The sequence below is a fragment of the Brassica napus genome, chromosome C3, assembly GCF_020379485.1.
Source record: "Brassica napus cultivar Da-Ae chromosome C3, Da-Ae, whole genome shotgun sequence".
In the NCBI taxonomy this organism is placed as follows: domain Eukaryota; kingdom Viridiplantae; phylum Streptophyta; class Magnoliopsida; order Brassicales; family Brassicaceae; genus Brassica; species Brassica napus.
The window spans coordinates 69,496,083-69,552,775 of NC_063446.1; the positions used below are offsets into that span (position 1 = coordinate 69,496,083).

Here is a 56,693-nt window from a genome sequence, read left to right on the forward strand (position 1 = left end):
GTAGTAGCAGGAAATGGTTTACTGATTTCTGGTTCTGTGGTGATGAGAGAATATGCGTAAAGTAGGACAATTCAAGGCGTGGCGTATATATAAAGGAAGTAAATTAGTAATTTGTTTTAAGAAAGCTTGTATTTATGTATTTGTGTCCTATACGTATTATGTTATTTATTTTCTTTTATAAAAAATCATTTTTCATTTGTTCAATAGTTTTTGTGATGTTGAATGCGTGAAATCACATTCGTCGGTAGGTAGGTGTGGCCCGAACGTATCTAGGGAAAGTGATATTTATTGTTCACTAATCTTCTTCAGGTCATTCTCTTATACTTGTTGTTTATTATTCATTTAAGAAATTATATGTTTTCAATATTAATTTTTTTTCATGATTGTAATTATTTTAGATTTTTTAAATGTTTGTTTTATTTTACTATAATAGTAAGTAGGATGGAATTTTTTTCACATTTTATTTTCTTTTCAAATATATTTATAAAAATTTATTGGTACTTTTATTTTTTATACATTTTAATAATTACTAATTTAAAGAATGAAAAATAGATGTAAAGAAGATTATTTTAAATTTGGTAGACATAATGAAAACATAATATTTATTGTTACTACTTTGGGCAAATATATGAATAAGTGTATTATATATTACTATCTTTGAAAAAAATAAACCATACTTAAATAACTTACTAGAATTTTCAAAATAAGTGTTATGATTAATTTTAAAATATATATTATTTTATTTTAACTCCCTTATATAAAATTAATTTATTGTATATTTTATGAAATTACTGCATTTTATTAATTAATACTTTTTATTTATTATATTTTATTATTTATCCAAAATTTATTATTTATATATAGAGATAACTTGTTAAAACACCGTCTCCACTTTCTGTATCTCTTTTTTTTTAGTTTCTTCATCCTGCTAGACATTACTAATAAACTCAATATAATCTTTTTGAGCGTCGTAAACCCAAAGAATGAACTATCTTTTAACACCACACAAATATTTTAAAAAAATATAGCTATAGAAATATTAGAATTGGCAAGTATGAGAAATCAGTTATGTACAAGAAATACAACCTTTTTTTGGAATTTGCAAAGAGTGTTCAAACTTGATGTAGCAATCGAACAAACATATATAAAATGGTAGGAAAGGCCACCTGTCTGTTGATTGTACGTGCATGAAATAATTGGTTGACTTGCCTTTATTTAATTGTTTTCATACAGTGTCCATTTAATATACAAATTCATTAATTATGTTAATCTATATTCTTGTTATTTTCAGAAGAAGATAAAATTTGGAACTTCCATATTGGTATTAGGATTGGTGGGGGAGATGTTTTGCCACTTGATGTGGCATCGGGTCAGCTGAAATAGAGAGTTGACGACTTGTAATCTCGGTGAGTAGCCCCCTTGTCTTCTTCTTGGCTATTCATTTGTTTAGACTATATCAGTAAAGTAACTGGTCTACCTGTAAGCTTGGTGTTCTATTATTCGATTATCAGAAAGAAGCTGTTCTTTTGTGATTCCCCTTTTCATCAAGTGTTAGAAAGATTTCAAAAAGAAGAGCACCGCAGTAGATGTATTAAGCTGCCTGAGAATAAAAGTGTTTTCATATACACCTTTTAATTTCTTTACAAAAACAATATATGACCTTGAGAAATTTGGCTTGATATACATAAACTCACTGTACAGATAAATTGAATAAATTGATGAAGTAAGAAGATGGCATAAATAGTTATTACCGAGGATTATAACTTCTTGCTACATATCGTCCTTTCTCTGTGGTAATTTGAACAATAAGACCAAAAAAACCTGTAACATCATCTAAACACCGTACCTGCAAGATATAGAAAATATCATGTAGTTCCACGAAACAAAAGAAGTATAACAGAAGCTTTCTACGACTATAAGAAGCTAATAAACACAGTTTATAAATGCAGATGATCTTTTTATTACTGGACACGATGCCAAGAAGTAGTCAGCTAAATGTGTCTTTGTGGATAGTTGGCATGAAACTGACAAGCGGTTATATGTTTTAGCAATTCCAAAAGTAGGTGTCTTTTATTTATGGTATGGATCAAATGTTGAAGAGAGATGCAAAAGTTTGAGACTGAAGATTCTTCGCTTAAACAACCGGAGGGCTCATTGCCTATAATAGTTTCTGCATAATTGCAAGGCATATTGAAGCCAGGTTCTGCGATTGCATATGGCCTGCAGGTAAAACCATCATTCCATAAAATGGTGTTACAGTTTTGCAAGAACCTGGTACTAAACACCTCTAAGAATGACTTCCTTCTCCTCATCACCCAATCAGTTTCCAAGTCCAAGAAGAGAAAAGGCGTGTAGCAACACTTAGCATACTGAAAGCATACAATAAACATAAATAATCACCATCATTTTCAAGTAAACAAAGCCACAAAAACATTAGAGAGTAGCCATAAAAGGTTTCAAAAAGGTTGAGTCTCTTTCGATTTGGTGTATGTAAAACGTAAGTATCTTGCTATCAAACTCTGTTACAGAGTCAGTTTCGCAATATTAATATTTTAACAATCAAAATGAGAAAATATATCATGGATATAATGAAACTTAAGACTCTTCTTTTGATTAGATACTGATGATCAACACAACAAATCACTCCAATCTGTAACAGAAATAGGATGTTAATATTAAATCGAATCAGACTAGAAAAATTAAGTGAACTAAAATAAGCTTAACAAAAGTTTTTGAGTCAAAGATTCAATGCAAAAGTTATAAGAAGACCAAGGCACGTTCATCGTAATGATTCGTTGTCTCTTCGCTGGCGGCAACTCAGTTGTCTGGAACTCAACTGCCGATCTAAACAGAGATCCGCAACTCTGCTTAAAATCGATATCCTTTTAACTCTATAATCCTCTCATGAACCTGACTGATCCTAATTTTACTCTATCTCCTCCTGTCCTCTTCAATGCCATGAGATCACTGTTTCCTCTCGAGTCTATTATGAATGATTTTTCTGTTAAGGCGTTCACATGACTCTTCAACTTCTTCTCTTTATCATGCGGTAATTATCCTGAAATAAAATCTCTCTAATTATTGTTCTTTCTCGAGATTTGTAACCGATGACGTTTTGTTTTTTGTAGTCGGCAGCAGGAGAGTTATCCGGCTAGACAGCAGAAGGTGGAAGAAGAATGTTTCAGAAGCTATTTGGGCTTTTCGAAAATAATAATTAAACCCAATAGGCCATCATAGAGAAATTTATAAGCGAACGAAGTGATGCGTTTCGTTCTAAAAAGGAAGAGAACGAAGTCCGGTTTTTTGTTCATGAAAAGCTGACGACAGGTGGCATGATTTGCCCCTCCTTCCTTGATGACGTGGACGCAGGAGGAGAGAGGCAATCCAACTTTATTATTATAGATATATGTCGGGTATATTGTCAGACAATATGATTTTGGTTGACTTAGTTAAAATTGTTTGTATATTACTACATTTTAAAATTTTCCTGAACGATTGTTTTATCTATAACATTTAGCTTGGTTTGATTAATAATTCATATATACTGTTACTATGTACAAAACCAAATACAATTTTAACAATTTAATGTATACACAAAACCAAAACGTACAGACATAATTTTATGCGCTCAGTTTATTAATAGATGTCCACATTTTTATGCAGATAAATGAAATTATAGGCATGCTAAAAAAATGAAATTCTAACCGCGATTAGACCGAGTAAACAAATGCAAATTGGGTCTGTTTTTCGATTGGTTGGTTTAAGAGTAAACCAATGATTATTGGATACATACGTTGAATGGGCTTTTTAACTTGTGATAAATTACGAATAGACAATAATGATCAATCGAAGAATTAATGTTGTTCCCAGTGGCAAAAAGTGTAATATTAGTTGTGAATCAATGGTTATTTCCCATTTGTACTTCACTTTTAATATGATAAATGATAGATGTTCTAAAAGTAAATCACAAATTAAGCATAATTTTATCGACAGAAAAAGCAAAACATAAAAATGAAATTATTAAACAAAAAGTTATGTTATTATCATTTTAATGAATCTAATTTTTTTAATAGAAAGTTATGTTTATAACTAAATCTCAGACAGAGCTCTCTCTCTACTTTTAGAGAGAGCAGCGATTCTCTCTTCGTCTTATCTCCAGAAAAATCTTTCAGAGGAAGGGGATGTCTTTGGTTTTGATGCTTTCTCTTCTTTTTCTTTAGTTTCCTTTTCAGAGAGAGCGATCTTTGTGTTAGTTCGCCGGATTTTAATCCGGTAAAATCCGGTACAAAGTCCCGACCATCGGGCTCTGACTCTGGGAAGCGGTTGTTCGCTATCACCGGCTTCGCCAGCTTTTGCCTCCAGAGAGTGATAGCTTCTATAGTATTTACTTCGCCGGCTCTCTTCCGGAGTCTTTTCTCTGGGTTTGTGTTTGATCGGCATTTCATGTATTTCCTTCGCTCATCCGACTCTTGAGCTAATCTTCCGATGTCTCTTTCATTCCCTTCGGCTGGGTTGTTTCATCCTCAAGCTTATTCGTATCAACAAGGATGTCTGATCGTTAATTCAGGAAAATCGATGTTGACTGGCTCGATCGAAGACGGTTGATTTCTCCTCTCCGAAACGTTTGATCCGCAGTCTAGGCTTAGCGACTTTGATATTGGTGAGAGTTTCTCTGTTTGAGCGGCTTTTCACCGGCTTGTCTCTCCTGTTGGTGGAGCTCCATCGCGCTTCGTTGCTGGCTCCGAAGGAAGACGGTGATTGGTTATCTTGACACGTGGATCATGAATCGTTTGTCGACCGAACTCGTGGTGGATGACTAATCATCTTTCCTCAATGGTTTCTACTTGCTGTGCTTACGGCCGCAAGCTGTATCTAATAGTTGGGTTTCTTGGGCTCTTATGCTATATGGGCCTTGTGTTGTGCCCTTAGTTTTTTTGTTTTTTTTTTCCGACGAACTTAAATTTTATTAATTTGAAAGCATAATATCTGAATAAAAAGTTGGAGTTAACCACTTAGGTGGATAAACTTTACAATTTTCAAAAATAGAATTTGCTGGACCATGTCGAACAATTTCATGGGCGGCTTGATTTCCATTACGTTTGACAAAAGTAAATGTTGTTGTAGAAAGCTTATTCTTCAAGCTAGTAATTTCTTCAAGAAGATTATGAATGGTTGAGTTCGTTAGTTGATCATTGATCGTTTTAACCAAGATTTCTGAGTCTCCTTCGAAGATCATATTGCTATATCCTCCTATCCAAACATTCTGCATTGCGGCAAGTAAAGCCATTGTCTCTGCAACTAAACTGGAATTAGAGAACCCCAAATTAGCCGAACCCCACATATAAGGATGACCATAACAGTTCCGGATAATCCATGCACCTCGAACTTGGTTCGAATTTAAATCATATGCTGCATCGTAATTACATTTTAGAAAACCTTGATCTGGACGTTTCCACGATGATAAGGCATGCAAAGAAGAAACTGCGCTTGTATTGCTTACTGTAGGAGATGATGAACATAAATGAGATATCCATTCTCTAACGTCAGCGTAAGCATTGTCCACTGTGACATTTGGTTGCAGTATTTGTTTCCTAAAGAGAAGAAAATTCCTCTTTTTCCATATACGCCATAGTAACCAAAAAGGTAACAACCGTTGATACAACGAAAGATATTGTACGCCTTGAATATGCAGCAGAAACCCGATTTTATTGTCCATAGAATCATTTGTTAATAATGGAGCCGTAAAAGGTAGATTTGAAAATCTCCAAATACATATTGAATCTGGGCACGTGAAAAAACAATGGTCGATTGTCTCTTCTGCCAATCCACATCTCTGACAGATAGGATCTAAATTCATTCCTCTTGAATTTAGTCGTGTAGTTGTTCCAATAGCCTTCGATAGAATACGCCAAAGAAAATGGTTAAGTTTGGGCATTATATTTAATTTCCAAATCTTATCATTTAGAATAGGATCACCATAAGGAATTGGAGGAGCTTCAATCAAAAACTCTGGTGCATGCCTAGCAACCTAATACCCAGAAGACACCGTATAGTTTCCATCTCGTGTATGACTCCAAATAAACTTATCTTCTTTTTCTGTTTGGCTTAAATATATCTGGCTTACGAGACGTTGGTCCTCGTCGCATAAATAGGAATGTAGTGCCACCGGATTCCAATGGTTGTAAGGTGGAGTTGTAATCAGATCACTAACAAGTAAATCACAATTCATTCTTGTAGAAGCACGCCGAGGTGGAATAACAGGTAACCAGTTATCTTTGAAAACTTGTATATCTTTGTCATTTCCCACAATGTAGCTACATCCTTTCTTTAAAACATCAATACCAGCAAGCAAAGATGCCCATTCATATGACTGCTTACGACATGTTTTCCCTTCTAGAAGTTGTTTTCCTTTAAGATGTCGGGCTTTATAAAGTTTGGAAAAGAGACAGTTTGGTTTTGAGTAGATTCACCATGCTTGTTTGGCAAGCAAAGCATAATTAAATTTGGGTAAATCTTTGAATCCAAGCCCTCCTTATTTCTTCGTATACTGTAATTTTTTCCAAGCCACCCATGATAAACCTTTAAGATCATTTTTACCCCACCAGAATCTCATTAAGATGGCATCTATCTCTTGTGTTGTTGCCACAGGGAGTTTAAAATGTGACATAGAATAGATAGGGGTTGATACAGCAACCGATTTGATCATAACTTCTTTACCAGCTGGTGAAAGAAATTTAGTACTCCAATGAGACGTTCTCTGTTTAACACGTTGAACAACGGTACTAAACATTTCTTTTTTTTTCCATCCAAACTGTTCTGGTAGACCCAAATACTTCCCATCACCACCATGATTTGAAATTCCAAGAATGTGTTTCAAGGAGTCTTGTTTGGAACCATGAACCTTAGAACCAAAAGTTATTACTGATTTGTCTTGATTTATTTTTTGACCAGAGCATTTTTCATAGATATCAAACACTTCTTTTAGAGCCTTGCAATTGTTTTGATTAGCAATGCAGAAAAAGAGAGAGTCATCCGCAAAAAATATATGAGTAACATATGGAGTCCCTTGTCCGATTTTAATACCATTTATTTTCTTACGCCGGACTTGAACATCAATTAGATGACTCAAAATATCAGCACAGAGAATATATAGATATGAAGATATTGGATCCCCTTGACGTAACCCCCGCCGTGGAATGATATGTCCTTGAGGAACACCATTAATAAGCACTGAATATTCAATTGTACTGACCAGAGCCATTACCCAAGTTATCCATTTTTCTGCAAAGCCAAATGCTCGTAAGGTACCTTCGAGAAAATTCCAATCAACACGATCATAAGCTTTAGTGATGTTTGTCTTAACAGCCATATATGTCTGGGACACTCGTTTCCTTGATTTATGAGAATGCATAAGCTCATGGGCAATCATAACATTATCACTGCTTGTGAATCCAAGACAATTTTGTCGAGAGAAGATTTCAGCCGAAAAACCAAAATCTTGGTTATGATTTTGTAGAGGACATTACAGAGAGCAATTGGACGAAATTCAGACAGTGTTTGAGGATACTTATTTCTTGGTATCATACATATATTTGTATGGTTAAGTCCTGGTGATAATTTTCCCGTTGCAAAAACCCTTAGTTGTTTTGTTTGTTTAGTTTTTTTTGTTAGACATGTTTGTTGATTTTGTTATCGTTTAATAAAGAAAACAGTGAAAAAAAAAAAAAAAAATCGTCGCAACTCGCAAGTGATACTGTATGAAACCTTGTGCTCGACTGTCTTGCACTTTGTCAGTTTCCGTCGGCCAAAAAAAAAAAAAAACTGTCAAAAAACAATAAAAAGTTTCTCTCTTTCTCTTTTCTCTCTCTCTCTCTGAAGAATCTCAAGCCGTTTCGTTTCTTCCGCCAAGCTCACGCCTTTGCCGCCGGCTGGATCGACTCTGCTCCGGCGACCCATTACAGTAAAAGACATTACCTCTACATGATCCCTTTCATTTGTGTTGTTCCACTTAAAAAGGTGAAAACTTTATTGTTTCAGGGGTTGCTTGGTAGCTGTGGAGGTTTCTTTGTCTAGCTTTGTTGCTAAGTAGCTTCTGGGTTTGATTTATTAAAAGTCTCCATCTTTATTAGTTTGGAAGCTAATTAGTGTCTTGGAGTGAGAGTTCTGAGTTTTCTAGGGTTCTTATTCTGATTTAAGTTTAGTAATGGCGGAACCTGCTATGGTGGATAGAGGGATACAGAGCTTAATAGCTGCAACTAACCATTTGAAATCGAGTCTAGAGAAATCTAAAGCCATTGGTTTAGCTTTGGAGCGCACCAGTCCTAGGTTTGACGAGATTGAGCAGAGACTGCCTTCCCTTGAGGCCGCTGTAAGACCCATACGAGCAGATAGAGAAGCTCTCGTGGCTGTCGGCGGCCACATTAACCGAGCCGTCGGTCCAGCAGCTGCAGTCCTCAAGGTGTTGGACGCTGTCCACGGACTCGAGAAGTCTTTGCTATCAGACCCCAAGAACGATCTCTCCGGCTACTTAGCCGTACTAAAGCGGTTAGAGGAAGCGTTGAGGTTCCTAGGCGAGAACTGTGGGTTAGCTATCCAGTGGCTGGAGGACATAGTCGAGTATCTGGAAGACCACAGCGTTGCTGACGAGAAGTATCTTTCGAATCTGAAGAAGTCTTTGAAAGGTCTCAGGGAGTTTCAACAAGAGAAAGCTCGCCTTGACGGCGGGCTTAGGGACGCCGCTTTAGACAAGCTCGAGAACGAGTTCAGGAGGCTGTTGAAGGACAACAGCGTCCCACTTCCAATGGCGCCGCCATTAGGAGAACAAGCGTGCATCGCGCCGCCTCAGCTGCCTGTGACCGTAATCCACAAACTGCAAGCCGTTCTCGGGAGGCTCAGAGCGAATAACAGACTCGAAATGTGCGTTTCGATTTACGTTGAAGTGAGGAGCTCTAACGTTAGAGCTAGTCTTCAAGCGCTTGACCTGGACTATCTAGACATATCAGTCACCGAGTTCAACGACGTGCAGAGCATCGAAGGTTACATTTCTCAGTGGGGGAACCATTTAGAGTTTGCGGTCAAGCACCTCTTCGAAGCAGAGTTCAAGCTTTGCGGCGACGTGTTTGAGAGATTCGGTTCAAACGTTTGGTTAGATTGCTTCTCCAAGATAGCTGCTCAAGCGGGGATGCTCGCGTTTCTCCAGTTCGGTAAAACCGTTACCGATTCCAAGAAAGATCCAATCAAGCTTCTGAAGCTGTTAGACATCTTCACTTCTTTAAACAAACTGAGGGGAGACTTTAACCGTCTCTTTGGCGGAGCAGCTTGTGTTGAGATCCAAAGCTTCACTAGAGATATCATCAAGAAGCTGATAGACGGCGCGGCTGAGATCTTCTGGGAGCTTCTGGTTCAGGTGGAGATTCAGAAACAGATCCAGCCGCCTAGCGATGGCGGTGTGCCTAGGCTTGTCAGCTTTGTGACTGATTACTGCAATAAACTTGTAGGAGATAAGTACAAATCAACGCTTAGTCAAGTTCTGCTCATACAGAAGAGCTGGAGATCAGAGAGGTTCCAAGAGAATCAGCTAACGGTTGAGATTCTAAGAATCATCAAAATGATAGAGCAGAACATGGAGGCGTGGATGAAAGCCTATCCGGATCAAACGCTAGCTCATTTCTTCGGTATGAACAATCATTATCATCTTTACAAGAGCTTAAAGGGTACGAGGATTGGTGATCAGTTAGGAGACTCCTGGCTGAAGGAGCATGATCAGTACAAGGAGTATTACGCTACCGTCTTCCTTAGAGACACTTGGGGTAAGCTCCCAAGCCATTTGAGCAGGGAAGGGCTTATACTCTTCTCTGGCGGACACGCCACGGCGCGTGATCTCGTCAAGAAGAGGCTGAAGTCTTTTAACGATGCGTTTGATGAGATGTATAAGAAGCAGTCCACGTGGGTCGTGCCTGAGAAAGATTTGAGGGAGAGGGTTTGTCAGCAGATTGTTCAGGCTGTTGTGCCGGTTTACAGAAGCTATATGCAGAACTATGGGCCGTTGGTTGAGAAAGATGCTAGTTCGAGCAAGTACGTGAGGTACACGGTGGTGGCTTTGGAGAAGATTCTCAGCTCTCTTTACATACCTAGGCCCATGAGATATGGAAGTTTTAAGGGTACACCGCCGAGTGAGAAACTCAGGAACGATGTTGATCTTAGACGCACTACTTCAGCTGTTGTATGATTGAAGCCATGTTCTGTTGTCTGAAAATGTGATCATGTTGTGTCTGCTCTTCCATCTCCTGGGAATGTTATCTTCAGTGGAGAAGCAGATGTAGACTTTTTATACGTATATAAGATACTGTCGCTCTAGGTATAGCTTTTTAGTCACTGATCAAGTCCCCTTAGTTCATTTATGTCTTGAAGTTTCATGTTAGGGGTTAAGGGGGTTAAGATTATTCTATTTAGTGAGATAGCTAGAAGATCAGTAATGGAAAAATGTTGTGCTACGTTTGTGACATTTTATGATTTTTTTTTTTTAAATAATGGAAAAATGTATGAAAAAAACAGTTTCCTTGTTCTTTCTTTACCTTCAAGGAAGCTCGTTAGACTTGGTTACACCTAGACCTGGGCGTTCGGGTACCCGTTGGTATTCGGATCGGGTTTTCAGATTTATGCTTCTAGGTCTCATACTAAAATTTTATTAGTACGGGTCGGGTTCGGATAATAACACTTCGGGTTCGGTTCAAAATTGTATTGCATCATAAAACCCATAAAGTAATCATATATGGTACGGATTCGGGTTATATCGGTTCGGTTCAGATATAACCAAAGTAAAAAACAAAATTTTTGAAGTAAAACATAAAGAAAAACATCTAAATTAAATAAAAATTAATCTATCACATATAAAATTGATAAAATAACAATAAAATGTTAAATCAAGCATGAAAACAAACATCATTTGTAAAAAATATGTATTGACTTACAGAGAGTAGAATTTTTATTTCAATGAGCAAATTATAAAATACTTATTTATAACTAATTGTGTACTTGAAGCATTTATTAGAATTTTAATATTTATTATTATATATAATATTACCACAAATATTGAATTTAATAATTGAAATACTTATATATATTTCAAAATAATTATATTGACTATTAATTTCGGATTTTTCAGGTTACCGTTCGGGTTCGGTTAATAACACTTCGGGTTCGGATATTTTATGTACCACCCTACAAGACCCGTCCGGGTATTTTTACGTTTCGGATCGGATAACGGGTCGGGTTTTTTTGTTCGGATTCGATTCGGATTTCGGGTTCCGGATTTTATGCCCATGCCTAGTTACACCCGTGAGGGCAGTACTGTAATGAGATTCTTCACACCTTGCCAATCTTTTGCATACAAAAACCACAATGTCCTCATAAAGGATTCAATCATCACATTCAAGAGAGACCCCTTTGCTTCATGCATTTAGACATCGTTGTTTCCAAAATTCACTTTGATAAAGTCCCAAGTTTGTTTGTGCTTTTTCAAATTATTATTTAATAGTATATACTTGCAAAAACTAAACTAATTATGTCAAAATCCGTGTAGATATCATTTCAGTATGAATTAGTTCAAATCCTATCTGGTTTCACTGACGTAAATTTACTACTTTTACCTTTTACCTTTTTTTCAAAAAAAAAAAATCAGTAATAATGAGAATTGGATAAGGTTTTTGGCTGTTATAACGACCACTGAACTATCGGGTACATCGGACAGCATCGGACTTAACGGAGACAGTAACTCCGAAACGTACGGCTAAGGTCCGAGAGCTAGCCAATCTGCAGAGACCACGAAATCATTAACGTGTCAAAAACGTCAAAGTCGCCGTTAGCGTCTTTTCCCTCGGGGTACTATTTTTAGAACATTTGCGCGTATTACACAGAGAGAGACTCAAATACTGTGACTCATCCTATGCGTATATAATAAATTCTTTATAAGCCAACTTTCTTTCTCTCCGCCGGAGATTAGTTCTTAACTCGAGCTCTTAACTTGCGCGCATCGCCGGTTGATGACAGCTAAGTCCGGTTGGTGGAATAACAGGAGGAGACGAGGTCGAAGAGGAGAAGGCTAGAAGAACTGAGAAATGGAGTTTCTGGCAGGTTCGACGTTTGAAGCTGGTACGGCGGTGCAGGATGAAGCTGCACCGGCGGCTCTGTTCTTGACGGAGGAATCTAGCCGCGGTGGAAGCGGGATCGGATTAAGGAGATGTGTTAAGTCTCTGTCGGAGGAGATATCAGAGAGTTCTTCATCATCTGTAGTCGTGTCGGGAGAAAGCAGCGCAAACGAGGAAGAGGACGGTGCCGTTTCGTCACGAGGAACATGGTTTGGTTCCTCTCTGGAAGATTCTCTTCCGATCAAGTACGTTTTTTCTTTGATCATCTTTTCAATTTTTGGCATTTAATTTGTCTTCCCAAATTTTAATTAACCTTGTGTTTTTTTTCTAATTCAGGAGAGGATTATCAAATCATTACATAGGGAAATCGAAATCATTTGGGAATCTATTTGAAGCGAGCAACTCCAAGGATCTAGAGAAAGTGGAGAGTCCGTTGAACAAGAGAAGGAGATTGCTTATTGCTAACAAGCTAAGGAGATCACCACTGTCTTCTTTTAGCATCTACTCCAAGACTAATAATAACCTTAATTCCATGCCTTTACTTGCATTGCAAGAGTCTAATGAGGAGGATCACAAATTCAGTTATGATAATGATCATAGTAGTGATGATGAAACTAGTAAGTTGCAAGAGAAGAGGATGAAGATGACAACGAATAATAGAGATTTTATGGTTCAAACTCATAGCTGCTTATGTTTAACTAGTTTTCGAGATGCTGATCGATAATTCATTATTTTCTCCACTTGTGTTTCGTTTTTTTGTTTGTTTCTGTTGTCAGAGTAGAGTAAGTTTCGTTGGCAATAATTGATCGAAGATTTGATAGAATCGTTGTCTAGTCGCTAAGATGTGCGTTACCGATATATTTCTCTATGAAAACTATTATCATACAGCACCATATTCATCTAAAGTTAAAAATTCATTCTATATATTCACTAGAATACTAGATGAATATTAAATACTAGTTTCTCTACAAACTCAAAGTTCGGATTATATTTATTTCCACCATGATTAATTTTAGTTTAATTAGACACCAATCAAAATTAAAAGAAAATAGCGATTAAAGTAATGAATTTCATATCCATCTGAAATAAAACACAAAACTCGAAAATTAAAGAGTCAAATTCCTCAAATTTTGAGAAGAACCGGATTACTTTATCACTAATGGTTTTGATAATTTGGGGATTTTGTCTTTCTAATTTTTAAGTTTTCTGTTCTATTTCGGATAAACTGGAAGTATTTTTCGTTTAATTTTAATTTTATTTGGTGTTTGATGATTAAGCGTGTATATACAGTAAATCTTGTGATATAGGTCTGAACTGATTTTGAACTTTTTATTTGATATTTAATATTTATTTAATGGGTATATAAAATGTAGTCTTAAGTTCTTAACTTCGTGTAGATATGATGGGTATTTAACGTGTATTTAATATTTATTTAATGGGTATATGATAATTTTGAAGGAAAAATAGATAATTAACCATTTAGATGATAATAAATTTGTTGAACTTATAATAATGATTAATGAATTGGAGTACTTGTGGATATGGTTTGATCTCCACTAATTAAACAATATGATCATACTTCTTGCCTGTAATCTTTAGTGGATATCGTTCCATTATTTGACCCAAATAAAAAAAAATATTTCGTAAAATTTGGTTAGGTCAAGTCAGGTGTAATGTGAACCAAGGTTTAAGTCTAAGATAAGGTTTCCTCTTGTATTCTTATGACATAAGTTGCATAGCACGAGTCATGCCGTTGCGTTGCACGAGTCCGAGTCATGTTGTTCAAACTATTTAACTGATCGATATTCCTTAAAAACTCAGGATTCTCACACATATTCTTTCATATAAAAATCTTCAATGTGAACAAAGGTCTAAGATAATGTTTCCACTTGTATTCTGAATTTCTCAATGTTGCATAAGTCATGCTGTTTTGCTTTGCATGAGTCATGCTGTTCAAACTACTAATATTCTATACGAACTCAGGTTTTTCAGGCATATTCTTTCATCAGAGCTGGCATCAAATAGTTGATTATATAAAATTCACAATGCGTACACCAACATTTGCAACTTTTTTGTTTTGTTTTTTGTTTTTAACATTTGCAACCTTATATTCGAATCCATACGATAGTTAGGATTTGCTATAATATTTTATGCCGGATAAATAAATTTTCTAAAAGCTCCTTACCCCGACTCCCAACGCACGTCCTGGCTTGTCACTTTCACCCTGCAACTACCTCGTTACCCCCCGGTTTCTTTCCTAATCTAGAAAGTTGACCATCTATGCTACCTTCTGCAATCTCACCTACCTTGTTTAACTTTCCTCTTTGAGTTATTTTTCAAATTCTCGGCCTGCCCTGGCCGGTGCTCTTCCCTCTCTTCACCGGCTCCGTCGGTCGGAGATGACCATGAACGACGATTTCTCTAGCTCTTCTCGGTACAATATACATCTACCGGTTTCATCCTCTCATGTCAGCGGGTATAGTTCATTGAACTGTTTGCTTAGAATCGACTGCTACTCCTCTAAGTAACTCCCCTGACAGAACTCTCTCCTTTGTCGAAAACTGCCTGCTCTCAGTCTCTTCGCTAGTTTCTTCTTCCCATCCACTACTACTTTCCAGTATAGAAGCTTCTTCTAGTGCAACCATCTATCTACACTACACCGAAGACTCTCTTTAAAGACACATAACTAGGCATAGTCTACTACTCAGAGGTCACCTTTTCTACCCCTTCCGACTTTGTTCCCCACCTACCTCTGCAATCATGGGACGTAGACTCTCTGCAGAAGAGAAAGGCAAAGTCATTGCAAGCAACCCATCAGGCTTTCCAAGACTCCGCATGGGCGCACCTGACTTTGACCCATCAGACCTTATCAAGGACAACATGCTTACTCTTGTTGGCCGCCTGACTAACCCAAGAGAACAAAAGATGAGCTCTGTTCTGCCTTACCTAGCAAAGAAATGGAATCTCATGGGTGTTTCCAATTCCGTTTCAACAAAGAATAAGACGTCAAGATGGTCTTAGCCAACAGACCATATCAATATGGGCCCTGAATGATTATTGTACAACGCTGGGAACCTATTATTTCTCCAAACTTCCCGGCGCAAATTCCCTTTTGGATCTCGCTTTGAGGCATACCTCTACACTATTGGCACGAAAAAGGTCGTGCGCAATATAAGCCTCGAACTAGGTGAGCTTGAAACCTATGAGGTTACGAGATCTGCAGCTCGTGTAAGGGTGATGGTAGATGGTCCGAAACAGCTGATATGGAAGCATCCATGGACTATGATTCAGGCGAGGAAAGCATTATCTCTTTGCACTATGAAAACTTAGGGAATCACTGTTCCATATGCTACCGTCTATCTCACCTGCAGTCTCACTGCCCGGAGAGACCTGCGGCTCCTACTACCCACCAGACAGAGACCAATGGGCTGGCACATTATAGTCGACCGAGAGACACTACCTCAACCAATCACTCGGGAACCAGCTGGAACGACTGGTAGCGATAACAGACCCTTCCAGCAACGAGTAGACCGCCATGGGAGACCTTTTGGTAGCAGAGTCTCATCAACGTCTCTCCGCAGGGCCTCGAAACAAGCTTGCTCCGGCCTCGTTCCACCCATATGAGCGTAACAAGGGTAAATCTCCAGAGAAGAAAGAAAAGGAATACTCCTCTCCTCCATACACGAGACGTAAATTCACTCATCAAGAGGAGGAGCATGAGCACGGGATTCATAGAGAAAGGAACCGTGCCTCTCCAAACCTCCAATGGAGAGTTAAGTCTCTTCTGCTCAACCAAGAAGTGACTCCCCCGAGTGCTCCTTTCCAACCTCCCAGACCCTCCGTGGAACGTAATCTGAATGCGGTGGACTTCCCTGCAGAACCAACAGTTCCTTCTAGAGAGGAGGTGATGAAAGAGCTCAGAGAAGTTACCCTCCAGTACCTAAACTGTCCAGACCCGGTGGAGAGTGCAGCATGAAAACAACGAGCGCTTCTGAGTGAAATGGATGGCACGGTGGAAGAGACAACAACACGTATCATACAAGCTTCAACATCAGCTGTGCGTGCCCATATAGAAGCTCCTCAGGAGCCACTCTTTCCAGCCCCACTTCCCCAGGAATCAGAAGCTGAAGCAACATCAAGGCCTACGAGAAAACGTGGACGACCCCGCAAAAATACAGAAAGAAGAACCATTGTCAGGCTCAATCCAAGGACCTTCTCAGGCACGGGATCGCGCAAGAGAAACTTAGCTCGTCTCCAAGCCTCACAAGGCACGTCATCCAGAGCGATCACAACACAGGACGCAACGACATCAACATCTGCGGCACCACCGATAGTCCTGATACCAGCTAGCACGAGGAAGACGACGGATTTTCCTCGGTTAACTCCCGATCTTCCTTAGCAGAAATGAGCTGGAACTGTCGTGAGCTGGGAAATCCCATGACAGTCCATCGTATCAGGAATCTTCGTCAACAAGCATCCCTTGATATCATATTCCTCATGGAGGCAAAAAATCCGGACTCCTTTGTGCGTAGCGAGCTAGACTTTCTTGTAACGGATCACCATCTCCTTGTCCCACCGGTTAGATCTAGCAGTGGTGGCCTTGCTCTCTTCTGGAAACTAAGATATTGATCTCCAAATCCTATCATCATCCAAGAATGTTATCGATACTGTTATTTCCCATATAGGATCCACTGTGTTTGTAACCTTTGTGTATGGTGAACCTGAAGTTCCTAATAGAAATATAATTTGGGATTCTTTGATTGAGCTCGCATCCACACGAAACACAGCTTGGATGTTGACGAGTGCTTTTAATGAGATTGTGGATAATAGTGAAAAGTCGGGAGGCCCGGAAAGAACGGAAGGTACCTTTGGATCCTTCCGTAATATGCTTGCTCAGTGTGATTTGTTTGACCTGAAACACTCTGGTATCTCACTATCTTGGAGAGGAAGGTGCCGCACCCACCTTGTATACTGCAGATTAGACCGGACGTTGGTCAACCCGGCGTGGTCCGATAGTTTGCCTACTGGCATATGCCAATATCTCAGCTTTGAAGGGTCAGACCATAGGCCCATTATCACTGTGTTTGATTCAGCAAAACGTCGTCGACATCGCCTCTTCAAATATGATCGCAGACTCCGAGATAATGCCGACCTAAAGGAGTTAATTGATGGGGTCTGGAATACTAATACAAATGCTCCCATCGACACCCGCCTTGCAATGTGTAGACGAGCTATCTCTACATGGACGCGAGAACAATACTTCAACAGCAAGGAAGCAATCAGCAGCTTGAAACAGCGGTTGGACGTAGCGATGACTGACCCTCAGGGGAATGACAGACTGATAACCTCCATCAACTCAGAGCTCATGAATGCATACAAAGCGGAAGAAGAGTTTTGGCGCCAACGAAGTAGGATAATGGGTTATCTTCTGGAGATAAGTACTCAGGATACTTTCATGCGATAGCCAAAGGACGCCGAGCCCGTAACAGAATGTCTGTTATAGAAGACGCAGCAGGCACATCCTACTACGAAGAAGAACAAATTGCAAAGCAGATTTTGGTCTACTTCTCGGACATCTTCTCGTCCTCCGTTAAGGCACTACAATAGCAGACACCACTGTGATTGTCACGTCTGCAATCACACCATCGATCTCAGACACTACGAATGATAGTATCTGCTCTATTCCCGACGCTGCAGAAGTAAAGCATGTGATGTTCCTCATACACCCAGATAAGGCGCCGGGTCCGGATGGCTTCTCGGCAAGGTTTTTCCACTCCAACTGGAACACAATCGGACCAGCCCTAATCTTAGAGATCCAGTCTTTCTTCCGGACATGACACCTACCGCCTCCTACTAATGTCACTTATGTCCGTCTCATACCGAAGATAACAGGAGCCAAGTTGGTATCGGACTACCGTCCGATAGCGTTATGTAACGTGTCCTACAAGGTTATCACAAAGATACTCTCCCTCCGGCTAAAGCCTATTATACAGGATATTATCTCTGAGACGCAGTGTGCATTTGTGCCCGGGAGAGCCATCTCAGACAACGTTCTCATTACACACGAGATTGTACACACACTGAAGATGTCGGAAGCGGAAATCCACTGTTCTATGGCCGTCGAGACGGATATGAGCAAAGCCTATGATAGGCTCGAATGGCAGTTCATTGAAGCAGTCCTCGCCTTGGATTTAAGTCATCACTGGTCAATTTGATCATGCAATGCGTGAAGTCTGTCTCCTATTCCTTCCTTGTTAATGACTCAGTCCATGGTAGAATTCCCCCATTTAGAGGAATCCGACAAGGAGATCCACTATCTCTTTGCATATTCATCCTTTGCGGGGAAGTTCTATCGGGGCTTTGTAGACAAGCACAACGTAACGGCCACATGTTGGGACTTAGAGTGGCTATCCCTACACCTCGACTGAATCACCTATTGTTCGCTGATGATACAATGTTCTTCTTGGACACGGACGAGGATAGCTGCTCCGCCTTGATGGAAATCCTCCAGCAGTATAAAGTGTCTTCTGGCCAGTTGATTAATACCTCTAAATCCCCTATTTCCTTTTCAGCCAAGACCCTACAGGAAATACGGCAACGTGTTAAACAATGCCTCGGGATTGAACATGAAGGAGCGGTAGGAAATATCTCGGGTTACCATAACACTTTGGCCAACGGAAAAAGACCTCTTCACTAGCATTGTGGATCGTATAAGACATAAGGCGGCCAGTTGGGCGTCGAGACAGCTCTCTGGCGCTGGCAAGCTGGTCATGTTAAAGTCGGTGCTTACGGCAGTACCTTCCTTTGCAATGACCTGTTTCGAGCTGCCAGTTAGCTTTTGCAATCGGATCCAATCTGTGCTCACGAGATTTTGGTGGGATGCTTCACCGGAACAAAGAAAGATGTGCTGGGTAGCGTGGGAAAGAATCACAACACCTAAAGCGGCTGGAGGACTTGGCGTTCGTGATATTCAGGCGTTCAATGTTGCCTTGCTCGCGAAACAGGCTTGGAGAGTTCTGACTAAACCAGAGTGTCTCTTATCCAGAATCCTTCGGGCCAAGTATTGCAATAAGGCACATTTCCTCCAAACAGAACCACCGAAAGCCGCATCTCGGATGGAGAGGGATTATAAAAGGAAGGGACTTATTATTGACTCACCTAAGTAAAGCCATAGGAGATAAGGAGAACACGAGAATCTGGAAGGACCCTTGGCTCAGCTCAACGAAACCAATGAGACCGATAGGACCCGTCACAGAAGACAACCAAGACCTAGTTGTCGCTGATCTGCTTTGCAGAGGGAGCATGGAATGGAACGTGAGTAAGATCAAGAGCATACTCCCTCAATACCTGAATACGATTCTGAGCATTAAACCGAGCATCACAGGATTACAAACTCATATGTTTGGTTAGCGTCAAGGTCGGGTTTGTACTCTGCAATATCTGGGTACTATGCCGCTATAACAATGGATCAACACACCCCTACAGCCAACCATATCCTGTATAAGACCATCTGGAACAGCAAAGTGTCCCCAAAACTTCAACTTTTCCTTTGGAAAATAGTCCCTGGAGCTATCACCATAGGAGAGAATCTAGCAAAACGAGGCCTCCTCGCTAACATTACATGCCGGCACTGTGGAGAACTAGAGACCACTGAGCACATCTTCCTTCACTGCAACTTCACCAGACAAGTATGGGCCTCACAATTATGGAAGCTGAATTTCAATCCGTCGGATTGTGCATCCTTCAGTGAAGCCCTCCTCTTGTCTGCCGGACAGACAAACCTTCCACCGTTGGGAGTAACATGAAACTTTTTCCCTTGGATTTGTTGGGGAATTTGGACAGCAAGAAACTACCGGATCTTCGAAAGCATAGATACTTCACCTGCGGAAATCCTCGCAAAATCCATTAGGAATGCAAGAGAATGGGCGAATTCCCAATCTATCTCCCCTTCGACTCACCATAGACAAAACCTGCATATTCCTCCAGTTAACTCTGCAGTTATAGATTGTTTTACTGATGCGGCATGGCAGGTAACGACGACAGAGCAGGCTGTGGCTGGATATTCATAAGTCAACAAAAGAAACGTCTACTACAAGGCACTACCACCTTCGCTCACACAGCATCTACACTTGTGGTTGAAGCCTTAGCCGTTAGATCAGCTCTCCTCCATGCCCTAGAAGCGGGCTTCTCAAAAATCTGTATTAAATCAGATTATCAAACACTTGTTGCTGCTATCTTCTCGAAGTATCACCCGACGGATCTCTACGGAATCACTCTGGACATGGAGCACCTCTCTGTATCCTTTGATTGTATTGCTTTTACTTTTATTTCCAGAAACTTGAATGTCTTGGCACTTGCTAAATCAGTTTTGTATGCGGCTTTAGCCAACTAAACCTTCGGTTGGTCTGCTTCTTTTTAATATATTGGTGTTCAGAAAAAAAAGATAGTTGAGATTTAAAGAAACACACTATCAATTATTGTCGTTCTAAGAACCACTGGTCCTGCCTCTTTCTTTCTTTCTTCACCAATAAAAGTGGTCCTGCTCTGTCTTATTTGCATCTCTAATAACGTTTCTCATAATAGCTGCTATAGACCCAGACTATAGTGGATAAACAAAAAAATAGAACACGACAAAGCATTTCACCAAAATCATGGTTTAATCTTCCCCAACAAATGACATTATATAGAGAAAAAAAACATTACAAATAACATGAAATCGTCCAAGTACTATAAAACGAAGAACACACTCAGCCGTATGAGTAAGAACCAATCCGTACCATACCGGAAACTATACCGGCCAAGGTGTGATAACAGATTAATCTTTACATTATTGCTTAAAGTCTTAAACGCTTCCCTCCGTAGTAAACAGGTTAAACAAACAAAAAAATTGCTCTAAGAGAGAAACGAACGTAGTTTAAACCTGTTTACCTTGTGCCCCACCATTCCAAGCCTGTAACAATCAATTTGGGTATGGTAAGGTGTGAGGATTCAAGATGAATAGATCAAAGTGGAAAACAAGAACTAGCTAACCTTAGCTACTACCCTTTTGTTTGAGGGTGATCTTGTCCCCAAGACTTAGAGCAATCCCTTGGGTCTTGCTCCTTATCCTTATGTAGCCACTCAATGCTCCGTCTGTTTGCTTCTCGATACTCACGTTCACAAGAGCATCCTCACCAAACACACTTTTTGCGTATAAGTTTGCTGCAAGGAACCCACATTCTCCTTCTAGTTCAGATCTGCAAATAGAGAGAAGCATTAATTAGTAAGAAGAGTTTCGGCCTATAAGAGAAGAAAGAAGAATCTGAACTTACGGGCCAGTGAGACACTTCATGTTTGTAGATTTGATTATGTGGTCGAGGAACTCTCTTTCGTTCTCAATCTTGGTGTTCACAGCAACCTGACATGAAGACCACAACGCAAATGGTTAAACACCAAACTCCAAACAAAGTGTAAAAGGTTTTGTGTGTGACCTTGTTCTCCCATTCAAACTCTGCCCACATGGTTCTGAAAGCAACATCCGAGCAAACAGCAGGGGAGATATAGTCCATGATATCAATGTGAATGTCGTTAAGAACCACGACGTTTCGCTCCATCACATTTGATGTCTCATACACGATGTTCCCGAATATGACTCCGGTCTCTGTGGACGACACCTTGATGTTTGCTTTTATCTGCATGCTCGTTGCAGGAGCAAGACTATAGTTTTGAGGACGCTCAACAAGCTTGAGATCACCCATGGTTGCTAACTCCAAGCACAGATTCTGAAGAGTTTCCTTTGTACGGTTGATAACAGTAACTTCGAGTGCGATGTCGTAGTGGTGGACAGTCACATATGCTTCAGCATAGACTGGGTCACTGAATCCTGTGAGTTGAAGAATGCGGTTGAGTTTGTTCGCATCGTTCTCGTCTTTTGTGAACTCTCCAGTAGCACGCTTCAGGTCATCTTGTACCTGGTCTTCCAACTCAAGTTGACTCATTCCCTGAAAAAAAAAACTTATCATCAGAAATTTGATCTACTGACAGATTTTTAAAAACGTAACCAGCCACTATAAACTTCTGTTGTCATTCTTCAGTTTGAGAAAATAAAATAATCGGATTTAACTGTAAAAGAGAGCAGACATCTACGTGTAAGAACAGAACAGATTGCAAGGAACTCATAATAGTAATTAAAAACAATGAGGCAAGCGATAGTTTGGAAAGTAATATTACCTTCCGGCTCTTTAGATGGAAGAAGTCAATTAGATCATCAGGTTGCGCATGAGTTGTTTGGGTCTTTGCCTTAAGTTCCTCCATCTCTCTAAGTTGTTTTTCAGAAATCATCTTGACAAAACTCTGGCGGCAGGATTCCAACCATATCTTTTTCATCTCATCATTCCTATGGCAAAGCAGTTTTATGCACAGCACAATCCTCTCATATGAATCATTATCAATAGGGTGTGGGGAAGCAGGAGACTGCCCAAGTTGCAACATGGAAACCATGATCAGCAAGGCCTGTGTGACTGTCTTGTTCACTTCTGTTTTAGATGACTGAACCTCCTCCAACCTAAGAACAAGCTTGGTCAATGTGCAAGCAACCACTGCTCCTAGGAAAAAATCACCAGTTAGAAGCAGTGCTCTCAAATTTCCAGAAGTCAGTGCCCCTTGAACAACTGTTGGTGTTGAGAATGTGGTTTCAGAGGCCGCGCTTTGGGTAGCATAAGTACCATCAGCAAGAATCACGGGTTTTCTAGAGGACACCATGGCAGAAGAGGTTGGCTGAATCTTCTTTGATGTCTCAGTTGGCGCAGATTCCTCAGAAACAGAGTAGAATGGTAACTCACCAAGGCATTGCTTAATGGTCGAAATGCCATTCTCAACTTCCGAAAGTGAAAGGCAATACTCCCCAATAATCCACAGTGCACAAGGGCAGACCTTTCCAGCGCGGATCTGATAGAACGTGTCCAGCAACCTGGTAATGATTGAAACTCTCAACTTGGGATTTGTTTCAATTATCTCTCTAACAAATGAAATCACGTCAAGTGCTGAAGCCACATTGCTATCTCCCAAGAAATCCATTAGAAGATGGACCACTGTGCTTGCAACTTCGGGGAACTTAACCGCGCAAGCATGGATTGCTTGAATAAGCATTTGTCTGTACTCTCCATTCTTCTCAAGCTCTCCACTCTGTGTCTTTACAACTTCTTTCTTCAACATTTGAACGACCTCATTAATGTTGTGATGAGTAATCAAATCAAGGGCAATGTCAAGTGTCTTCCTGCGAATATCGAGGTTTGGGCTTGAGAGTACTCTGAGCACATCTATTATTAGCTCAACCATGATATCTCTGTGCGATGACTTAAGCTCACTCAACCTATCGAGCAAAATAAGCTTCACATTGTTGTCACTCTGAGAAAGAAGAAGTTGACAGTAGGTGTTGGCAGCAGCCCTAATAGCAGTAGGGGCAGATGAGAGAGAAACAAGCGTCCCAGCACATTCATAGATAACTGCAGAGGAAGTGGCACTCAACAGAGAAATGATAATCTTAATATATTTCCCCTTCTCTGCTGGTTTGGTCTTGCACACACTCCGAATCAACTCCAGCACCACCATCTGAAGCGACTCATTCCAGTCTGAAACCTTGTCAACATTGCTCAGAAGATAGTACACAGCTCGTTCCTCAGCACAGGTAAAGAGCATCAGAAATGCATTTCTCTTGGCGGACGGATCTTGTTCTGTTGACAGAGCTTTCTCGATCATTTCAGGTGCATCAACGAAAAGCTGCTCGCCATTTGGAAGCTTATAGATCGACATGACGGCAAGAATTGCATTCCTACGAACAAATGGATGACGGTGCTCCAGATTCTGCAACACTGACGGAGTCAAAGGCTCCACGATTTCAGTCTCCTTCAACCGGCAGAGAAACCTCAGTGTCACTCCACGGATGTATTCATTAGGATGCATAAGGTTGTTCCGAAGATTCTGGCAAATCAAAATCATTTCAGGCAGCACCTTCCCCTTGGAATCGGTTTTCTCAATCAACTCCAGGTACAGCAGCAGAAGCTTTTGGATCGTGTGGTCTTCAGAAGGCAGCACGTATCTAATAATAGTTATGAAAAGCTGAGGAATGGTTTCACCGTTGAGCAAAAGCATAACCGCCTTCTTCATGGCATCAACTTTTGCTTCCACATCGTTTCCTTCCAGAGCTTCTTTAATCTCCTTGGCAACTGCTGGAGTCCCTTTGTCATAATGTACAAGCAAGGTACTAGACTTGTCCATCTTTTCGGGCGCTGCACAGAGAGTGAAAGAGAAACGAAAATGAAGAAAACTTTTGAGCTCAAACAAAACGGAACATCATGCAAGAAGAAGCACCACTACAACATAAGGCATATAAATAGTGCACAGAGAAAACTATAAATAGTGCACAGAGAAAACTATAAATAGTGCACAGAGAAAACAGGAACCAAAAATCAGATTTTCACATACAGATCACATATTAAAAAAAACAAGATAAGTAAAATGTTAATGTTTCGTGCGGTTTAAAGTTTCGGTTACAGAGCACAAAGAACCTTATTAGCTTCGTCATCACTGTTCAAGTAAATCTTATACAAGAAGTTCAATAGTATCCACATACCTACTCAGCAGTAATCTACACCACTCTACTTGAATTTCTATACAATGAATGAAGCATCTCTCCGCATTTCAAAATTCATTTTTTTTCACAAAATGGCTAAAATCAACAACTCCGTTCTCCAATTCATGGTTTATGAGCAAAAACATCACAGAAGAAAAATCGGTAATGTCGAATCCTCAGATCCAGCTACAAATACGATCAAAACATCCAACAAAAATCATTTCCAATAAATGAAAAATAGCTTCGGATCCACTAAGATTTCAAAACGAATGCACATCTCTCTATCAGATTTGAAGAGCAGCGATCGAATCTACATAGTCTGCAGTCTCACTCAGCCGCATTAACGCGAAGATCGGGTTCCTAACGGAATCGGATCGAGATCAAACAAGAGAACGTCCGAGAAAACCGATACATTGTAGATTTACACAAAGGAAAAGGCGAAAAGGAGATCGATCTCTACAAAAATCTGGATCATAGGTCGTGGTTAAGCAGAGAGACGAACCTCAAGGTGGGAGATCCGGAGAGAGAGGAGGAGATCCACGGAGTTGCTAAGCTATGGATCCAAGAGAAATATGGATCTCGTGAAACGAACAACTCACGCGGAAAGTGAGATGAGAATATGCGTACGTACGATGGTGGATTCGTCTTGTGGTTTACTCGTCGAGATGCGATATTTATTTTCTGCTTTGCCTGATTTGGAAACGCAGCAGGGAATGATGGAGTCAACCTTAAAAGGCCCAGTGATTGATTGATGGGAAGCCCAGTTCTATAGAAGTTGGGCTATTTTAGTGTTCCTACGTTTCTAATTGTTTTCATTATAAGCCCCATCTTTATAAACCGAGCTTGATTAGAATTTAATTTACAGACTAAGGAGGGTGTATTGAAAAGAGTTTCAAAAGATTTTGGGATTTTGTTAAAATCTCCTGTTATTCAACCGAAGACTTAAAAAAAAAAAATCTAAATCAAGTGTTATTCAACATGGAATTTGGGTAAAGTAACTCAAAATCACTTGTAATCCCTTGCTATTCAATTAACAATTTGTATAAACTAAATCAAATCCACTGTTATTCAATTATAACCAATATCTAGGAAGAAACTTTTTTGATTAGGATTTTAGGAGAGTTTACATTCTTTTTTAGTTAAAAACAGTTCATATAGAATACCATCTCTACCGATGGTATTCGAAGAAACTTAAAAATTAAAAAAATAGAACAAAACATTCTAGAAAATATTGTCGTACCATGTCAAGTAAGAACTGAGAGACGCCTGTCTTGTTCGGAGGGCCTTCTTCCTCAGAGGGCAAAACGCCGGTGTCGGCTATTTCTGCCTCCAGAAGAAACCCGTCTTTGAGTTGTAAATAAACTGTCACTGTAGAATTCGAAGTATCTATTGATCGACTATATATGTATATATTAACACGAAGCAGATCAAAGCGTAGTTACATCAGGATGACCCTACTTGAAGGAGTTCATTCTCCATTTTTTTCTCTTCAGTAAAAGATACTTGATCTAAAGTTTTCCACAAAGGAAAACATTCGACGTCAAAGCCAGGAAAAGCCAAAACTCACATGCCACAAAGAGACTGCCGCAGAAGGTGAGACTCTCACGTCTCATCCCTGACTTCAAAAGTATATAAAAATAAGATGATCACTATTTTTATTTATGATCACTATTTTACATGAGTGAGTTCAATGATACATATATCTGCTTGATTCACTCATCAGCATTGATTCAAAAGTCAGAGCTTTGATGGATATACAAACTAAAGAATTAGAATCTGCACATTCACAAAAAAAAAAAACTGAACGGGTCAGTCCATACAAAGTCTTTCGGTACAAACTCTTCACTGCAGTAGTTTCAATGACTCTTTTCACATCACCTCTGGAGCTCTGTAGCTATCTGAGCTTTGGAAGAATTTGACTCAATCTACGTGTTAACATAATCGCAAAAGGCATTCATGTTCTTGTAAGGATTTCCTCTAGGAGAAGTGAAATCAAAACCCTTAAAGCATGGCGATTTCATCAGTGTCGCTGAACAATCTTTGATGACAACACTCTGCAGTTCCTGGTGCTGGCATTAAATTGGCTCAACAAGAGAGAAACTTGCTGCTGTAACAAGTGCAAAATCATAGAAAAAATGAACATCCCTTTCTGCAGAACAGTGACTGAAATTTTGCATCAAGTCTTCTAATATACATAAGTAAAACATTGCAATATATTTCTTGTGATGTTTACGAGTAACGAGTGAAACTGCAAGACATGCGTAGCAAAAATGAATGAGTTGATAGAGAGATTCATAAACAAAAAGAAGATTGAAAAAAAAAATTACCATTTCAAATCACCTAAAAAACTCTGAAATTTACGGAAAAAAATCAATCAAATTATATATGGATTTCTGTTTTTATTTTACAATTTTTATCATAATCACTCTAATAACTTCAAAATCACCTTAAAACACACCAAAATTAAAACACTCTAAAATCTTCAAAAAGTTCTAATTCAATACAGCCCTCTAAATTCTCTACGGGGATTATAATTATAATTCAGTATTTAATATATCTTCAACTTCTAATTTAGATTTTGTCCATAGATAATACTCTCTCTCTCCGTTTTTTAATAAGTGTCACTTTGACATTTTTCATACAATTAAGAAAATGATTGAAATGTATTTAAGCTGTTATTAATTACACCTGACCGATAATATCTCATATAAATAAAATTAAATAAACAAATATCAGTTATATACTATAGTTCTCTAACTGTTTGTTCAATATATCATCATCATCAATGTACAGTTTAACATTTGTCAAAACTATGCTATTTGAGAACAAAACCTTGTTAGTGTAAACTTATAACATTAATAGTTCTTGAAAAAGACAAGATAGTTTGTCAGACAAGCATAAGCAGCTAATTAGTGTAACATATATATTCAAACTAATTAATGGGTAGCTCCACAAATACTTGTCAACAGTGAGAGACATATGAAAATGTACATTTGAACGAAGGTGAACAATACATATGGAAATTTTGAAAAGCAGACCGTAATTTAAGAGAAGATAAATTATGTCGGACCGTAAGAGCATGCCCATCTATTAGATGCACATGTAGTATTTCAAACAAAACAAATAATAATATGTTTATTTGATTTATTTTTAATTTACAAAGAAAAATAAAATCAATCAAAGATTGACATGTATGAGATGATTTAGCTAGGGTTATACATTCGTCAACTAGAAAAATCTAATCAACTGGAAAATAGAATTAGAATAATATATCTAAACCGGTGGTTATCTCCACAAATACTTGTCAACCATGAGAACCATGTGAATATATAATTTTGAATGAAGTTGGACTACGTATGGAAAATTCGTCTAAGAAGGAGATATACTAGCAAACAACTTTTTTTCTCAGCAAGCACATGCATATAAGTATATTACTTAAAACAATGCAACAAGCGAGATATTTGTGTGTGTTTAGATGTTCAATTGTTATTTGTTACAATGAATAGGCAAAGTCGGTCTCTGATAGAAACTCATGAAGCATGAACTTTTAAAGGCTAGTAAAATTAAATAACGTCTGAGAGCTAATTTTCCAATGAATATTGGCTTAAAATGTTTAAATATATGAAAATATGTATGAGAAGCCTTGGTTTCGAAAACCTATAGACAAATTGTTTCTGGCATTTAGTCTGCGCATGACACCGTTAGTACATCATGATGTAAAATAAGAATCTCCAAATTAGTTAACATAAGAAGCTTTAGCCGATTCAACCATGACTCAGTTTTATTTGGTTCGGTCTTATCAATCGTGGATTTATAGAAATTGAAAAACGGATCGTAAGAAACTGAGCTGCGCCTATAAGTCAACGAAACAAAATATAAAACCCATACGAACTCCGTAGACTCAGCTTATTCTTCCTACTGGCTGGACCGTTTATGTGGCAGCAGCTTCTCTTCGGTTACGTATTCCGATTTCTTAGCCGAGGTTTGATTCGACCCGGTTAGGAGAAATAACCGGATTTTACTAGCTAATTTGTCCGGTTTAACAAAACCGTAAACTAAACCGTTTTTTCCAGGTTATACCAAAGCAGACAGAGAGAAGAGCAGCGTTCGCCTTTCTGTGGTGAAGAAGGTAGGAGCTGAGACTTTGACGCCGGAGCTGAAAGAGAAGCTCAAAGTCTTGTGTTCCGGATTCCAAAGTCGTGATGGGCAGAAAAATAGGATACATATATGATATACCTCTGTGTGACTAAGTTATCAACTTTGGATATAGTAAAATAGGATTCATGTACCTCTGTGTGACAAAAGTTGTCACAACACACGCTCTCCGCTGCATTGACAAAGCAGCAGGAATAGACGAGTACCTTCTTAAAACACCAAAAAATGGGTACAAAAATGGGTCTTTTTTGGAAAACCAAAGTGGAGCAAAGATACGCTGAGCTAGGTTAAATGGAAGTAGCTTTCTTCTCTCTAGAGGATGAAGGCAAGTTCGAACAAGGGTTCAAAGACTTGAATCTAGCTGCGAAAGAATCTCCTAGGGAATCTCATAAGGAAGCGAGAAGAAAGATGCATGGAGATAAAGGCGGAGAAGAGAAGGGTAAAGAAGAAGCTTCTCTTGAAGCTGGAGGTCAGAATCACATCAAGATGATCATGGGTGGTTAGATGTTAATGCTTAGAGTGCTGGATTTCTTTTTTTTTTATCCTGAGTTTCTTCAACGTTACATATTTTACATAGTTGTCGTTTTCTTCCGATTCTGAAGCCGTTGGTGACATTTCAAATCTCTTAGGAAACAAAGATTATAAGAACAACTTTTCTTATTAGCTTTAGAAACTACTCAAAACTAAAGCTCTCAATGTTTCACTCTTAGATCTTATGGAACACCTCTCCATTAATCTATATTTATATGTTTCCTTATTGTGTTTATCTTAACATATTAAACATCTAATAATATGTTAAGTTTCCACAAGCTTGGAATTATCCAACATTCACCCCCTTAATTCCAACTTGAATTAGGGAGATCAATTTCTTGAACTCCGATTAAGCTTCTCATTTGCTTGAACATAATCATCAAGTAATCCTCCTTCACCACACCATGGTGTGCGAATCCACCCATTGGATTCACATCTTTCTCAAGGTTAGACCGGATGCTCTCCTCGTTTCTGTACCGCCTCTTCTTAGAATTGGCCCAGTTCTTGTAGAACCTTCTCCCGACCTCTTCACTTAAGTTGCGATGAGTCTTGTGGCTGAAGCTCACTACGACGATAACTCTGGTCACGTCCGCCATCTTGCGTACGCGAGCTCTGGTAAGGATGTCGGCCTTCCGCTCAACACCTGACGCTTTTATCTCTGGTTCGTCTTCAGCTTTTAAGATCTTTAACCTTGACTCCATTGGTACGTGCGTTGTGTTACACGCTTCCATCTTTGTGTCACACACTCCTACGTGAGTCGTGTTACACTCTTCTATCTTTGTGTCACATACCCACGTATGTTTAACACCAGCCGATCTATTCACAAGCTCACACGTCTTGTTTCTTGTGATAGAATCCACCTCGGCTGCCATAGCTTCAACTCTATTCTCTTCACAGAATAAATTGAATTCGCCTGAGGCAAACTCTCCTCCTCTATCGGTGCATCCTAGATTGAACATAGCTGAGACAACCTCTCCTCCTCTATTGGTGCAACCTAGGTTTAACACAGCTGAGGCAAACTCTCCTCCTCTATCGGTGTGAAATCTTTTGAACCGATAGAATGCCTCACGATGATTTGATAGCGTTGGTGGTGCGATTCGTCCACACAAATCTCCAAGCAATAATCCCAATGGCTTTGATATACAAACCATGGCCTTAGTCGGGAATGAGTCTCTGATTTGCTTCCCTGTGAAACATGTGTCACACACGGCTTCTTCGTGTGTTACACTCGGTAACGAGTGTCTAATCTGCTTCTCTGCTAGACATGCATTACACACGCCTTCTTCGTGTGTTACACTCTGCATTTCGACGATCATCTCCTTCCTCCTCATCGACCAAAACTGGTAGTTTGTTGATGACAACATCAGACAATGGATGGATGTGGATCCAAAGTCTTTGATGCGTGGCGCAGCTATAGTCACTTCGGCTATCTGCTTCCGTGATCTCTCCTCCTGTCGCCAAGAACTAAGCTTCACCTTAAGCTTAGATTGAGTCTCCAACATGAGGCTCTTTAATGATGGTAACGGCCCAACCTGGCTCTGATACCAATTCAAATCTCTAGAAACACAAAGGATTATAAGAACAACTTTTCTTATTAGCTATACTCAAAACTAAAGCTCTCAATATGTTTCTCTCTTAGATCTTATGGAACACCTCTCCATTTATCTATATTTATATGAAAGACAATTCTCTTTAACATGTGGGATATAAAAAACACAAACTTAACCTAAATAGAAAATTTCTTTTCCTATTGTAGGTTTCCTTATTTTGTTTATCTTAACATATTAAACATCTAATAATATGTTAAGTTTCCACAAGCTTCGAATTATCCAACAACAAATTCACTGTGTTTATATTTTCTGTTGTTCGAAATTTTAGAAACTTCACTAACAGAAAAACAAGACTACTGGTTCAAAAGTAAGAGATATGAACGATTTGTAAAGACTATAAAGTTGTCTAAAAAAAGCTAGGATAAATTTGTGCAACTCTTTTGTCATCCAGATAAAGTCTACCTCTTTGACTGCACACGTAGATGAAGTTGCGGCTCTATGTAGGTTAGGCAGTAGATTTTCTGGCCGGTTATATGATTAGGCTATTTATGTGACTCTAAAATGAATGGAGAATAATTTATGTTTTTAATTAATAAGAATGGAAAGCATCAGTATTATCTTGATAATATGGACATGATAGCCTTCCATGCGTTGTCCATCCAGATAACATACCATATGCTGGAAAATCACTTATTGTCCACATTAGTACTGCCCGCATTTGAAAGTTTTCTTTACACGAAACATCGTATGTTTCAGCACCTTGAGCCCATAGTTGTTGCAACTCATATATTAGTGGCTGAAGAAACACATCAAGTGATCTCTTAGGATGCCCTGGTCCGGGAACGAGAATCGAGAGAAACAAAAACTCTCGTCGCAAGCACAAGTTTGGGGGTAGGTTGTATGGTGTAAGAATGACTGGCCATAGAGAATACTGTCTTCCACTCTTGCCAAACGGGCTGAAACCATCAGTACATAATCCAAGGTAGACATTTCTTCTCTCATACGCAAACTCGGGATACTTTGATTGGAAATGCTTCCACGCTTTTGCATCTGAAGGATGCCTGATCTCACCATCTGTTGAGTGCTCTGCATGCCATCTCATTGGTTGCGCTGTGCGTTCAGACAGATACAACCTCTGCAACCTTTCCGTCAAAGGCAAATACCACATCCTTTTATATGGCACTGGAACTCTTCCACTCGTATCTTTATAACGAGGCTTTCCACAAAATTTGCATGTAACCCGCTGTTCATCCGCCCTCCAATAAATCATGCAGTTGTCGTTGCATACATCTATTACCTGATACGATAAACCAAGACCAGCTACGAGTTTCTGAACCTCGTAGTATGAACCAGGAGCTACATTATCCTCGGGTAGAATACCTTTTACAAAATCAGCAATCGCATCCACGCAGTCTTCAGCCAAATTATAATCTGTTTTAATGCCCATCAATCTTGTAGCAGATGATAAAGCTGAATGACCATCTCTGCAACCTTCGTACAATGGTTGCTTTCCAGCATCCAACATATCATAAAATCTCCTAGCTTGTGCATTGGGTAAATCTCCCCCTCTAAAATGATCATTTGCCATCTCCTCAGTACCTACACCATAAACTACATCCGTTTTAATTGGTTCTTCTAATCTAACCGCTGGCTGAGGTTCGCTAGTACTACCATGTTCATAATCAGTTTCCCCATGATGATACCAAATTTTGTAACTTCGTGTAAACCCACTCAAATATAGATGAGTCCAAACATCCCACTCTTTAATAACCTTTCTATTTTTACAATTAGAGCAAGGACATCTTAACATACCTGTTTTTTCTTCCGGTTGTCGGTGAACTAACCCCATGAATTCGGTTATACCTCGTTGGTATTCTTCCGTAAGCAATCTCGTGTTCGGATCCAAATGAGGTCGATCGATCCAAGAACGAAAATAATTTGAAGAAGACATGTTTTTTATGAATCAAATTCGTGTGTAAAGAGAGTAAGAGGGAGGATGAAGATATGGAGTGAATGAAGAGGAAGAGTGGTGCTTGTATTTATAGTTGAAATCCTGCCGACAGACCGAGAAAATTCCGGCGGAATTCCGACGGAAACGGCTAGTTCGTCGGAATTTCCTCGGAATTTTTAAAATCCCCCAACGGCTAAAATATATCCTCAGAATTCATCGGTTTTTTCCGAGGAATACGTTTTTCATCGGTATTCCATAAGAATATTCCGATGGATTAATATTTCCTCGGAATTCCGTCGGTATATTCCGAGGAAATTCCGAGGAAACCAAATTTTGTGTTTCCTCGGAATATCCTCGGAAATTCCTTGGGATATTCCGAGGATTTCATTTTCCGTTGGAATGTCCGTCAGAATACCGCTGTTTTCTTGTAGTGAAAGTGATATGTATGCTAATAATTTATGTATTATCTTTTATTTGAGCATAGTATATGTGGCAAGAGAATCCATATGATTTGAACCATTGAAACAACAGTTGTATAATACAACAACAATATATTGAAGTAAGAGGGAGCAGGTAAAAACTATCATTTGAAAACGTAAGCTTTTTCTTTTGATTATGTGGCAAGAGAATCCATATGATTTAAACCATCATTTGGAAACCACGGTTGTAATACAACAACAATATATATTGAAGTAAGAGGGAGCTGGTAAATACTATCATTTTAAAACTTAAGCTTTTTGTTTTGATTATATATTATATTACGTTATCTTTTTGCGGAGATTATGAATCGCCACTTGTTTTCAACAGAAACTAAGCAGGAACAATTGTTGAACGGCTTAAGAATGCTCAGTTGGATATACTTCGTTTCAGATGTATCGAAACACACCTCTGACTAATGTGGCTTTTAACGTAGAGAAGATGTCATGTACTGATGTAAATTGTTTAGATCGTGTGATAGTTATCAGGATCAAATCGTATTGGTATGAATCGCATAGACATCTCTAGAATAATCTTTGTAAAGAGAAGAGAACAATATGTTTGATCTATTACTTGCACACGTATTTGTATAGTATTAAATAATTTTTAGTAGACCTTTTTTCTTTCAAGCTGCGTATATAAAACGAACCTTAGTGATTAAATGACAGGATAAAAATATCAATTAATCTAAACTTAGACAAATTCTTTAAGATCGTTTGGACTCGTATTTGTATACTATTATGTTATTTTATAGTTAACCGTTATTCTTTAGCGAGTACTGCGTAATATTAAAAAAGAGGTAAGCACTACAAATATGAAACAGTAAATTCCGTAAAAAAACAAATGGTAAAGATGCTCCTGAGACTTGCAAACTTAGTCACCTGAAAATGCAAGAAGATGATCCAAGCAACAAATATTCTTTTTCACACAATAAATTTAAACTAAAAAGTCTAGAAACAACGCCAATCCATACTTTTAGTTTCCCAAGCTGCTTGCTTTGTCTAGCTAAATTTTTGATCTTATCAGCTTCCGGAAACCATTACTGCAAACAAATAATGGTGATTATCATTTGTTTCAGGGAAGAAACTATCCTTCCGAGTGATACATATATATCTGTCTTATACTCTTGTAATCAAATTTTTTTTTAATAAACTCTCAAATTCGAACCATATACTCTGGATATGACCTTTAAACTGTATCCTGTCACAAAATAAGAAGATTAAGAGTAGATAAAGATTTAAAATTCGCAGCAAGAGAGATGAGATGTCAGTAGACGCAAATCTAACGTTTCAAAGCATAATTGCATCTTGTTCATGAAATGAACTAAAGCGTATTTGTTACCACCATCATATATCAAGAGAGACTTGAGAGATTCTCAAATCTCTGAAACTTTCAGCAGAACCACATCACCAATACTTCTTTTTTTGTTTTTTATCAAAAATATAAGTCTACATGTCCTAAACTCAATCTCTTCGATAACTTACGGGTATGGGTTAGACCCGGTTATGGAAGATGAAGAGTTTCTTAAGCAGACATCAACTGATAAGTCTTTGAGAGATGGAGACAAAGCAACCCAAAAAACGGATCGTAACCGGTAAAAAATCGAGACATGGCTGATCGAGTCCTCTTGCTTCCGGTGTTTCTCCCTCTCCGGCGAGAACTTCCACACCTTGAACAGTACTCTTCCGATGGCCTTTCCTGAGAAGTCTCCAGCCAAACACATTAAAGCTTCCTTGAACAAAAGGCTTGGAGTGAAGCATAAGGAAGGTTCGATCCATGAGGAGGGAGGAGGCTAGACTTGAGCAGTCGCACCTCCACGGGGCAACTGGCCTTCAGATCAGAAAATAGAACATAGGAGATGAGAAAAAAAATTCGAATGATTGATCTCTAATGGCGTTGTATCAATGCAGGTTGTAACGCCTGCGAGGAGATGAATCGATATCGAAACACACGAAGAGATGAATCGATACTGAAGCAAACGGATCGACATAGACGCGACGATCAGGAGACTCGTGTCTTTGATACTCTCATCACAGACGGAGACCGTCTTTCTAAAACTCGTTTCTTTATCGCCTCTCACGAAGAAGATAATCTGTTTCTATGGGGCTGGGTATTAACTTTACAAATCTGAGTTAAAAAAAAAAGATAGCCCCATAAGCCCATATAGAATCAAATTCAAAGAAGCAAAATTCGATAGCCCCAATGCTGAATGTCTGAAGCCCGTCAAATCTATTTCGAAGACGAACAAAAAGCAAGTAAACTAACTTAAATGGACACGTGGCAGGTTCTTAGAAACTCATATTCTTATGTGGAGGCTTAAGGAGATAGTTAATTCGTTTTTTATAGTAACTAGAGATTTTACCGCGCGTTTTATAGTAACTAGAGATTTTACCGCGCTACGCGCGGTTTGTTTGTCTATAAACATTAAACCTTAGATTAAAAAAAAAATATAAGTTTGTTTTTTTTAATATTATATCATTTATATGTTTCGATATATATTTTTGTTTGAAATATCATTAATTTATGTTAACATATTAAATGTCTATATTAATCTTTTCGTAACCATTTTTAAATCTTTCTTAAAATTTAAATACTCTACATTTAATAAAATAAAAAAAATTCTATCATCTTATGTATATTATATATTTTCTTATATATCGTCTGATTGATTTTGAATTATTTTTTGAAGTATAGGTAAATAACCTTTATTTCATATAAATATATAATTTTATAAATGTGTAATAATTTTGAATACTTAAATCTGTAAATTTTGATAACCAATAAAATGATTCAGCAATTCTTTAAGTTTTGAAGCCATAATTTATTTTCAATATTAAACTTTTTGGTATTTATTATTTTGTAAATAATTATTTGTTATAAAAATGTGAAATATGTAGTAGATTTCAATATGAACAATTCTGTATTTAGTTACTACATAAAAGGATATTGAGAACCATTAACATATTCACAGATGATCACTTATTTAACTAATCTTAAAAATTATCTCTTAATGTTAAAAATTCTTAGGTGTTGAGTTTCATGATACAATTTTGTTAACATATTCTCTCTCTGTTAGAAAAAATCAAAGGCGTGTACGAAATCGGAAACATAATATTGAAATATGGACACATACCTCTTCATCAATCATCAGCATCTCAAGGCCGAGAAAGATGCCTCCTTTGAAATTATTTCGAGCTCTCCAGAAATAGATTAGCTTAAAAAGCAACTGGGAATCTCCGGGTCCTGATGAAACCTTACTGAAGAAAAGTGGGGAATGAATTTGGGTGGTGGTGACTGCCGTTTGATTTGCCATAAAGCTAGGAATGGATTTGAGGATCTGAGCAATAGATTTTTGGCTCGACGAGACATCGTTATGATTGAGTAAGAGGAGGGATGTGGAGAGTTAGACGCCGATTTGTCTAGAGGAGTAATTAAGTAGCTTTAATTCGTCATTATAGCAGTCGCAGGCGTTATACAGAAGAGATAAGAAGACAGTGAGTTCTGGAAGGTCTTCTGTAGACGTCGTAACAAAATTAGGTTGGAGTAAGAAGATAACAAAACAAATGGGTCATTAAAGCTAGATGGCCTATTACGCAGCACAGATTCGTGGCCCAACAACTTAACATCCATGATGACATTGACAAACAATTGGTTGCGAATTTTTTCGCTGACGTTGACAGCTTAACAGGGTTTCATATTCTCCTTTTAATAGCGTAAGATAGATATATCAAATTAGGAAAGGACATTAATGCTTAAAGTAATTAGGCTTATTATTTATTGCAGTGTCATTTTTTTGTAAATAAGTTGTAAGCTTTAAGGTGATTTCGTATTTGTACTCCTCATTTAATCCTCCTTTAATAAGATAGATTTCTTGGTAAACGTTCATAAACCACGACCGTAATTAAATTTTAGTATTGACATTATATTATCAATAATAATTTCCGAACTATTATAAATCATCAAATCATACACTCTTTCCATTTCTAAACCAGAATTGATTTTAGAAGTCAACATGATTCCATAATCAGTGCAATTAGCTTAGGTGTATGTTTCATATACTAAATATCAACATGTTAATTATGGGTTATGTTTCATAATTCATTAATTTCCCTAAAATCTAGTGTATACCTGAATTGTGATTCCAGTCTGTGGACTAATCAATGGTCTTATTACTTTTAAAAGTAGATCACCACAAAGCCTCTCCCATGATGAGACATAAACCTCAATACTAAATGGTTTGCCTAGCCTTGAAGTAAGTAAAATTTCTAATTGATCTGAAAAGGAGGTCACCACATAACAAATATGTATTAGACTTGAATAACACTACAAAATTAGGAATTTTTTTTTTTTGAATCTTATTTATTAAAAATAAAAAACGAATATATGTATTCTTTGTAGGTTTTAGAGTTTCGTGATTAAAATTTAAAGAATAATATTTAAGGAATAAAAGTTGGATTAGAGTTTATGAATTAAATTATCTTTTTTGTAAACTAAGTGTTATTTTAACTGCTCATTCAATATATCTTCAACAATTATACTTGTAATATCAAGATGACATTGGGGAGAAAAAACCTCAACTGGAAATCTGTTCTACTTGAGAAACTAAACTTTGTCAGTATGAAACTTATAATAAAAAGATAAGATAGTTAATTAGAAAAACCTAATCAACTGAAAAAATGATTAGGGTGCAACTGAATTGTTGATTTTTACTTTTTAGAATGAGAAGATATGGAATGGCTTATTCTATTAATTTCAAAAAAAAATTACCATTTGACATTCTAGTAATGGAATACTAATTTTATGAATTCCACAAACATTCCAAAAAATAAAAAGAAAAACATACCAACACATTACTTTACAATTTTGATTATGAATGAATGGAATGAAAATATTTAGTTTTCAAACTAATTTCAGTCATCTTATTCCATCTATTTGATTCCATTAATTTTATTTCATGTTACCATTTACATATATATTTATTCTGGTGGGTATCTCCACAAGAACGAGAACCATTATCATGCAGTGAAGATGCAGCGAAAATTTTATGGAAAACTGAAATAGCAGACGGTAGTTTAAGAGGAGAAATTAAATTGGGCTACGAGTGAACGAAAAAAGCCCAAAATAAACCAGAAACTGGAAACGACGTCGTGATCGCCAGCTGGAAAATGTCGACTCTGCTTTTCTTCGTACTATAGACCGTTTGTGGTCGGGTTCACTTCTCTTCGGTTAATTTTGTAACCGAGGTTTGATTCGAGCCGGTTAGACGAAGTGGCCTACCGGATTTTACTGGCTAATTTCTTCCGGTTAAAAAAAATCGGAAACTAAACCAATTTTTTCCAGGTTATACCACAGAGAAAAAGAGCAGCGTTCGCCGATAGGTTTCGCGATCTGTGATCTTCGTCGGAGAAACGAAAAATGGCGTTCAGAGGGAAGGAGATGATGAAGAAGCTGGTGAAGAAGGTCGGAGCCGAAACTTTGACGCCGGAGTTGAAAGGGAAGCTCAAGGCTTGTGTTCCGGATTCCAAAGTCGTGATGGGCAGAGCCAAACGCGGTTTATACGCTGGACGCCATATCCAGTACGGTAACCGCGTCAGTGAAGACGGTGGCAACAAGTCAGTCTCTTTCTGTTTCCCTCTCTATCTCTCAGTCTGAAGGATGCATTTGCTCTAGATGAATAGCTAAGTGTTGGCTTTTTGTAGGCTATGCTTTCTTGATTTTAGGCTTCTTAGATTCTTGAAATTTAAATTTTGATTTGTGTTTGAAACTTTTCAGTAGCTCTCTGTGTCTTAACTGATTAGAGCGACTCAAGGATTCGTTGATTCTATGTCTCATGCCTTTGTAAAGATTCTCTCTTTTTGAACAACGCATACATATAGTGTGACGAATTTATCCACTTTGGAGATAGAAATGTAGCATTCTCGATCTGATTTCTTTGTAAATGGAATGATCATACATGGATGTGAGTTCATCCATGGTTTTGAGTGGAATCGTGTGTCTTATTCATAGACTCGTAAAGAGTACTTGTATAGTTACATGTGTACAATAAAGGAAGGGAAATATATGAGGAGTGATGAGAGCAATCGAAGATTGTAATGTGCACAATCACAGAGATATTGACACATAGTGTTTCTATATTGAGTCCCTTCTATGTTTCTGAGTTGTTTGCTAACTACAGTATTTATTAATCTCTTTTGTGGTGTAACTTGCGGACAGGTCAAGAAGATGTTGGAAACCGAACGTTCAGGAGAAGCGATTGTTCAGCTACATATTCGACCGCCACATTAAAGTCAAAGTCACAACGCACGCTCTACGCTGCATCGACAAAGCAGGAGGTATAGACGAGTATCTGCTTAAAACACCATACCAGAAGATGGACACAGAGATGGGTCTCTTCTGGAAAACCAAAGTGGAGCAAAGATACGCAGAGCTAGGTCAAATGGAAGTAGCCTTCTTCAATGCAGAGGACGAAGCCAAGTTCGAACAAGGGTTCAAAGACTTGAATATAGCTAAGAAAGATGCTCGAAGGGAAGCTCGTAAGGAAGCTCGAAGAAAGATGTATGGAGATAAAGGCGGAGAAGAGAAGGGTGAGGAAGAAGCTTCTCTCGAAGCTGGAGGGTCAGAATCACACCAAGATGATCATGGGTGGTTAGAAGCTAATGCTTAGAGTGCTGTCTGGCTTTTCTTTTCTTAATGCTGAGTTTCTTCAACGTTTTGGATTTTTGGAAGATGAGAGAGGTAAGGGATGTTGTTGTAGGTTATAGGTTCGATTCCTCCCCTACGAATCCCATGATTAAGGTTTTAGCTTTGATCAATGTGGAACATAGGTCTTGTAATGAGCGGTTTACACCCTCCTTTGGAATTTGGATCTCTAGATGCAATAAGTGTTGTTGAAGAAAAACTTGCAAAAAGACCTTCGAAGAGTAGCCTTCTGCATATTCTCAACACAATGTATTGAGGACTGTGAAAATAACTTTTTCATTGAAAGGAGAAAACAAAAATATAAATGTAAAAAGTAAAAAGTGATGTCAATGCGTTTACAAGCTATATCAACTCTGAACAATGGCAAGACTATGTTTACATACACAGGCAATACAGCAGCTATTACATGCTTGTTTGTTTGTATCTTTCTCCACCAAAACTTTCTCTTGATTCCCTTATCAGCCTGCGTTGTTACACAGAGCTTGAAACTCAGCTGGGGTGGCCAAGTTATTAATGACCTTACAACAACACGTATATTTCGTATTCATATACAGTGGCCCGAGTCTCTGGCTGCAGGACATAGATGTGTCTCTCAGCCATCAGGTCCATCATGGTATCCAGCAGTTTTGGAACCGTCTTGCTACCAAAACCACTGGCCCGTTTCTTTGAACCAGAGCAGCTTCCTCAGACAATTTGCAAATATTCAACATCACAAACATTTGAATTTCACACCCCTTCTCGTTCCTCAAACGAACGCAATAACATTCTCTCCCGAAGCAATGGCCAGTCTTCGCCAAGTTGAGTTGGATTTAGCTCCATTGCAACTCTAAAATCAAGCAAAGACACCGAATCCTGCTCTTGCGTTATGCCAGACAATTGGTTGCCAGTTTGTATCTGCAAGCTATTACTTGGCCACACTCCATTTACAATCTCCTCTCTGCTCCGTCGTGACCGAGCTCCAGACAAATCAACGCATGATTTGATCAGTTTCTTCAGGTACACGTCCAAAACGTTGCGCAACATACTAGAACACTCCGCTGAAACCCCTCCAAGACCATGTGCTGCTGCAATATTCTCCATCCGCTTTCTCAGCATCTCTGCGTCTGATAATCCACCACTGTCATAGCAACTAGTGACGTCAGCCCTGGTCGAAACTGGAACTGTTCTGCGGGTCCCACCGACGCTAGCTGCGCAAAATGGTATCCCTAGAGGTGCCGTTACAGGACCCTTGGAAACAACCGATCTGCCTCGCTCACCTTGAGCTTCATCATCTACGCTGACTGGAGCTGCGGCCTGACCTTTATCCGGTATCTTCAGACCTCTTTCATCAGAATATAGACTTGATCTATGATAAGCAAACGGACCAAAGTCCTCGTTCTCAGTGTTTCTATTACCAGTTTTGTCTTGTCTACTACAAAGTGGCTGATGGTTTGGACCAAGTGGACTAGGCCTATCTCTGATTGTCCCCACACACGCTCCAGACCGAACCTGAGGTGACACCCCATTTGACCGAACATGATCATTCCTATTAGGTCCGTCTTCTTTCCCAAGCACCAAAGATTTGTGATGTGGTGGTGGGGATTTAGCAAGAGATGCATTTCTCAAGATGGAGTGAACCAACTTGTTGTGTAGAGGAAGATTCTCCCTCCCCAAAAGACGGTGGCATGACTTATCAAACTCGCTCTTAGTAAGCTTCTGGCTCAGAAACCTACCCAAGTAGTAAAAGTACCTTCTTGATCTCTCAACCCCAATCTTCTTCACAATATGCGCTTTCAGCTCGGCCAGATCAATCCTGGGAGGATCTTCAGGACGTTGCATACTTCTCTTTCTTCTTCTAAAACCGATGGAAACAGTCAGAGACGCACCCTCTCAGCGTCTAGGTTATCTATCTTTCACACCAATAAATCCAACTCATTAACTTATTGTAGCTTGTCAAACTCAAACCCAGGAGCATTTCAAGAACCTAGCTGAAGCTTTTAGTGTGAAGCCAAATCTCATCTTCCCCAAGAGATCACCATCTACTATTCAGCTTACTCCAAAGAAGCTTAAATCTCCACCTTGGCTGATTCAGTATAAGTATATATATTACAAACCCTAACTCAAAAAAAGTTACCAAATCAATCAAAAATCAAGAGCGGGTGAGAACACGAATCTGCATTTTTCTCTTTTCCACGCCCAATTCAGAAGCTGAGAAGTCGAGAATTACCGGAAATTTTCAGCTGGAGAAATTCGAGATCAGTGGAGTTGAGAAAACTTCAGAACAGAGCAACGAATTGATGAAGAGCAATGAGAAGCGGGACCCAAAGCTTTGTAAGACGAGAGGAAACAAGTGTTTGGAAGATTGAAAATTGAGCAACTTTTTTTTTTTGTTGTTGTTGCTCAGATTGACCTGAATTCGAATTCAGACAAAACCCGAACAAAAGAAAAAAAGTATGTAACTTTCTTCTTCCGACCAAACCAGTAGTGTTTCTTCTATCGGCTTGTCGGATCAATTCTTGGTGGGCTTGTTTGTATTGCTCTCAGATTTGAATGTCTGAAAGTTTCGCTTTCTCTGTGTGTTTTATTACCCTTTCGATCGCGCACTGCTTATTGGGTTTTGTTCGTTTTCTTCTTCTTCTTCTTTTTTTATTCTGTCTGTTTTTTTTTTCCCCTGCCTCTGTCTTGATAAAATTTGCCTATTGTGTTCAAAAAAAGTTTGTTTCGCTGCTCCTACAGCTTTTTGTACTTTGGATTAAGTTGACATAAGAAATGGGTTTGAAACTAGATTGAAGCATTCATCCATCCATCCTCCAGTTTTCTTTCTGATATGTGAGTAAATAAAGTACATCGGATCCGGTAAGAAAGTATTATATATGTACTTAACACACAAATGAGAATGAATATATAAAGATTGAAGATGAGTGTGCAAACTTGAATTTCTCAGCCGTAGAATGAAACCATTACAACACAAACATTACCGATTCAGAAATAAAATAAACAGAGACACAGTTTGACTACAAAAAGAAGCTAAAGAGATAAGGAAATGACAAAAGACCTTTGGTAGAGAGAGACAAACAGTGTGGGATTGAAATCTAAAAGAGATGTCTCACATACTCCTCCTACTGCATTGGGTTGTTGTGTACAGAGCTCTTTATTTTCCCCGTCCTTTCCCTCGACCTCTTCCCCTACCCCTTCCCCTTCCTCTTCTCGTGTACGCCAGGACCTTGCTAGTATCCGGGCTGCTACTTGCCGAGTTTGAGTTCGGTAGAGACTGGTCTCCTGGGAGCCACTCTTCTTCACGCGAGGCACTCGAGTCGCTGTTATTGTTTTCATTCTTGTCAATCGTGCCATCTGAGACATCATCAGGAGTTTCAGCTACATGCTGAGAAGCCTCCGTTTCATCTGGTGGTTTGGGTTTTGGTTCACCTTCCATAGCCACTGGTGAACTGCAAAAAAAAAAAAGTAAGGCATTGTTTATGTCATCTTATTATTATGTCAGACCAACCCATACAAAGGAGCTTGTGTTTTCACCTAGGTGATGAAGATGGGAAACCGTTAGAAGCAGGATGTGCTGCCCCTACTTCATCAGCTTCTTTTGATGTTTCGAACACATCTTTTGGGATACAAAAGTTCCCAATTGGATCCAAAGTTGCTCCAAGAGCCAATACAGCTGCATTTATAAGAGTGCAAGTAAATAAAGAGAACCAACCTAAACATCATCCAAAACCAATGGTAGTTACAAATCCAAAGTGTGTTACCATTTGTGGTGCCTCCAATAGTCGAGCTAGGTTGGATCAAGCCGTCATTTACACCGGTTCCACTGTCAAACACGGTTGAGATGCTAAAGAATATGAATACACTGAAAAAAAAGAGGATCTGACAAGAAGAAGAAACGTGGTACAAATTGTGTTTATGCACAGTAAAAAAAAAACCTTTGAGGAGCGGTTGTATCTTCAGATGTCTTGACTCCTTGTGTGGAGATAAATGTATTGTCCAAAACAACTCCACCTTATAAGTAGAAATTGAATCCATCAGACAGACTTATATGATATCAAACACGAGGGAGTGAATACAAGGAAAGGATGAAGGGAGAAACTAACGAGATCTAACTCCAGTTTCTTCAACGTCTTGGTTAGCTTCCGTAGTCTTCAATCAAGTAAAACACACAAGGAGGGAATTAGGAAAGGAGATTAAAATTCTTTTTTTTTTGTCATAGAGAGACATGGTGTTAAGAGTGCTTGGTACCTGATTATGTTCAGAGGTCGGTATGGTTGACTCTGGTGGAACCCCGCTTTGTTCATTTCGTAAAGCTGAAAGAACAGGAAGCAAAATTAGTTACAGCTTCGTTTCATGTTGTCTATTGCTGAAAAAACTGTTTCCACATGTAAATAGAGAAAAAAAATACCTTGGATACCTCCATCAACATAGGTGATATGTTTAGGTTCCAACGGTGCTACACTACTTGGGGATGCAGTTTTAAGCATTTCCTCTGTTGCTTTAGCTCTGACTTTACGAATTTCATCTTGAATATTCCATGACGGATTAGAACGGGATCTCCTTTTCATCTGCAGTTTTGGTACCAAAAAAGTCAGAATGCATATTCATAACTCTAGAGAGCCTCTAGAAGTACACGCTCGTATGCAACTTTTCTTTTGGTAGATGAACAAAAAAAAACATTTGACCATAAGAAAAGTATGCACTGCACTGCATAATACATTGGAAAGCTTTCTGATGTACCTTGGAAGAGGATAAGTTTCCAGCACTATAAGGAAATGGTGTCCCTTCATTAAGAAACTGCATCCCTGCTGGTAATGGTGACCGAAACTCTGAGTTGTTTGCAGTCGGAGATCCCCACGGCAGACGAGATCGCATATATGACCTGGCCACGTCCACAGGCGATCCAGCACCGTCTTCAGTTGCCTGGAGATTGAACATAATTTTGCTGGAGATGGTGATGTTTTTACTAAAGCAGTGGTAAAATGGTGAAGATGAACAATTCTTATGAACTAATTCCAACGGATAGACATACTCATAATCATTAATCAGATGGAGAGAAAGCATGACACTGAATTTTACACAGGCAGAAGATTATCTCGCAGCACGTAATGACTCAGGGAAACAAAGACATGAGAGTAGAGTTTCCAAAACTTACTTTGGATTTTGAATTGGATGCTGATTTCTTCTCTTCCAACCATCTTTTTGCTTCCATGACAGCTTTATTGGACATTTCACCCACATTCACCTCTAGAAATAAAAAGCAAGAAGGTGTTATCACATAGACTAATCCAGTCAGATTTCACAGTCTACCATCAGTTACATACCACTTGCCATGCCATTGTCACTATGCCTCCCATCATTAGAAGCGAGGACATTGGGATGATCTACAACCCTCGCCTTGATGATATCTATTAATCTATCTCCCTCTTCCCTGAAACCACATAGACATCATTAAACAAATGTCACATATATAATATATTTTCAATATATGGCTAAGAAAGCCAGACAATTCGAAATACCTTGCAAATGTTTCTTGCATGAGAAGCTGCTCAATTACACGCTTAGAACCGAGTCTTTGGATGGTTGATTGCTGGGCATTCACAAGGTCCTATTAACACCAAACACACATCATACTCAGTGCACATAAACTTAAATCATGCTTCCATTAATTACATTGTTGGAAAACGTTAACTTTGTGAACTTTACTTCTACGAAACCATCTACACATGCGCAATAAAAGCTCGAACCAGTGAAAAGGTAGACTTAGTACCAAACTACCAAAAACTTAAACTACAATCTTCAACAACACCAACCACTAGACAAAAAGAGCTGAATCAATTATGTGAAGTGTGAACCATGGATTTGAGAAATCGATCATAAGAACACTGTCTCTAACCACGTTCAAAACATTGACATAAACGACAAGGGTGGTTAGTAACTCTACCATTGTTTCATCTTCTGCAAACTCAGTGATGTTCTTCTCAACATCCCCATCACCTTCAATATCTGAAAACAAGGAGGAGACCATATGAAACTACTTCAAAAGAGAGAAACGAAGCCGCAAAGCTGGCTAGTTTTCTCAATCCAGAACTACATTATATATGAAAAAGCTTAGAGCTACATTCTCAATTCAGACGGGGCATCATGATGGGTCAAACTTAATTGAATCCCTATATGAAAAAGCTTAGAGCTTGAGGATTAATATAAAGTAAGTAACTTTAGCTAAAATAGAGTAACAGTACTTCACCAAACGCTTCACCAACCATTATTGAAGGAAAGAGAACAAAAGGAGAAAGCTTTTAATCAAAATTCAAAATTTGAAACCAAACGGTAAGTTTCAGATTCCGACCAAGGTTTCAATCTTTCAAACTAATCTTGTCTGAGCACAAATGAATTTTATTACACACTGTTAAAAGTGGGAAGCTTTGAGTTAGACAACACATACCTGAAGACGAATCCTCACCCTCCGAAGAAGATGAGGAAGACTCAGAGAAGACGACGGAAGAGATGAATTTCCCGGCGCCGGAGGCAATGGCGGTGGCAGGTTTGTAAACGAGCCTGGAGATCCAACTAGGGTTTTGCTGAGGAGGATCCCGAGATCTTGGAGCAGGGCGGTCATACGGCGTCCTGACGACGGAGGTCCGGCGTGGTCGAACAATCTTGCCTCCGGTTCGAGGCTGACGTGGACCGGCGTAGCCGGAGACGGAGTCCATGGGAGGAGGAGGAGGAGGGAGAGAGTTCGTTGAGAGGAATTAATCGGAATATTAAGGAATTTGGTCGTTATTTGTCGTCTTGTTGTTCTCCTCTATTTTTTTTTTTATTATTGGGTGAAAAGTTAGTTTCCTATATTACAGGCCAACTGTTAAAATTTATTTCCTCTGATAAAATTTAGCGAAGTAAAAAAATTACTGAAATAATAATTCTTTTCTGTATTTTAAAGGTCAGGTTTTTATATTAGAAATAATAAATTATTTGTGTTTATTTGTTGCCTTTTTTCAATCAATATTGCACCATTCATATTTTTACACTTTAGTTTATATTTAAATTTAAACAAAATACATTAACAAAAATCTAAAACATCAATTTTTAAATATAAATAAAAATATAAAACATCATTCTTTTAAATACGATGGGATTAAAGTTTAACTATAATCATTAACAATGAATATTTTTTTTTGAACCACAATTAACAATGAATCATGGAAATCATTAACAGTGAATCAAAATTGAGTTTTTAATTCATGTGGTGGGATAGGTTTCAGGTTAAAATATTTGTGAGCTTAGACCACCGTTAACGTCAGTTCTTAGACGATGATTAATTTGGGCTCTTAAGGTGGGGTTAAGAACCGTTTTTTAGTTTTTAATTAAGAAAAGTTAAGAACAATCTCTTAAATAAGAAATATAAGAGCCGGTTCTTAGCCGAAAAATGTAAAAAAAAAAAACAAAAACAAAAAAAATGTCAAATCATGAGTTAAGACCATCTCCAATGGGGATTCTTCCCATTGGAGTTCTTAAACTATGTATTATGTATATATATGTATGTATATATAATACATATTTTAAGAGCTCCACTGGGAAGAACCCCAATTGGAGGTGCTCTAAGAACCCCAAATCAAGAACCCGGGTTAATCGTGCTCTTAAATTCAAGTAAGAGACGGTTCTTAGCTTTTCTTATATTTTTAAGAAAAGCTAAGAACCGTCTCTTAAATAAGAGATATAAGACCATCTCCAATGGGGTATCTAGAAAGGTTCTATCTCATAGTTCTATTTAATTATATGCTCAAAATTAAATCAAAAAGAGGAAAAATAGATAGATATGGTTCTAAAAATAGAACTTTTGGAACCAACCCTAAGTTAATACGTGTCACTTTCTGATTGGTTAGTATTTTTAAGAAAAAAAATTACACCCTTTTTTTTCTCTCTCTCTCTCATTTCGCGAGAAAAAATTGTTTGGCCCTCTCTCTCTCTCTCTTTTCTTGGCGGATTCGACGAAAGGAGACTATGGTCTCAACACTCTTAATATTGGTCACACCTGTAACCAATTTATATGTTGGTATCATTTGGCTTGCTATCTCACCGATGATATTTATCCGAACTGGTAAACTTTTATCCAATCTATTTCACTTCCACAAACTCCGAAAGCATCCGTATTTGCTACACTACAAGAATCTATCTGTAAAGATGTCGAGCGTGCTTTTGGAGTCTTGCAAGCTCGATTTGCCGTTGTTAGGAAACCCATCTCTTATTTGGGATAAGCCAAAAATTGGAAAGATTATGAGAGCATGTATCATATGATAGCGGAAGATGAACGAGATGGGTACACTCAATTTGATGTACCAAAATTCTCACAAGTAGAATCAAACAGAAGTTCACATGTGGAGTTCATGTATTCTAAAGATATGCCTTCAAATACTGGCAATTTGATGGCAATTCGAACTCGACTTCGTGATCGCAACATACATGAACAATTGAAAAATGATTTGGTTGAACATATATGGTGTAAATTTGGTACGGCAAAATGACTATTAATCGTTTAGTTTTGTTTATGATTTCTCAATCCCCTAAACTATATTTGCGAAGTGATTTTGCCACATGTCTCTCTACAATCAATTTCACAAAACAAATATGACATGACTACTGAAATTGATGACATGGCTTCCAGAAAAATATGACATAGATAATTTCATTTAATGTTGATTTATATTTTTGGCAAACTTATTAAAATATGGTAATAATTCATATATTACATTTAATATTGGTAATAGCTTATACATCATCTATAAAATAAATATATTCATATATAACGTTTCAAATTTGGAAATATTATTATTTTTGTACAATTATACAATTTGTATTACTAAAGCTTTCAAAAATTTCTACAATTTTGTAAAAATTTAAATATCTAATCGTAAGATCATTAGTTTTTATATACCTACAAATTTTATAAATATAGTTTAGACTAAATTTTTGATAATTATACAATGTTATATCATTTTTATTAGTTTTATACAAATTGATTTAATATATATCAAATATATATTAAATATTAGTAAGAAAATAGTAAAATCTATAATATTTAATGAAATTTATTTTTAAATATAAGTTAGATTTAAAAAAATTCTTAATGAACATGGTGCAGGAAAACACCTAGTCTATGTTATATGTTTTTATGTCAAGTTAATTTAAATTTAATGTAATTCAATAATTATAAGATTTTTTATTATATAATGTGATGCAAGTAATCTATTATTACAAGTTTTCCAAATTTTTGAAACTTAGAACCATTAATTGGTTCTATCATTGGAAGGGTTAAAACTAAACAAGTATCTAAAAATTTTAATTTGATTATTTTCAATTAAAAAAATTAATTTAGAACTCTAAGACCATATCTATCGTTGGAGATGGTCTAAGAATCGTCTCTTAGCCGAAAAATGTTAAAAACAAAACAAAAAAACAATATAATGTCAAATCATGAGTTAAGAACCCTGGCTAAGAGACCAGGGTTAATCATGTCCTAAAGTCTCATGACCGGCCCTACTCGAGTTTCTGGAGTTACACAAAAGTTGATCAAGGCTAGACAATCTACTAAGCAATGTCTAGTAATGTCTCATATTAGTTTCTGAGCTTGTGCCAGTTATTATCAAATGTGATGTGATCAAATGTGATGTGTAGCAACAATTCCATCTCTCAAAATATATTTCATTTTTTTTTTTTTGGGTTAAAATATATATCTTCATTGTTGAAAGACGGGAAATCGGTCAATTCACACGTCAACAAGGGCTAACGGTCCCAATCAGTACATAAACACGTTGTCTGTGCGAAAACATACATCAACTACTATAAAATTCAACTTTTCATACATGAACTTACAAAATTGGGTTTTAACATACATTGACCTAATTTCCGTTAGTCAAACGTTACACAATAAGGGTTTTCGTTAATCGGTACATGAAATTGGCCATTTCCTACATCAACATGGGTCAACGGTCCCGATCAATACATAAACACTTTACATGTGTGAAAACATACATCAACTAGTACAAAATTTAAATTCAATACATGAACTTTCGAAATTTGGTTTTAACATACATTAACCTAATTTACACCAGTCCAACATTACAGAAGATAAATTTTATGTCACGTGTTGATTAAGTGAAGTTTTTATTGTATTATGTGATAAATAAACCGTATTACGTGATAATTGACTGAGAAAGAAAAATCATTTAGGCCAAATGATTTCGTTCTAATTAAACCGTATTATGTGGTAATTGACTGAGAAAAATAAATTATTTAGACCAAACGATTTTGTCTCGTGTAACTCATTACTTAGCTTTTCTTTTTAACTTTTTGTTCTTCGACATTTTCGACAAAAAACCTGATACAGAGAAGACAACAAAGAAAAAAAATCGCATAGAGAAAAACGAGAATGTCTAGCTTATCCAATCCTAATTCTTTTTTTGTTCGATAAGTTAGACATTCCCGTTTCTTTATGTTCGATTTTTTTCATGTTGTCTTCCCCATGTTAGGTTTTTTGCCGAAAATGACGAAAAACAAAAAGTTAAAGAGAATTTAACTAATGATTTACATGAGAACGAAATCGTTTGACCTAAATAATTTATTTTTCTTCGTCAATTACTACGTAATACAATTTAATTACCACATAATACAATAAAAATCTCACTTAATCAACATGTGATAGATAATTTATCTTCGGTAATGTTTGACTAGTGAAAATTTTGTCAATGTATGTTAAAACCAGATTTCGAAAGTTCATGTATGGAATTTAAGTTTTGTATTAGTTGATGTATGTTTTCGCACAAGTAAAGTGTTTATGTATTGATCAGGAACGTTGATCCCTATTGATGTAGGAATTAACCAATTTCATGATACCAGTTAACGAAAACTCTTACTCCGTAACGTCTGACTAACGGAAATCAGGTATGTTAGACCATCTCCAACCCACCCCTATTTTTATCTCTATACTTTGCCCTAAAATAGAGAAACTCTATTATAGAGGTGAAAATGCTCCAATGTATGTCTGCATAATAGAGTTCCTCTATTTATAGGAGAAAATATAGAGAAATGATATTTCTACCTCTAAATATAGAGGCAAAAAGTAACTTTCCTGTATATTTTTCTCTAAAATAGAGTAACTCTATTATAGAAGCATACATTGGAGCATTTTCAGCTATATAATAGAGATTTCTATTTTAGAGAAAAATATAGATGTGTACATTGGAGATGCTCTTATAATCTATTTTTGTAAGTTCATATATGAAAAATTGAATTTTATAAAAATTGAATTTTACACTAATTGATGTATGTTTTTGCACATGTAACATGTTTATGTACTGATCGGGACCGTTTCCCGTTGAAAGACGCATGTAAGAGAACGAAACACGGTGCAAGATCCAAAAAAAACTTTTTCTGTTTACGTTTTTGTACAAGAATGCTACTGCCACAAAATAAAAGAAGAGAGAGAGAGAGAGAGAGAGAGGTCCAAAACCAAGAACATCCACCATTGACTACGAATAGGCTGGTCTGCTTCGATCTCCAGGTGACAGAGAGAGAATAAAAACAAAAAGTTTAATGTATAGAAAATAAGAAGATGAAACACAGAGTGTAGAAACAGCAATGGTACCTAATTTTCATAGAAACGGGAACGATGTCTTCTCAACCTGTAAACCAATAGCATCAATTAACACCATCACATAAACTATGAAAAATAAGAATGAATATAAATGTAGATGAATCTGACCTTTGATGAACAGAGCTACTTCTGTTAACTCCACTTGTGGTGGTGATGAACTCATCATCAATCTCATCTACTCTATACTCCGGAAACTCAATTGACGCAACCGAGCTGTCATCAGAGTTGGAGTTATCATAGCTAGAACGGCTACTCCCTCCTCTCCTTGCTCTTCTTCTGTTCCTCGCATTCCTTATATTATCAAACATCTTATAAAAGATACAAGAGGTCCACCAGTTTCCTTCATTGCTAGCCACATCCTCAAACTCATCTCCCGTGTCATCATCTCCATACTCAATCACATAGTCTCCTAAAACAACTCCTCTCGGAACCTCCGAGTGAATCGTGCTCAGCACGTCGATGATCTCAGACGACTGCTGGAAATTCTCCCAGTCAAGCTTCCTGGCAGGATCAATCTTGGAAGGACGAGAGTCCGGATGCTCTGACTGAGCGTGCTTGCGAAGCTCCGTGTAAGTACCCGTGAACCTGCACCGTTCTTCCTCGCAGCAACGTTGTTTCTCGTCGAGACGGAGACGAGCTTCTTCTACAATGACCCATCCAGTGACTTCTCCTCTGCAGAGTGGACACAAAGGTTTGCAGCTCTCTTCTAAGGCCTTTGACATTGGCTCATCAGGAGGTGGAGGTGGTGGGTCTGTTCCATAGGCAGTGATGAAACGGTCCAGACAGTTGGAGTGGAGGTGGTCTGTGTTGCAGACGAACGCACGGCATCCGTTGTCGTAAGACGAGCACTGGAGAAGCACGCCGTTGTGAGGGGAGTCTAAACAAATGGGACAAACTAAGTCATCCCAATTGATCGTCACCTGGCTGCAAAAGGTCTTTGCTTGAAGGTGGTTCTCGCAAACATGTTGTAGCGCCGCCATAAAGTTCCAAACTTTACTCTTTGAGAGATGAAAGAAACAAACTTGTTTTAACTCAAGTGTCTGTAAGCAGAGATTCGATGCAAACCCTTCTACCTACGTCATTCATTCATAAAGCAGACTGCATATGCAAGTCAAAGGAGACAGCTTGTGAATAAGAATGCAGAGAGACGATTCGATGGAGACTGACTCATAAAGCCTAAACCTTTGGAAACGATTCAGTCTCTGGTGAATACACACTACAAACCCAGTACGGAGACCAGCAGAAATGAGAATTAGATTCCAAAATCAAAACGATTGAAAAACAGATCAGAAACCTATAAGCAGAACCCTAAGCAAAAAAGAGCTAGAAACGGATCCAAATCAATAAATAAGCAAACACATCTAAGAAGTAACAATATCACAGAGAATGATCGAATCGAGAAGTCGAAGAGGAGGAAGAAGAAGAAGGAAAAGGCTGACCTTTGAGATTAGCAGTTTCAAGGGGAAGAAGACGAGATGGGGGTTTCTTGTGGGGATAGAGTGTTTCAAGCAAAGCCTCCTCCTTTTTTTTTTTTTTTTTTTCTCTCTCCTCTCTCAGTCCACCATACTACTTTTACCTTTTCAATCATTATTAATATTTTTTAAATGCTGGTTATAATATTTTAGTATATGTTCAGATCGCATAGGGAAATGATGTATTGATTGATATAATGTTGGAAAACATGTCACTTGTGATTTTACGAAGAGAAATGTCACTACACCTAATATTTTTAGAAAAAAAACATTTTTTTTAAATTTTTACTTTGTGACCTTCTTCTTTTGTGGCCTTTTCTTTTTATATATAAATTTTGAAATTCTAGTTAAACCATAAAAAGATTTATTTTCTGTTCTACACTTTTATTTATCATTTACGATAATAATTTTTAATTTATGAAAGATAGTATTTTTTAATAATTAATGTAACCTTACAAAAAAAAGATAATTTATATGATGTAATTATTTTTATCATCGATTAGAATTTGCATAAATAGATAATTAATATTATTTTATTTATAAAAATAAATATATTTTAATTTTAATTTATATGTTTAATTTTAAAATGACAAATAATAAAAATGGAGGGATTTTATTGTGTATCTTTTACTTTTAGCAACTCCTAACAAATAAAATATGCTAGATGATATAGCAAGTCAATATGCCTTTAGTTGGGCCTTCCTAAAGTATTGGGCCCGGTACAGATAGTTGGGCTTTGTAAACTAAGAAAGAAGAAGTTCCAAAATAATTAAATCCAAAAGCTCTTCCCAAAGAGCTTGGTTGTGAAAACGCCAACTGAGATTTCTCCAAAACGCACCCATTGCTAAAGCTTTCCCTGCGTTTTTACACCAACATAAACATTGATTCGACATTTACAATGAGAGAATGGTTGCTAAGAGTATTCTTTTACCTCGCTGTATCGAGCAACTGTGTAGCTAAGCCTTTTCTTCTGTTGGAAGGTGAGACCCAAATAGCTCTAACTCCACAAACAGCAGGTTTAGCTTCTTCTTCACATACAATGGCTCTGTTGTCTAATCTATCATCTGATTCTGGACATCTTTTAGATACTTCTCTTTGCAGCACAATGTCTCCGAAATGAATGGTGGTTGAAGGCGAGGATCTCTCTTTCTTTAAGAGTCTTTTATCATCAAGAGGAGCTATGATCTTAAATGCTTCCTTGATTGGTTCTGCAACTAGACATCCAGAGATCCTCTGAGAGGAAACAAATAGATAAACCTGCACAAACAAGGTAACTCTTGAAATTGCTGTGAAAGCAAAGAACTGAACTATACAAAGCACACAACAAGCTAGCTCCTTAAACTCTTCTTTTGTAATTTCAGTGCTAGTCATAGACATAGAATCACAATAAGTCAATGTCTTCTTCCTTAGGTTGATAAGTACAGCAAAATGATATACAAAAGGTTTTGTTAAGTCGTGGATAAAGACTAAAGCTACTCATTACCTTACAATGTTTGTGAAGAATCCAATCCTCACCTAGCTCAACCTCCATCATCTTCACAAGTCACAACGTCTTGCACCTGCAAGTGTAAACAAATAGCCCATTAGATCCTCAAAATGAAGGAACCATTACATAAACCAGCATAACAAAAACTGTGAAAAGTATGAACCTTGTTCCTATGTGCAGGAGAATCATTTTCCAATATCATAACAACACGGTTCTTGTCCAAAGAAGGCGAAGTGAAGGCTCTCTCGTTCTGCCAACCCTGAGAAGACAATTATAAGAAAAAAAAACCGAAACTTTATCAAACAACCTCTACAAAAATCAAAGAAACATGAAAGCTTTGATGGGTCTTAACGTTACCTTAAAAGGGATTCCGTTCATATAGTCCTTGTGAAAGCTTTGATGGTTCTTCTCATCTGATTCATCTCCAGGAGCATACGTAGCTCCACACTCTACGCAATGTCTGAGAAGAAAGTCAGATTGGCCTAACTCTATGTGGAATTGAGTATAGCAACGCTTCTTGTTCAGTGTTTTAGGTGCAAAGGAAGGTCCTTTCCTCGGTTCCTTAGGCACTTCACTTATGCAGTGCCACCAAAGATTTTAAGAGAAACCCACAAACTCGAAGAAGCTGAAGAGGATCAAACCACAAAAGATAGTTCCTTTACCTATCGGCTTTGGCGGATCGACGCTCGTAGGTGTTGACGGAGACGATGGCTTGAAGAAAGAATTGATCTTTGATTGCATAGCTTAGTGAGATTCAATTGTGCTTAGGTCCCTTTCCTCTTCTTCTTCTCCCAATTTGGCGGCACAGAGATTTTTTTCTTTCTAATGGTTTACCGCGGAAACGGTTTACAAATTGGCTAACCGGATTGTATTGTATGTTTGAAAAGTATAGAATTTGTATTTTGTAATATTGTTAACCGGATCTGAGAACCGGATTGTATTAATCAGTGTTGTTGTACCAACACTACAGCTTTGATATGAATGATGTTGATTAGGCCTGGGCATTTCGGGTATCGGTTCGGTTCGGTTCGGGTATTTCGGGTTTCGGGTAGTTCGGATAGGGGTTAGAGGATCCATTTAGTACTTGACCTATTTTCGGTTCGGTTCGGTTCGGATAGTTTCGGGTTCGGTTCGGTTCGGATAGTAAATGTAGGAACCGGAAAATATCCGGAAAAAGTTCGGTTCTCATTTGGATCCGGTTCGGGTTCGGATAGTTCGGATAGTTTGGATAATTTGGATAAAATATCGGTTATTTAGGGTAAAATATCAAATAACTAAGATGATTTACATAAAAATTTTGGATATTTTGAATTAGTTTGGATATTTCGGATAAAACTATCTGGATACTTTCGGGTAGTTTGGATACTTTATAATAATTTAGTTATCCTCAACTATTTTCAGATATGATGTTATATGTATATATAATTAATATTTTTATATATTCGGGTACCCGTTCGGTTCTCGGTTCGGTTCCAGTTCGGTTCGGTTATTTCGGATATAAAAATATAGGAATCATTCGGATATTTGAGGGTATTGGTCCGGTTCCGGTTTCGGGTATTTCGGTTCGGTTCCGGTTCGGTTCTTCGGTTCCGGTTATTTTGCCCAGACCTAATGTTGATTAATGTTTATGTATATATACGGTAAAAACTCTATAAATTAATTAATAATGTTGAGAATTTGATATTTTATTAATTTATAGAGATATTAATTTACAAAAATTTCATTTTTAGATTTTTTTTCTATTTTAAGATATGTTTTTCTAAAATAAGAAAAACATTTGATTTTAATGTATATACATTAATTAACATTTGAAATTCGACATTTATATTAGTTTTACTATATTATTTGGTGTATATAAAATATGTTTCAAAGAATTTAAATGTGTTTTAGGTATAATTTTACTAAATATCATCAAAATATATTAAATGTTAAGACAATATAAAAATATTTCCATGGTGTATATAAAACAAATAATATAATGGTTGGTTTG

General features: G+C 37.8%; 7 protein-coding genes, 1 long non-coding RNA gene and 2 pseudogenes across 14 annotated transcripts; 4 read left to right on the forward strand and 6 right to left on the reverse strand.

The window, feature by feature from the left end:
- Positions 1–7,788: 7,788 nt before the first annotated feature.
- On the forward strand, positions 7,789–10,553 carry LOC106442135 (exocyst complex component EXO70A1). Its single transcript, XM_013883861.3, has 2 exons — positions 7,789–7,960; positions 8,038–10,553. The coding sequence occupies exon 2, from the start codon at positions 8,204–8,206 to the stop codon at positions 10,226–10,228; it is 2,025 nt and encodes a 674-aa protein (XP_013739315.2). The 5' UTR covers positions 7,789–7,960; positions 8,038–8,203; the 3' UTR covers positions 10,229–10,553.
- Positions 10,554–11,185: 632 nt separating this feature from the next.
- LOC125583475 lies at positions 11,186–12,969 on the forward strand. Its single transcript, XM_048750454.1, has 2 exons — positions 11,186–12,391; positions 12,483–12,969. The coding sequence occupies exons 1-2, from the start codon at positions 12,117–12,119 to the stop codon at positions 12,868–12,870; spliced, it is 663 nt and encodes a 220-aa protein (XP_048606411.1). The 5' UTR covers positions 11,186–12,116; the 3' UTR covers positions 12,871–12,969.
- A 7,829-nt stretch (positions 12,970–20,798) lies between these two features.
- Positions 20,799–25,466, reverse strand: LOC106390047 (coatomer subunit beta-1-like). The gene is made up of 6 exons (XM_048750455.1): positions 25,259–25,466; positions 22,356–24,412; positions 21,617–22,126; positions 21,458–21,543; positions 21,177–21,382; positions 20,799–21,096 (listed from the first exon to the last, which is right to left on the reverse strand). The coding sequence occupies exons 2-5, from the start codon at positions 24,399–24,401 to the stop codon at positions 21,178–21,180; spliced, it is 2,847 nt and encodes a 948-aa protein (XP_048606412.1). The 5' UTR covers positions 24,402–24,412; positions 25,259–25,466; the 3' UTR covers positions 20,799–21,096; position 21,177.
- A 3,223-nt stretch (positions 25,467–28,689) lies between these two features.
- On the forward strand, positions 28,690–29,429 carry LOC111203875 (annotated as a pseudogene).
- Positions 29,430–34,082: 4,653 nt separating this feature from the next.
- On the reverse strand, positions 34,083–38,511 carry LOC125583476. The gene is made up of 2 exons (XR_007320510.1): positions 34,905–38,511; positions 34,083–34,462 (listed from the first exon to the last, which is right to left on the reverse strand). It is a non-coding gene; the product is annotated as an uncharacterized LOC125583476 (long non-coding RNA).
- Positions 38,512–38,748: 237 nt separating this feature from the next.
- BNAC03G67590D lies at positions 38,749–40,328 on the forward strand. The gene is made up of 2 exons (XM_013830429.3): positions 38,749–39,032; positions 39,634–40,328. The coding sequence occupies exons 1-2, from the start codon at positions 38,836–38,838 to the stop codon at positions 40,082–40,084; spliced, it is 648 nt and encodes a 215-aa protein (XP_013685883.1). The 5' UTR covers positions 38,749–38,835; the 3' UTR covers positions 40,085–40,328.
- A 43-nt stretch (positions 40,329–40,371) lies between these two features.
- On the reverse strand, positions 40,372–42,847 carry BNAC03G67600D. Its single transcript, XM_013830428.3, has 2 exons — positions 42,326–42,847; positions 40,372–42,181 (listed from the first exon to the last, which is right to left on the reverse strand). Exon 2 carries the CDS (start codon positions 41,935–41,937, stop codon positions 40,846–40,848), a length of 1,092 nt encoding a protein of 363 aa, XP_013685882.1. The 5' UTR covers positions 41,938–42,181; positions 42,326–42,847; the 3' UTR covers positions 40,372–40,845.
- Positions 42,848–42,989: 142 nt separating this feature from the next.
- Positions 42,990–46,881, reverse strand: LOC106390044 (protein KAKU4). 3 transcript variants are annotated; one of them, XM_048750457.1, is made up of 13 exons: positions 46,541–46,881; positions 46,040–46,101; positions 45,615–45,703; positions 45,420–45,526; positions 45,251–45,342; positions 44,836–45,018; positions 44,561–44,663; positions 44,344–44,408; positions 44,199–44,244; positions 44,031–44,106; positions 43,857–43,918; positions 43,630–43,768; positions 42,990–43,544 (listed from the first exon to the last, which is right to left on the reverse strand). In XM_048750457.1, exons 1-13 carry the CDS (start codon positions 46,806–46,808, stop codon positions 43,250–43,252), a joined length of 1,587 nt encoding a protein of 528 aa, XP_048606414.1. In that variant the 5' UTR covers positions 46,809–46,881; the 3' UTR covers positions 42,990–43,249. The 3 variants fall into 3 exon arrangements, with proteins under 3 accessions (XP_048606414.1, XP_048606413.1, XP_022555893.2); XM_048750456.1 differs by having other exon boundaries at positions 44,525–44,663; XM_022700172.2 differs by having other exon boundaries at positions 44,504–44,663; positions 46,541–46,880.
- A 4,622-nt stretch (positions 46,882–51,503) lies between these two features.
- BNAC03G67620D lies at positions 51,504–53,335 on the reverse strand. 5 transcript variants are annotated; one of them, XM_013830424.3, is made up of 4 exons: positions 53,185–53,335; positions 51,854–52,743; positions 51,737–51,773; positions 51,504–51,646 (listed from the first exon to the last, which is right to left on the reverse strand). In XM_013830424.3, the coding sequence occupies exons 2-3, from the start codon at positions 52,723–52,725 to the stop codon at positions 51,737–51,739; spliced, it is 909 nt and encodes a 302-aa protein (XP_013685878.1). In that variant the 5' UTR covers positions 52,726–52,743; positions 53,185–53,335; the 3' UTR covers positions 51,504–51,646. The 5 variants fall into 5 exon arrangements, with proteins under 5 accessions (XP_013685878.1, XP_013685880.1, XP_013685876.1 ...); XM_013830426.3 differs by having other exon boundaries at positions 51,504–51,636; positions 51,854–52,843; positions 53,185–53,329; XM_013830422.3 differs by having other exon boundaries at positions 51,854–52,843; positions 53,185–53,329.
- Positions 53,336–53,811: 476 nt separating this feature from the next.
- On the reverse strand, positions 53,812–55,705 carry LOC106384807 (annotated as a pseudogene).
- Between the last annotated feature and the right edge of the window lie 988 nt (positions 55,706–56,693).

Excerpts from the sequence above, each read along its gene's own strand:
- LOC106442135 (XM_013883861.3), top strand. The coding sequence starts at position 8,204 with ATGGCGGAACCTGCTATGGTGGATAGAGGGATACAGAGCTTAATAGCT.
- LOC125583475 (XM_048750454.1), top strand. The coding sequence starts at position 12,117 with ATGGAGTTTCTGGCAGGTTCGACGTTTGAAGCTGGTACGGCGGTGCAG. Across the intron at positions 12,392-12,482 it reads GAAGATTCTCTTCCGATCAA|GAGAGGATTATCAAATCATT; the intron begins GTACGTTTTTTC and ends TTTCTAATTCAG.
- LOC106390047 (XM_048750455.1), bottom strand. The coding sequence starts at position 24,401 with ATGGACAAGTCTAGTACCTTGCTTGTACATTATGACAAAGGGACTCCA. Across the intron at positions 22,127-22,355 it reads TCCATCTAAAGAGCCGGAAG|GGAATGAGTCAACTTGAGTT; the intron begins GTAATATTACTT and ends TTTTTTTTTCAG. Across the intron at positions 21,383-21,457 it reads ATGAAGTGTCTCACTGGCCC|ATCTGAACTAGAAGGAGAAT; the intron begins GTAAGTTCAGAT and ends CTCTATTTGCAG.
- BNAC03G67590D (XM_013830429.3), top strand. The coding sequence starts at position 38,836 with ATGGCGTTCAGAGGGAAGGAGATGATGAAGAAGCTGGTGAAGAAGGTC. Across the intron at positions 39,033-39,633 it reads AGTGAAGACGGTGGCAACAA|GTCAAGAAGATGTTGGAAAC; the intron begins GTCAGTCTCTTT and ends ACTTGCGGACAG.
- BNAC03G67600D (XM_013830428.3), bottom strand. The coding sequence starts at position 41,937 with ATGCAACGTCCTGAAGATCCTCCCAGGATTGATCTGGCCGAGCTGAAA.
- LOC106390044 (XM_022700172.2), bottom strand. The coding sequence starts at position 46,808 with ATGGACTCCGTCTCCGGCTACGCCGGTCCACGTCAGCCTCGAACCGGA. Across the intron at positions 45,019-45,250 it reads CATCCAATTCAAAATCCAAA|GCAACTGAAGACGGTGCTGG; the intron begins GTAAGTTTTGGA and ends TTCAATCTCCAG. Across the intron at positions 44,409-44,503 it reads TGTTGATGGAGGTATCCAAG|CTTTACGAAATGAACAAAGC; the intron begins GTATTTTTTTTC and ends CTGTTCTTTCAG.
- BNAC03G67620D (XM_013830424.3), bottom strand. The coding sequence starts at position 52,725 with ATGGCGGCGCTACAACATGTTTGCGAGAACCACCTTCAAGCAAAGACC. Across the intron at positions 51,774-51,853 it reads AGTAGCTCTGTTCATCAAAG|GTTGAGAAGACATCGTTCCC; the intron begins GTCAGATTCATC and ends ATTGGTTTACAG.